Source organism: Erinaceus europaeus, chromosome 14 (genome assembly GCF_950295315.1).
Source record: "Erinaceus europaeus chromosome 14, mEriEur2.1, whole genome shotgun sequence".
In the NCBI taxonomy this organism is placed as follows: Eukaryota; Metazoa; Chordata; class Mammalia; order Eulipotyphla; family Erinaceidae; genus Erinaceus; species Erinaceus europaeus.
In genome coordinates this window covers 3,669,863-3,741,951 of record NC_080175.1, presented here as the reverse complement: position 1 = coordinate 3,741,951, position 72,089 = coordinate 3,669,863, and positions in this window count along the sequence as shown.

Here is a 72,089-nt window from a genome sequence, read left to right as displayed (position 1 = left end):
GGGGAATTGATAGTTTATAGTCAACAGTAAATATGGTGTTGATCCATGTGTAAAATATCTTAGCTTTCTGCAAAACGCTCTCACCCCCGCCTAGGTCCTCCTCCACCATCGTGCACCAGGATCTGAAAGTCCCCCCTCTCCCCAGAGTCCTTTATTTTGGTGCAATACAAATATTATCACTCTTAATCAAATTTGAAGTGTATCCTCCCCTTCAAGGCCTCTGCTGGCCCACTTTCAGCCTTTTCTCATGTGCCTTCAAGTTCTTCTCCTCAATAAACGTTATCACCTGCTCCCTGGCTATGCTACCACCTGAAGAGCAGAGCAGAGCAGAGCAGAGCAGAGCAGAGAGAAAAGAAGATGCAAGGTCTGCCCACTGGGAAGACCCCCCAGAGGACCACAGGGGATGGGAACCACACTTGGGTATAGTGGCAATGCAGTGTGGACGCTGGAACCCACTCCACTAGCATCTGTAACTCTAAGACAATTCTTTTGTTTTTTAAAAAAACTTTATTTATTAGATGAGACAGCCAGAAATTGAGAGGGAAGATGGTGATCGAGAGGGAGAGAGACAAAGAGATGCCTGCAACACTGCAAAACTTTCCCCCTGCAGGGAGGGACCTGGGGCTCGAACCCTGGTCCTTGCACATTGTATCATGTGTGCTCAGCTAGGTGCACCGCCACCTGGCCCCAGTCTAAGAGGATCCTAAAATTGAAAGCTAATTAGTGGCCTGGGAGGTGAGTTGGCAGGAGGGTCTAGGACTTGCACGCCTGAGGCCCTGGGTTTGATCTCCTGCACCAAACATGCTGGAGTGAGGGGGTGCTTTGGTTCTCTCTCTGACTCACACATACTGAATAAATAAATCGGAGAAATAGCAAAATCATTGCAATAACAAATTCATTAAAAGAAATGTTTTTGTCTCTAAAGTGAAATCCCTTTTGCCAGGATCTCATTAAATACAAAACTTTGGCCACTCAGGAGCTGGGCAGTGGGATTTTTGTGCCCAGGGTCCAGTACATGGGGAAGGACCTGCCTGGTGTGCCAATCGACCCAATGGAGAGGCGATGCTTCTCTTCCTTCTTGTCCTCATGTCTGGGACATCTGCACAGTGCTGGTGGCTCTCCTCTGAGGCCTCCGTCCCAAAGATTATTTTCTTCTGTTTCTATTAGTGATTTAATATTGATTATAAGATTATAATTAAAGATGATAGGGGTATAATTCCATATAGTTCCCACCACCCAAGTTCTGTGTCCTAACCCCTCCGTTGGAAGCGGCAGTAGTTCTCCCAAGTACCAATAAGAGGTGATTCTAGAAAGTTCATGTTAAGTGAAATAAGTCAGAAACAGAAGGATGAGTATGGGATGATTTCACTCTCAGGCAGGAGTTGAAAAACAAGATCAGAAGAGCAAACACAAGTAGAACCTGAACTGGAATTGGCGTATTGCACCAAAGTAAAAGACTCTGGGGTGGGGGCGGGTTCAAGAAGGATGACAGAGGACCTAGTTGGGGTTGTATTGTTAAACAGAAAACTGGGAAATGTTATGCATGCACAAACTATTGTATTTACTGTCGAATGTAAAACATTATTTCCGCAACAAAGAAATTAAAAAAAGAGGTGATTCTAGAATTATATATCTATATTGATGGATATAGTCCCCCATTTTTTCCCCAATGGTCTTGCCTTCACTTCCTTTCTAAGTCACCCTTACACCTATTACTACTTCCAAGTGTCTTTTTTTTTTTTTTCTTTTTTCTTTTCCCTCTTCTCTCAGATACGAGAAGCAGTGGCTGGCTTCCTCTGGTGTTTTCCAGATTCTCTCTCCTTTCAGTGATGGTATAAAAACAATATTTCTGGTGACAGATGCTTCATGTCCTGGTGGAGTGGGGTATAAACTCTCTGGTTTTCTTCCCTTATCACTTATCCCTCTGGGAGGATGGACCAAATTCTTTATGGGGGGCAGAAGGTGGGAGGTCTGGCTTCTGTAATTGCTTCTCCACTGGACATGGGTATTGGCAGGTGGATCCACACACACACCCAGCCTGTTTCTGTCTTTCCCTAGTGGGGCAGGGCTCTGAGGAGAGGAGGTTCCAGGACATATTGGGGAGGCCGTCTGCCCAGGGAAGTCAGGATGACATCATAGTAGCATCTGAAAATTGGTGGCTGAAAGACAGCCGGTAAGTTATGAGGCAGGACAAAATGCTTAATAAATAAGAGCCAGAAAGTAGGAATAAAGCAGGTGAGAATAGGGATTTTAGGGTAAGAAGGTAGTCGGTCTATTTTAGGTATGTTCCAAGGGGCCCATGACTTTAGTAATTTTTGTCTGAGACTGATAGCTAACATGCAGGTGGGTGAAAGTATTGTCTGGGAAGATGGTGTCAGAGTTGAGGATAGGACTAGAAAGCTGGGTGAGGGCAGAGAGCAACTCCCAAACATGAAGAAAATATATAAATATAATGAACTATTTACTCAGTCATCTGACCCAGTGCCTGTGGTTTTCTGGTCTGGAGACAGTTTGGGGGTTTCTGTGCTGGAGACCCCCATGCACCACCCTGTACCTCTTCCACAAGCAGGCCTCGAAGCCGTCTAGAAGCTGCTTGAATGACATCCCCCATGAGCTCCTTCCATTGCTGTAGGTGCCTGCGCTGTGTCTTCTTCCAATATGATTCTAATGAGGTCTCAGGAGGAAGCAAGATGCCGGGCTCAGTTTGGACCTACAAGACTGTTCTTGAGTTTTTCCTTTAGGATAACTTCATTGATTTAAAAATCACTATTCCCACCATCACCACCACTACCACCACCACCAGCTGCTTCTGCTCTGTGACTTGGCCTTTATAAGGACTTTCCCAAACGTGTCCTTTGGTATCTTGTGTTTGGCTTATTTCATTTAGCATGATGCCCTCAAGTTTCAGCCTTCCGTAGGAGGTGTCTGAATGAACTTCCTTTTTAAAGACTGGATGATACACACACACACACACACACACACACACACACACACACACACTGTATTGACAAAAAAAGTCAGAACATATATTTGTGAAAAAACATGTCATGACTTTTCCTATAACCATATATATTACTTTGTTTATCTATTTATATGAGCCAGTGGACATCTGCATTGCTTCCTCTTCAGAGCTGTTGTGACTAGTGCTGCTATGAGCATGGGGGTGCAAATCCCATTGAGTTTTGAGTGACATGCAGGAGATCTCTGAGTACTCAAGGCCAAATCAGATGTCTTAGTGTGTAAATCTCCCACCAAATTGGGAAGAGATCTTCACCACCACCACCACCACCACCACCAGCAGCAGCCTTCACATCAGCACCACCCCCATTATCACCACCACATGACCATCACCACCATCACCATCGGCTTTATTTATTTGTTTAAATTTCTTTACTGGGGAATTAATGTTTTACATTCAACAGTAAATACAATAGTTTGTACATGCATAACATCTCCCAGTTTCCATATAACAATACAACCCCCACTAGGTCCTCTGTCATCCTTCTTGGATCTGTATTCTCCCCACCAACACACCCACCCCAGAGTTTTTTACTTTGGTGCAATACGCCAACTCCAGTTCAGGTTCTACTTGTGTTTTCTTTTCTGATCTTGTTTTTCAACTTCTGCCTCAGAGTGAGATCATCCCATACTCATCCTTCTGTTTCTGACTTATTTAACTTAACATGAATTTTTCAAGGTCCATCCAAGGTCGGCTGAAAATGGTGAAGTCACCATTTTTTATAGCTGAGTAATATTCCATTGTATATGTATACCACAACTTGCTCAGCCACTCATCTGTTGTTGGACACCTGGGTTGATTTCAGGTTTTGGCTATTACACATTGTGCTGCCAAGAACATATGTGTACACAGATCTTTTTGGATGGATGTGTTGGGTTCCTTAGGATATATCCCCAGGAGAGGAATTGCAGGATCATAGGGTAGGTCCATTTCTAGCCTTCTGAGAGTTCTCCAGACTGTTCTCCACAGAGGTTGGACCCACTGACATTCCCACCAGCAGTGCAGGAGGGTTCCTTTGACCCCACACCCTCTCCAGCATTTGCTGCTGTTACCTTTTCTGATGTATGACATTCTCACGGAAGTGAAGTGGTATCTCATTGTTGTCTTTATTTGCATTTCTCTGACAATCACAGTCTTGGAGTATTTTTTCATGTGTTTCTTGGCCTTTTGGATCTCTTCTATGGTGAATATTCTGTCTATGTCCTCCCCCCATTTTTGGATGGGGTTATTTGTTGTCTTGTTGTACCATCAGCCTTATTATCACCATTCCCACTATCACCACCACATCACCATTCCCACCATTGGCACCATCAGCACCATCAGCCTTACCATTACCACCACCATCACCACCACATCACCATTCCCATTATCACCACCACCATCACCATCAACACAACCACCACCATTCCCACCATCACCATGACCACCACCATCACCTCCACCACCAGCACCACTAGCACCACCACCACCATCAGCCTTACCATCACCACCACCATTACCTCCATCATATCACTGGACCAGAGGTAACCTCAAAACAGAGTCTTACCTGGCATACTTCTTGGTTCATTCTCATCATTCATGATATGGTTCATGTAGGTGGCACGACTTCTGCCTTACAGCTGAAGATTCTGAGTTCCAGAGAGGTTGTGTGACTTGTCTGTACTAATTTGAGGGAACACTACAATCACTCTATAATTCTATCAGCCTGAGAGATGTTGAGTAATTTTGTTTCTCAACGACTCTATCGCAGGTTGACTAGGCAGACACAACCAGACAATGATGATCTCTAATCTAGTAAACTTAATGCAACTTACCCAAACTGATGAAACAGGCTGACACGGCAAATTTCACGTGGAAAAAAGAAATCTGTCTGCAGCTCTATCAGCTAGCTAGGACAGAACATCACAGATGATTTAGCTATTGAATCAACGCAACTCCTCTCTCTCTCTCTCTCTCTCTCTCTCTCTCTCTCTCTCCCCATGGAGGAGAGCAAGGTAAATGTCTTGGCTGTTGGCAACATCTTCCCCACTCGTATCTCCTTCTGAACACACACATTATGTTGTTTATTCATCTGTTAATGACAGCTGATTATCAAACCATAAATATACATGCTGAATCTAATGGTCTGTGAATGTTAAGCATCAGACAGTCATATTTGTGGGTGTTTAGAGAAGAACTCTACGGCTTCATCCCCATCACTATCGAGCTTGTCAGTTTTCTGTAGAATTATCTGACTCTTTGTGCTGTCAGCCACATCTTGTGTTAGGCAGAGAGCAGATTTCCCCCCATTATTGCTATTTTTTCTTCCTGTCAGTAAACAGATTTAAAAAGAGAGAGAGAAATGAAACACAACTCTCTTGTGTAACGCAGGCTATAGATATCACATTCTCTTTATTTCTTTTTCAAAAATAGCAGATGTGATTTCTCAAGGCTTTTCATTTTCAAATAATTTCAGGAACATTAGGAGATACAGATGCTCTTGGTATTTTGGCCTCATAAACTGGAGAAAATACCAGCTAGGAAGACGTTAAAGTTCAAATGAAAGGTTCTTCATCTTTCTGTCCTAGAGTGTCTTGATATTTACTTAAAATTAAAAAATAGTTGGTCACTAGCATTTTACTCTTCTGAAAGCCAAGATACACTTATTTATCTTCTAAGCAAAGTTAGAACCATCTGGTACTGGAGAAAGAGAGGCCACCTCCAGGGGGCAACTGGGAGACACAGGGAACTTTTCTCCAAAAGTCCTCATCTTTCATTCACCCAGAAAACCAGCAGGCCCCATACACCTGTCCTGGGGAAGCAGCAGGTGTCTGTGGTTGAGGAAGAAAAGATGGCGAGTGGGAGGGGCCGGGCTGCACCCCTTCCACCAGCAAGGCTTCGGGATTCCCCCCGCACACCCCTGCTGCCCAGCCTGTCCAACACCTGGCAAGGTGAGCTTCTGAATGTGTGCCAACTGGATGGCTCTGAAATAGATATCACTGTGGTCCTGGTGTATATCTTCTTGGAACTCACAAAACTAACATTCTCTTCAAATGTCCACTAGCCGCATCTTTCCCCTTCTCTGCACACTTACAGACTTGTGAATTCTCCATATTTTAACATTGTCATTTTGGTTTGCAGGTAGTAGACAAGAAAGTTCACTAAGAACACTACCATTCTTCAGTACTGTCTCTTTGTAGAGAAAGATAAAGTAGGGGCTGTTTGTGGCACATCTGGTTAAGTGCACAGATTACTAAGCATAAGGACCTGAGTTCAAGCTCCCACTCCTCATCTGCAGGAGGGACACATCACAAGGGGTGTAGCAGGTCTGCAGGTGTCTCTCTGTCCAGTTCAATATAACAGGAGAGAGAGAGAGAGAGAGAGAGAGAGAGAGAGAAAGAGGAATGATAAGGTCAGGAAGAATACATTAAAGGCATTTGGATTCAAAAGGAATGAATGTACGACTCTCTGTGTTTGTAAATGATATTACTAAGCACATAGAATCTTCCAGAGAATCTACAAATTTTTAGAATCAAAAGAGCATTTGACAAGATGACTAGATATGGAATTAGACACAAAAAATGCCAGTGGCATTTTTACATGCCAGAATTAAATAGAAAATCAACAGAAAGATCATTAAAATGATAAAACAACAATCTACATATTGTCTTCAATTAAAACTGCAATTAGATATGTGAGACAAAAGACAAAAACTATGAGTCTTCATTGAGACCCATGGGAAATACCTGAGCAGAGAGACAGTCTGTGTTTGTGAGGAGGACTTCCACTCTGTCCCTCATCAGGTCTAAAGATGCAATTCTCTTCTGTGCCTCCCATGGAACTTGATAGACCTGACTCCAGAATTCCTATGGAGAAGCTAGAGGGCCAAGTGTAAGAAAAGCCAAGGCACTCCAGAAAATAAAGAAAAAGGGAAGGTTATTCTCCTTCTTAAGATTAAAGTGTTATGTGACATCAGTAAGGGTAGGCAAAATTTGAACATAGCAGAACAGAGACACCAAGAAGAGATCTCTGTGCTGGAGGAAGCTCGAAATACTGCAGAGGTGGCATGAGAGCCATGCCTGGTGGAGGGAGAGACTATTCCATAAACTGATTATAAAAACGGATCATTCTTATGAGCAATGGAACTGGGTTTCGTTCAACTATAGTAAATGAATTAAAGTCGTAACTGTCAAAACACAGAACTTTGGTGGGGGATGTGTGGTGCCTTCCATCATGTGTGGGTATGAAAATACTCCTAAATATGATAATTTTGCAAAACAATGTCAAATCATTATAAAAGCAGTAAAAAAGTCTTAACACTATTTTTAAAATAAATTCTCTATTTATTATAGGATAGAGACAGAGAGGAATTGAGAGGGGAAGGAGAGGTAGAGAGGGAGAGAGACACCTGCAGTCCTGCTTCACCACGTGTGAAACTTTCACCTGCAGATGGGGACTGTGAGCTTGAACTCAGGCTCTTGTTCATGGTCATGTGTGTACTTAACTAAGTGTGCCACCACCTGGCCCCCAGTCTTCACACCTTTAAAAGAAAATATAGGTGAACATGATTTTGGTCTGGTCTAAAAAAGATTTGTTAACCCTCAAACAAGCTAGTCATAATAGGAAAGACTGCCAAATGTAAGTACTTGAAAAGGAAGTATTTCTTTTTATTAAGGAGCCCTTTCTAAATAGTGAAATGGAAAGCCACAAATTGCAAGGTTTTTAGAAGACATAAAAGTGATGAATTATGAATGCCAACAAAATATGAAAAATTCCCATAATGCCTAAAAATGACAGTAAACCAGTAGAAAAAGTTATTCCTGTATTTTCACAGCAATACTGTATCTATGACTTACATAAGCGCAGTGTATGCTTTGAAGAAGTCACTAAGTGGAAGTTGCCTAGTGGATGACTGTGCGTTTTCTCTGCAAGCAGAAGTTGCCCTGTGGATGACTGCCCGTTTTCCCTACAAGCGGAAGTTGCCCTGTGGATGATTGCGTGTTTTCCCTACAAGCGGAAGTTGCCCTGTGGATGACTGTGTGTTTTCTCTCCACTTGAGTCTTCTCTAAAGCCACTCATATAAAGTTTTAATCTTATATCTTTATATTTTTAACTTTAGATCTTGTTTGCCTCCAGTAGGTTTCCTTTTAAAAAGATGAAGTAAGAGATTAAGTATGAGAACATTTAACTTATGGATTGGCTTGCTGCGGGTCATCCTGGGCTCTTCATCTCCCTGGCCACTGGCAGTGGAGACCAGGGTGGTTCCTGAGAGTCCTACGTGGGCCCTGGTGAAGAGGGCGAAGTGCACAGAGAGGAAGGGAGCGCACGACCAGCTCCAGGAGAAGCCTCATGGACAGCTCGTTTATTGGGGGGGTACAAGCAAGTAGATACACTCAAAAGGTCTGAGAGAGGTCAAGATAATCATTAAGCCACACACACAACGCAGAGTTAAATCTTCTGTCAGGTGTTTGATCTTAGCTGGGAAGTTACCACACAGGATCCGGTCATGAGCTCACAGTGCTGAAGTAGGCCTTTTTCTCTAAGGGTGGATTACAAGCACCTCCGGGCAGCAGGGGAAGGGGACAGTAGAACAAACCAAGGATATTTTCGGTGGGTTTCAGGTTGGCCATACACAGTAACTCATGGCTCTTGTTCAAAGGGAATGGGGGGAGCATGTACAGGAAGGTGCCCCGTCTGGAAAAGCCCATCCACATAAGTTCACGAGTCAGGAGGACCAGACTAATGCCTTTCCTGAGAAGAAAAGGGCTTGGGGTGAACCCGCTCAGACTCTCATGGAAATAATGGCTTGGACTTCCCAGACAGTGGGCCCTTTCCTCACAGCTTGCTATCCAAGCAGAGAATACTCAGTGTAACAGGGAAATAGGTTGTGGACATGAATTGGATGAAAGAGAAATACAAATAAAAAATGACTTAGCAGCAGTCAGATTAAGCAAAGGCAGCGATGAAATACTACATTTTCCAGTGCCAAATATTCTAAGAATGATTCTGCTCAAATGGCTGAGACAAGAATTCTCATCAACTGAAGTTGGGTATGTAGACTAATACAAATATTTAAAAAATATATTTTACTTATTAATGACAAGGACTGGAGGGGGGAGAGAGAGAGGAAGAGAGAGAGAACCAGACATCACCCTGGTACATCACCTGGTACCCTGGTGTTGCCAGGGATCAAACTCAGAACCTCATGTTTGAGAGTCCAGTGCCTTATTCACTGTGCCACTTCCTGGACCATCTAATACAAACACTTCTGGGAAGCAATGTGCTATGATGGTCCAGAACCATTGTATTCGTACGTTTTGAGCAAGTAATCCAACTTTAGAAACTTAAACTCTGGCTCAGGAGGTGGCACAGTGATAAGGTTCTGAGTTTGATGTGGACCAGTATCACATGTGTTGGAGTAATGCAATGTTCCTCTCTCCCTCTCTATCTTCATAAATAAATCTATCCTTAAAAAAAATCCGGGGGGGTCAGGCGGTAGCGCAGTGGGTTAAGCGCAATGTGGCGCAAAGCGCAAGGACCTGCGTAAGGATCCTGGTTCAAGCCCTGCCTCCCCACCTGCAGGGGAGTCGCTTCACAGGTGGTGAACCAGGTCTGCAGTTGTCTATCTTTCTCTACCCCTCTCTGTCTTCCCCTCCTCTCTCCATTTCTCTCTGTCCTGTCCAACAACAACGATATCATCAATAACAACAATAACTACAACAATAACTACTACAACAATAAAAAACAACAAGGGAAACAAAAGGGAAAATAAATAGTAATTAAAAAAAAAATCCACGCCCCAAACTGCAGTGGTGTGGTTAGTATTTTTAGGTGTCAGTGTTTGAGGCATCACTGTGAATGCTAGGACAAGACTGGAAAAGGAAGGAAATGATCAAAGATAAAATAAATCAGGGTTCATACATTAGATGGACTAGGCATAGACCTTGACATTGCTTTTTTTTATTTTATTATTTTTTTGTGGAGCTTGTGTTTCCTTTTTAAATTTAATTAATTTTAAAATCTGATTAGTGACTTAATATTGATCCACAAAATTATAAGATAACATGGGTATAAAACCACACTGTTCCCACCACCAGAGTTCTGTATCCCCACTCCCTCCACGGGAAGGTACAGTAGTTCTCCCACGGTTACAGACACGGACTGACTATTCTCTCTAGAACTACTTATCTATATTTATATATGTTTGCCCATGGTCCTAGCTTCTCTTTCTAAGTCACACCTACACCTATTTCCAGATATTCTTCCTCTTTCCCTCTTCTCTCTCTGGGTCCTGATGGAATTGGGGTTCAATGCCCTCGCGTCATCTTTCCCTAACATTTCTCTCCCTCTGGGAGTATGGACCAAACTCTTTCTGAGGTGCAGAAGGTGGGAGGTCTGTCTTCTGTAATTGCTCCTCTGCTGGACATGGGTGTTGGCAGGTGGATTAATCCCTCCAGCCTGTTTCGGTCTTTCCCTAGTGGGCCAGGGCTCTGGGGAGACATGGGTTCCAGGACGCATGGGAGAGGTTGTCTGCCCAAGGAAGGACCTTGACATTGTTTTATGCTTAAACTAGCTGATGATTCAGGTCATTGAAAATGAAACACCTATGAGATGAAAACTGATCCAGATTGGAAGACATGACACAGCAGGCACTCTATGAGTGTGGGTTGAAACAGACACAGCTTTTTTGAAGGGAGATCTGGCAACACGAATGAAAAATTGTAGTGCACACACCCTTGCAACTTTGCTCTTGACATTTCCCATGGACATGTAGGTACAGAGTACAAAGACTTGAGAGAAGTGATTTCCACCATGGAATCTGAAACCCCAAAGGTCTACCAGCAGGTGACTAGTTAAGTTATAGTAGATGATGAAAAACAGATCTCGTCACCCTGACACTGAGCTGGAGCATGTGCTGAGACGCCCAAGAACCAGAGGCAGAGGGCAGAGGGCAGAAGAGTGTGTCTTAGTGAGGTTTCTCTGGAAGCAGAGACAAGGATATTGGGAGAAGGCTGTTGACTTGGGAGACACCCAAGGAGGCTGGGAGGATGGGGCATGGGGGATGGTCAAGAGGGGATGCAGTCTGGGGGCTGGGGAGATGAGGGAGAGAGAGGGATGGGTGATAGTAGGGACTTCAGGAGAAGACTAAGGAATGGTTCCATAATGGCCCTGTGACTGAAGGGGAGGAGACAGAGTCTCTGGTGTAGAGGGCCTCTCAGACTAGCCGGTCCCAATGCTGCTGGTTGGTTCCCAAACCTGTTTCTTGGTGTTGCATCTGGGTGATTAATTGATTTATTAATTGATTGATTGATCAAACCCAAAAAAACCCACAGATCAAAGTCCAACGACAAGTGCAACCCAACTGACAAATAGTAGTTTGTATTCTCACAAAGGACAAATCTCCCTAATCTTTAAGGAGTTCCTAGAATTCAACAAGAAAATAAAATGCCATTGAAAAACAGGCCTCTCCAATCAAATGAAGGATCTTTAAAAAAGAACGGGGAGGTGGGTGGTAGCACAGTGGGTTAAGCGCACGTGGTACAAAGTGCAAGGACAGGTGTAAGGATCCCAGTTCAAGCCCCCGGCTCCCCACCTGCAGAGGAGTCACTTCACAAGCAGTGTAGCATGTCTACAGGTGTCTTTCTCTCCCCTTCTCTGTCTTCCCCTGCTCTCTCCATTTCTGTCTGTCCTATTCAATAATGATGACATCAACAACAACAATAATAACTACAACAATAAAACAACAAGGGCAACAAAAGGGAATAAATATTAAAAAAATGAAGAAGAACGAAAAACAGGCCAAGGATATCAACAGAGTTCACAGAAAAAGAAGGGAATTTGCCCCCAAGCCTGTGAAAAGAGGTCAGCCCAGCTCACTGGAAGAGCAGGGGCTGCGTTCTCTCCCTGCAGAGTGGGAGACAGGCCCATTGGCTGACGTCAGCTGGTTGGCCCTTGGGGCTGAACCTGGGTTTGCACGGTGCCGTAGGGCAGGACGTGAAGGCCGCTGGGCAGTGTGTGTCTGCATGGGAAAGGCATGTCTCCGACTCTCAGTTCCAGTTCTGAGGCTCCACCTTACCGATGTTCAGGGTCCCGCGCAAAATGTCACGTGCACCTGGTTATGCACTGCAGCCCAGTGAGCAAAGAGACTGAGGGGACTCAGGCCCCCAGGTGACTATCTACACGGCTGAGGGCCTCACACAGCCTCTGCTCTGTCAGAGTAGGTTCTGCAGGGCGTACTGTCCGTCGGGCAGGGGTGAAGCCCGTACTCTGCTTTGGAGCAGGAGACAGAGCTTACCCTGCAGGATGCCTGCCTTGAATTGCCTGGGAGCCACGTCTGAGCTCTGACACCATGGAGGAAGTACCCAGGCCCCAGGGGAAGCTCCGAGTGTTGCTGAGTCTCGGTGTCTGCATCGCTCCACCATTCCTGGGGGCCATTTTTTCTTTTTTCCATTCTATTTTTGATAGAGTGAGAGATAGAGAGAGATAGGGAGAGAGAGAGAAGAGAGAGGGACACAGAGAGAGAGAAACACCTGCAACATTGCTTCACTGTTCATGAAGCTTCCTCCCCCTACAGGTGGGGATGGGGGCTTGAACCTGAACCCTTGAACATGGTAAGATGGGAGCTCTAGCAGGGATGATTCTGGAAGTCTAGGAGCAGGCAGCAAGGCCTTCTGTGGGTCTGTTTCTTGGTCACCCCTTGGAGTTCTGCAGACAGACGCGGAGGGCTGAGGAGGCAGAGGCTAAGGAAATACTCAGCAAGCTCCCAGCTCAGTCATTTCCCTGGCCATGCCCAGAAGAAGGGGCTTTCGGGTCACACATCACGTGGAATAAATGAAGAATAAACAAATAAGCACAGAAGCCACGGCCACCTGCCGTAGGCTGAAGCGTGAGGCAACACCTGCTTCTCTCCTTTGGCCGGAACACCTGCCAGGGACAACAGGGTGACGGACAGGCCTGGCCCTGGTGGCCTGAGGACCCTGAGTGCCCAGCGGCTCTCCATTAATTAGAGAGAAAGTGGGCCAAGGTGGCTGTCTGTAGTTAGCGGCCTGGAGGAATTATCTCAATAAAGGAGAACTTCATTTTGGCCTGAGTAGGAGCCAATCAGTGAATTCATCGGCGGGGGAATGGAGAGATACAGAGGAAGAAGAATTAGGGTTAGGGGATCACTTAGAGTGAAAAGAGCATGGCAGTGAGTGGTCCTGTGGGGAGGAAGGAGAGTGTGTGGGAGTGAGGCTATTTACAAAGGGGAGCAGAAGCAAATGCTGTGGGTTTTATTGGCGAGGGCTCCCCGTGATGGATAAACCCGCTGTGCTTTGCCACAGGGGAGAGGCGCAGGGAAGCGGGTGTGGTTGTCACAGCTCTTCTCCACCCCCACCCGTGTCTATTTTCCCTCCTGTGTGCGGAGGTCCTGCCATCAGAAAGCCACTATGCTCAGGGATCCGGACACGGACGGGTGATAGTTAAGGGTTCCCTGCCTGCCTCCGCCATCACTCACTCCACCTATTTGCCTTCCTTCTGGCGTGTCTAAAGCACTTGGCTGTTTCTCACTCTCTGGATGGTATCTGTTTCCATTCCCTGTATGTGAGAGGGAAAGAGGGAGGCAGGAAGGGGGGCAGGCGGTGCTGCACCCGACTGAGTGCACATAGTGCTAAGTGCAAGGATACTCGCAAGGATCTGGGTTCAAGCCCCCGGCTCCTCACCTGCAAGGAGTTTGCTTCACAAGCGGTGAAGCTGATCTGCAGATGTCTCTATCTCCTCTCCTCTCTCAGCTTCTCTCTGTCTTATCTGATAAAATGGAAAAAATGGCCGCCAGTAGCAGTGGATTCATAGTGCTAGCATCAAGCCCCAGCAATAACCCTGGAGGCGAAATAAGAACAAAGAGAGAGAGAGAGAGAGAGGTGGGAAAGAAGAAGAAAAAGATGAAATAGAAGGAGGAGGAGGAGCAGGTAAGGAAGGGAGGGAGAAAGGAAGGGAGGGAGAAAGGAAGGGAGGGAGAGAGGAAGGGAGGGAGAGAGGAAGGAAGGAAGGAAGGAAGGAAGGAAGGAAGGAAGGAAAAATGGCCACTGGGAGCAGCGGACACTGTTACTGGCACTGAGCCCCCATATATGATACACCTGGTGGCAGTAACTAACGGCAGCAATACAGATGACGTGGTGATGCTCACGGCACCCTCTTTGCTTCCCGTTCCTTGGCACCCTGCTTCTCCGCACTTTGCGGGCCTCCAGCCTCAGACCAGACCAGCCTTCCTCCCAGCCTTTGGGGTGCTAGTCCCTGCAGCGCTCTAGCTCATGGTTCTGTGCCCTGCCCCTCAGCAGTGCCTTGTCCTCAGGCGTGTGGACTCCTTCCTAGGAAGGTCAGCCCCTCTTCCTTTCTGGCTTTGGAGCACCCACCTTTTGGGGGTGGGGTGGAGTGGGGTGCTGAGTCTTCTCTGAGGGCTCACCCACCCACCTCTCCTGGGTTGCTGGTCCTGGGAAGGGCGGCATTCTCTGCCTATACCAGGCTGCCCCCCCCCCCCCCCCACACACACACACATACACACTTCAGCATGACCCTGGAGTCTCTCACGGGCTCAGGTGAGTTGCAGGTCCTAGGTTCCTAGCCACAGGTGATATTCAGGGCCCCTCTGGTGCCTCAAGGAAGAGTGACAGTCCATCTGTCCACGTTGCCAGTGGTTTCTCTCTCCCCAGGTCTCTGAGGGATTCCCCCATAGAGCTCCAGTGAGGAGCAGTTTGGGCTTCTTTTTTTTAATTTTAAAAATTAAAAAATTACTTATTTATTCCTTTTTGCTGCCCTTGTTGTTTTATTGTTGTAGTTATTACTGTTGTTATTGATGTTTTCATTGTTGGATAGGACAGAGAGAAATGGAGAGAGGAGGGGAAGACAGAGAGGGGGAGAGAAAGACAGACACCTGCAGACCTGCTTCACCACCTGTGAAGTGACTCCCCTGCAGGTGGGGAGCCGGGGGCTCGAACCGGGATCCTTACACCAGTCCTTGCGCTTTGCGCCACGTGTGCTTAACCCGCTGCGCTACCACCCGACTCCCAATTTTTTAAATTAAAAATTTATTTATTTATTTATTTATTCCTTTTTGTTGCCCTTGTTTTATTGTTGTAGTTATTGTTGTTATTGACGTCATGTTGTTGGATAGGACAGAGAAAAATGGAGAGAGGAGGGGAAGATGGGGAGAGAGACAGACACTTGCAGACCTGCTTCACCCCTTGTGAAGGGACTCCCCTGCAGGTGGGGAGCCGGGGGGCTTGAATTCTTATGCCGGTCCTTGAGCTTTGCGCCACATTCGCTTAACCCGTTGCACTACCACCCGACTCCTGCCAAAATTGTTTTATTTTTGAGAGAGATGCAGAGAGAGAAAGACACGGAGAAACACCAGAGCCCTGCTCAGCTCTGGCTTATGGTGGTGCAGGGGATTGAACCTGGGACTTCAGAGCCTCAGGCATGACAGTCTCTTTGCAGAACCACTATGCTATCTACCCCCAAGGGCTCCTTGAATTCTAGGTCTCCACATGCATCTGGGGGAGGGGGGATCTCAGATGCTGCCCTAGGTGCCTAGAGACTGGAGACCTTATGACCCTGTGGACCCTGGACATTACCCGTCCCCACTCTCCTGCCTGGTCCTGGGCTTACAAGGGACTCTGCTGGCCTTGACATGGGTCTCCAAAGGCAACTCTGTGTGGGACCGGGCTCCTCCCCACCTCCTGCACCCCCCCAGTTGCAGGCCTCAGTTCTGATGGGCCACATTCCTCCTTGGTGTCTGTGGCCTGCAAAGTCAGAGCCTGGGGGGAGAGGAGAAGGGGGGAAGGGTCCTGCCCTTCCAGAACTCTGCTTTGAAATGCCAGTAGAGAGCCGTGGGCCTGACTGAAGAAATCACTGCCGCTGCATAGGGTTCCAGAGTGTTGTCTGCCAGCAAACACCTTGCTGACTTCGAGTTTACTGAGGCATCTTCCTTCACCTGCTTAACGGCATTCGACAGCACAGCTCTGTTGTAGAGACAGAACAGAAGTTTCCAGAAAGCAGGGTGCTTCCATGCCGAAACTCCAGTATTTGGGTGACAAAATGATTCTGTGTTTCTCTATGTCACCTTTGCTGCTTTGGTCTCTAGCTGGACCCAGTGAGAAAGCTCCGGTGTGCTGTCCTCCTCTTTGCCTGCACATGTGTGCCATCAGATCTCATGTCTGCATGCAACACAGCTGAGACGTGGGTGAGCGCAGATGTCTGCTCTCAGATGACAGCTATCCTCCAGGGACTTACGTAGGAATAGCTTCTTTTCTCTTTGTTTTCCTCTCTCCCTCCCTCTTTCCCTTCCTTCCTTCCTTCCTTCCTTCCTTCCTTCCTTCCTTCCTTCCTTCCTTCCTTCCTCCGTTGCTTCCAGGGTTATTGCTGGGGCTTGGTGCTTGTATTATGAATCCACTGATTTCAGCAGTCATTTTTCTCTTTTCTTTCTCCCTTTCCCTTTCTCTCTCTCTCTCTCTCTTTTCTTCTTAAAGTAATATTTTAATTTATTACTGGATACAGAGATAGAAAGGGGAGGGGGAGATAGAGAGGGGAAGAGACAGAGAGACACCTGCAGCCCTGCTCCACCACTCGCAAAGCTTTCCCCTTGCAAGTGGGGACCAGGGGCTTGACCACAGGTCTTTGCACTGCAATGTGTGTGCTTAACCAGGTACACTACCACCTACCCCCTTTTCTTTCTCTCTTATCTGATAGGAAAGACATGGAGATGGAGTAGGGGAATCAGAGAGGGAGGAGACAGAGAGACACCTGCAGAACCCCTTCACCATCTGCGGGGAGCAGGGGCTGCACCCGGGTCCTTGCGCATGGTGATACGTGCACTGCGCCAGCTGTGCCACCCCCTGCCCCGTCTGCATCTGCTTCGTCTGCCGCCTCTCTGCAGTGCATCTTGCTGAAGATGGTACTTGTTTATCTCCTGGTCCAATGACAGACTAAGAGGAGCTTTAGAATACTTTCAAGCAATAAATGTTGTACTAATTCTTCTCTCTAACAAAAGGGAGAAAAAAAAGACAATAAAATTGCTGTAGCAAACAAAGAAATATTTGGCAAGTAAATAAAAATCATGAGAATCCTGGGTCCCCAGTGTGTGTTTTCAAGATGCCTAAAAACCTACCCTCATTCAATTACTTCATCGAGGGTGACCTTTTAAATTAAGTGACTTAACAATGCCTATGTTTGCAGGGACTGGGAAGATGTGCCTTTTATTTTGACTCTCTTCTCTTGTTGAGCAAATTTCACAGGCGAATCTCCTTTGTTAAAATTATTATTATTATGTATTTTCTTACTGGAGGAACTCTAATGATGATGAGGCATTGCTGTGGTGTCTCTCCTCTGTCATCTCTCTCTCTCTCAAGTACAGTGAGGAAATCACTGGGGATTGATGCCTGCATGGGTGTAATTTCCAGTGGCCTTTTCGTTCGTTTGTTTGTTTGTTAGAGGGTGCTAGAGTTAAAGCAATACACGGAGAGGAGAGAAAGCTGAAGTACCTAGTTCACCACTCATGAAGCTTCTATCTGGCAGGTGGGGACCTGGTGCTTGAACCCAGGTCCTTGAGCATGTTAATGTGTACCAGGTGAACCACCACCTAGCCCCAAACATTTTTAAAAAAATTTTTCACCTTCATAAACTTTGACCAAGATGTAAAAGTCTGTGCTGATTCTTCTGACCTGTGTGAACTAGGCTTAGTTAATAGTATTTATATATTTGTTTGATGATGATGCTTCTGTGTCTCCTACCCATTATTTTCCTAGAAGGCCAAAATAACTGACAGAAGAATAAATGTTCGCAAACTGAGAGCAGCTTTAATTTGTAGGCACTGAAAACGATCATTATGGTGGTTGCAGGTGGACATGGAAAAATATGAACATATTTCTAGTCAGCGAATAAAGTGAACACAGCAGGTGAACAGCTCTGTAAAAACGATGTATGTTGCTAATAACTAGGAAGCAGTATGTTAAGAAAATCAGAACAGTGTTGTGATGATGGTGAATGCATTACAAAACACAGCTAGTTGTAGGAAAGAAACTCTGAAATCTCGGAGTTACACATTACAAGTCAGTAGCTGCTCTCAACAAGTCCAGTACAGATACTTAGGGACCTGGAAGGCTGGTGTCCCCTCCTCCAGGGCCCGGGAAACCTCTCCAGTCTGTGGTAGATACAGAATCAGTCCACCTTGGCCTGGAGAGGACAATTCTCACTTATATTTGATTGGCCTCGCAGAGTCACACGACCACTTCTAGATGCAAGGAGGGCTGGGAAATGTAGTCCTGGCTGACTATTCACAAGTCCATAGCTTAGGAGTGAGCATGATGCTTTAGTCTATTTTAAATACTATAGCTCCCATCTTTTTCATTCTGTAAAGTTTGACTTCAACAAGTCATTTTAAAGCCACAAAGACAGTTAAGAGACATTTGTGTATTCTTTCCTTTCAGGAAAGTGAAATGATGACACATACACCCAGGAAACCCAGGTAGCAGGGAGGAGAATTTTCTGTAGATGAAGCATGTCTCATGGGGTAAGTGTCATTCCATCCATCCGATCTCTAAACTTCTTCTGAAGCATTACCTATTCTTGGTTGAATTATAACCCCCCCCCAAAAAAAAAAAAAACCCAAAAAAACCCAGAGGTAGAAGCCCTTATTCCCATTGTGGCCATATTTGAAGAGAAGGGCTTGAGATGGGAAAATAGCATATTAGTTATGCAAATAGCTTTCATGCCCTAGGCTCTTGAGTTCCCAGGCTCAATTCACAGCACCACCAAGCCAAAGAGCTGGGCACTGCTCTGGCTAATAAAATAAAAAAATATATATTTTATTTATTTTAATGAGAAAGAGTAGATACAGAGGGAAAGATACCACAAGAGAGGAAGAGACCAGAGCACTTCTCAGTTCTGGCTTATGGTGGTGTTGGGGATTGAACCAGGGACCTCAGAGCCTCAGTCTTGAAAGGCTTTTGCATAACCATTATGCTGTCTCCCCAGCCCAATAATTTTTTTTTTAAAAAAGCAAAGAAGATAAGGTTAATCATTTGAAAAGGTGGTTTTTATCTTTTAGAATAAAATGGCTGAACTGGAGGTGAGTATGTAAAGTGAAGATGACTTTGCTGAATTTGAAAAATATGCGAAATATTTTTTCCAGCCACTGGCAATGTTCGCTGCTGATTAGTTCCCAAACTGGCACCAGCCACCACTAAATAAAGTTTCTTGAGTCTTGAGTGTCTCTCCCTCACCCCTTTTTGCCATTGACTGACCACACGTCTGCACTCACCTGTGCCTTAGTGAGTTTCTGGAGAAATCCCAGCTCCATCTTGTTGAGTTTTCAGGTGAATTTTTTGGTTGTTGTTGTTGCTTTATCTAGTTGATCAGGTGAGCAAGGTGAAGCAGCTGTTACTCCATGGCCATGCCTCTGCAAGTCCACCGGTATGTGAAATATAAATCACATAGAACAAATGAACTTGCAAAAGAGGAAAGGAAGAAAGGAAGGAGAGGAAAGAAAGGCTTGAAAAGGCACTCAGGATTAACTGAGTTTCATTCCATAGTCCAGAATAACTGGTGTCTTTATGAGAAGAGACCCAGGAGTAGACATCTGTAAGGCAGTGAGTGATGTGAGAAGAGCCGAGTGAGAGAGGGAGAGGGAGAGGGAGAGGGAGAGGGAGAGGGAGAGGGAGAGGGAGAGGGAGAGGGAGAGGGAGAGGGAGAGGGAGAGAGAGAGAGAGTGCTCAGGAAAAACCATCCTGCTGACATCCTGATCTTGGACTTCCTGAATTCAGGATGGTGAGAAAATTAATGCCTGTTGTTTAAGCCACCGCATCAGCAGAGTTTTGCCCCGGTACCCCTCCTCCCCCACTCCCAGCAAAGAAGCACATGTTTAGTGTGCAATACCCTATCCACTTCTTAGGAAGACTGTGTGTCCCTTTCTACTCAGGTGGGATGCCAGCTCTGCCCTCATTGCAAGCTGCAAGGTGTGTCTTTCTTGATGTCTGGGGTTACTTTGCATACGGCACTTCTGAAATGCGGCTGTAACAGCAGATGCTTGTTCAGAACTTGAGCTCTGCAGCAGGAGTCTCCATGTGCCTAGTACAGCGTCTGGGAAACAGTGGTGCTTCACAAGTCAAAGGCCGGCACGCATGAAAGGAACACATAGCTTTAAATGGATGGCAGCAGAGGTTGTGGTAACCATTTCTGACTGACTGAGTCTGGATCATGTGGCTGTGGAGATGGCTCGGTTGGCAGAGTGTCATTCCATCATGCCTGACTCTCTCTCTCTCTCTTTCTCTCCTCTACTTGAAGTACATCTTCAAAACATGGTTAGTGGCACTCTTTGAACTGTGTGGAAAAATGTCAGATGTGCTTCTGCAAATGTGCTATGTGAAAAAACTTTATTTGTACTTGGCTAAGCAAATCTGAACAAAACAGTGGGGCAATTAGGAATATGTTGAATGGTAAGGAGGGCCCATTTCTTTTTTTTTTTTATCCGAAGATATATATATATATATATATAGACATTAACACAACCATAGGATAAGAGGGGTACAACCCCACACAATTCCCACCACCAGAACTCCGTATCCCATCCCTCCCCTGATAACTTTGCTATTCTTTATCCCTCTGGGAGTATGGACCCAGGGTTCATTTCTTTTTTTGTCTCTAGGATTATCACTGGAGTTCAGTGCTGGCACTACGAATCCACTGCTCCTGGTTGCTATTTTGTCTTTTAAAAAAATTTTCCTTTTTATTTATTATTTATTTATTCGTGAGAAAAATAGGAGGAGAGAAAGTACCAGCCATCATTCTGGTACATGTGCTGCTAGGGATTGAACTCGGGACCTCATGCTTGAGAGTCTAGTGCCTTAGCCACCACGCCACCTCCCGGACCACTTTTGTTCATTTTCATTTGATAGGACAGAGAGAAATTGAGAGGGGGAGGGTAGATAGAGAGTGAGATAGACACCTGCAGACATGCTTCACTGCTCATGAAATGTCCCCGCAGCAGGTGGGAAGGGGGCTCAAACCTGGTCATTGTGCATAGTACTGTGTGTGCTTGGCCAGGTGTGCTATGCCTGGCTCCCTGATCTATTTCCTTAGTAGATAAATAGGGTATTTTATAATGGTACAACAGTCAAAGCAATGAAAAATGATGATAGGAATAATACATATATCACTAGATTAAATGGCAAAACTCCAAAAGGCTTGAAGCTAAAACGGACAGAATTAGAGGAGAAACAGACAATTTGACAACAATAATTGGAGACATCAGACAGCAGGTAAACTAGGAAGCAGGAACTGTGTGCAATGTTACAAACCAACTAGGTCTAATTGGCATTTATAGAATATTGCACCCAGCAGCAAAAAGTACACATTTTTCTCAAGTGCAAATGGAGTCTTCTCCATGATAGGCCATATGTAAGGCCATAAAACACGTCTTAACAAATTTACAATGGCTGAAATAATATAAATCATATAAAGTATGTTCTCCAACCAAAAATAGAATAAAACTAGAAGTCAACAACAGAGGGGAATTTAGGGGAAATCATAAATAAGTGAAACTTAAACAAGACACTCCAAAATAATAGGTTAAAGCAGAACTCACAAACAAAATGAAAACAATCCTTGAATAAATGAAAATGGAAACACAACAGATAAAGCATTAATGGGATACGGCAAGAAACCGTGCTTTACGTGACATTTACAGCTCTAACTGCCTTTATGAAAAAGGAGGAAGAGCCTGAATTAATCACCTGAATTTTCACCTTGAGACACTAGAAAAAGAACAAAACTAGAGCCAAAGGTAGGAGAAAAAAAAAAAAGAATAAGGAATGCAGGGGTTGGGATAAATGAAATAGGAAATAAAAATGTGACATCAAAGAAACTTATGAAAACCAAGATAGAGCAAAGTCACTCACTTGGATAGTGCGTGGCTTTGCCACATGCAGACCCAGGTTCGAGCTCGGCCTCCACCTCATGAAAGGAACCTTTGGTGCTGTGTTCTCTTTCGTGCTCTCCCTGCCTCTCTGTCTCTATCTAAAATAAATCAAAAATAAATGTATTACAGAAAAACTATGATAAAAATGGATGAACTTGGTTGTATTGTTCTAGGGGAAACTGGGGAATGTTATGCATGTACAAACTATTGTATTTACTGTTGAGTGTAAAACATTAATTCCCCAATAAAGAAATTTAAAAAAATCTAAAAAAAAATGGATGAACTTTTTAAACTGATTTGAGAAAAGATGGAAGGCTGACTACTCAAATCGGAATTGAGAGAATGGGCATCGCCACTGAACATTGCTCTCAGTAGGTCACACAGACCGACACAGTCCAGAACCTGCAGAAAACAGAAAAATTCGGGGCTGGGTGATGGCACACCCAGCTGAGTGCACATGTTACAATGTACAAGGACCCAGGTTTGAGCCCTTCAGTCCCACCTGTCGGGGAAAAGCTTCACATCAGTGAAGCAGGTCTGCAGGTGTCTATCTTTCTCTCCTCCTGTCTGTCTCCTCTTCTTCTCTCCTTTTCTTTCTGTTCTATTCAACAACAGCAGCAGCGACAATAACAAAATGGAAAAAAAAAATGGCTGCCAGGAGCAGTGGATTCATAGTGCAGGCACCGAGCCCCGGCGATAACCCTGGAGGCAAAATAAAAAAGTAAAAAAAATCAAGAGAGAGAGAGAGAGAGAGAGAGAGAGAGAGAGAGAGACAATTGCATCCTATGGCAAAATGGGGTTTATGCTAGGAAGTCGACGTTGGTTCAGCACATGAAATCAATCGGTATAATGCACTGTATTTATCAAATAAAAGAACCCACATTACTATCTGACACAGACTCTTCATTCAGATACTTTCTCTGTCACTCACCGATATTGTTGTCCTGATCTTTGTCTCTGATTTTCAGTGCCCTCAAGAAGAAAGGATAAAATCATTACAACTGGTATAGTCAATAAATGCTAGTAATTCTTTTTTAAAAATGTTATTAATGATTAACAAGATTGTAAGATAACAGGGGTACAATTCCATAAATTCCCACCACCAGAGTTCTGTGTCCCAGCACCTCTATTGGAAGCTTCCCTACTCTTTATCCCTCTGGGAGCATGGATCAACATTCTCCTTGGGACACAGAAGATGGGAGTTCTGGCTTCTGTAATTGCTTCTCCACTGAATGTGGATGTTGGCCGGTGGACCCATACCCCCAGCCTGTTTCTGTCTTTCCCTAGTGGGGCAGGGATCTGGGGAGGTGAAGTTCTTGGACACACTGGTGAGGTCATCTGCCTGGGGAAGTCAGGATGGAATCATAGTAACGTCTGCAATTTGGTGGCTGAAAGGTGGTAAGATAGAAAGCAGGAGAAAGTGATTAATAAACAGGAACCCAAAGGTAAGAATAGAGCAGATGGAATTAGGGGTCTTTGTGTGGGAAGGAGCTAGGAAGTCTATTTTATATATGTTCCATGTGGTCCATGACTTCAGTAATTTTTGCCTGAATCTGATAGCTAACATGCAGGTAGACTAAAAGCCTTGTCTGGGAAGATGGTGTGAGGGTTGAGAATAGGCCTAGAAAGTAATTCTTACTAGAGAAAATGAGAAATTCCAATGTGTTCGACCAGGTGTACACTCTGGCATGTGTAGTTATATTTAAACAACAAGTCTTAACTGAAATGAAAATGCATCTATTACTCTTAAAATGTCGCAAAGATGCAGATAGAATCCCTCTTCCCGGTGGTGAAGAACTTCCCACAGTTCCTGTGGTCTGCAGGTGGGATGTCATGGTGAGTGCCCTGGTGGGTGCCCTGGTGGAAAGCCGGCAGGCACCCAGTAGCTGTCCAGTGAACTTCCTTCTCTTATCTCGATTTGTTTCTGGGTCTCTGGTCTGCCTTTCTCTCTCTCTCTCTCTCTTTCTCTCTCTCTGTGTGTGTGTGTGTATGTGTGTGTGTCTATGTGTGTGTGTGTGTGTATCTTTATGTGCCAGTCAGCTCTGCAGACTACAGTCTCTTCTGACCTGACTTCAGTCCCTTTAGGGGAGGGGCTTCCTGTCCCTTTTCTGCTTACTACAGGGCTATGTGCACAGCAGTTGGATAGACTTGCTTAAGTTGTAATTATTATTATTATCATCATCATAATCATTATTGCCACTAGTGTTATCACTGGAGCTCAGTGCTGGCACTGAATCCACTGCTCCTGATGGCCATTTTTTGCATTGTATTGGATAGGACAGAGAGAAATTGAGAGAGGAGGAGAAGAAAAAGAGGGAGAAAGACAGATACCTGCAGACTTGCTTTACCACTCATGAAGCTTCTCCCTTGCAGTGGGGAGCCGGGGGGGCTCGAACCTGGATCCATGCACGGGCCCTTGTGCTTAATACTACTGGAGCTTAACCAGGTGCACCACCTCCGCCTGCCCTCAAAACCAGAGTTTTTAGAAACCAGAGGTTCTGCCAAGACTGCAGAGTGATCTTGACAGAAACTTTCTATAATTTCAGCTAGGTAGCTTGCTCACTAGACAGAGATAGGCAGACAGACCAGGGCATGGTTGCACTGCTCCTGGAGCTGTGCATGGTGTTCCTGTGTGGTGCTGGGACTCAGCCCTGGGCCTCGAGCATGGCAGAGTGCGAGTTTCTCTGGGGGAGACATCTCCCAGCCCAGTGTGATCTTTCCCCCACCAAACATTTTTTAAATTATGTTTTGCTTTATTTATGTACATCTCAACCTGCTTTATCACTGATTTAATATTGATTTACAAAATTACAAGCTAACGGGTCTAACGTCACACCATTCCCACCAGCGGAGTTCTGTACCCCAGTCCCTCTGTTGGAAGCTACAGAAGTTCTTCTAAGGCTGCGGAGATGGGTCAGTTATTATTTATACAACTTTCTGTCTATATATGTATCTCTTTGCCCATTTTTAAAATTAAAAAATTATCAGTGATTTATCACGATTAACAAGATTGTAAGATAATAGAGGCACAACTCCACATAGTTCCCAGCACCAGAATTCTATGTCCCACCATCTCCTCCGTTGGTAGCTTCCGCATTTTTTTCTTTTCATGGCTTAATATTGATTTACAAAACAGCAGGGGTACAACTCTGTGCTATTCCCAACCCCAGAGGTCTGGATCCCCAATCCCTTCACTGTAAGCAGATGTGGGTCAATTATTATTTCTACAACCATCTGTCTATATTTGAATATACTTGGCCTCCTTTGTTTTTTGGTCCCATCTTCTCTTCCATTCCAAGTCACACCTACACCTCTTGCTACATCCAAATGTCCCTCTCTTTTTCCTCTTCTCTCTCCGGGTCCTGATGGAGTTGGAGTTCAGAGCCCTCTGATCATTTTCCCTGTATAATTTCTCCCCAACTAGGAGTATGGATCAAAATTCTTTTTTTTTTTTCCACCTGAGATTCTCTTACTTTCATCAGCTAATGGGTAGTAATTAAAACTAAGTTAGAACTAAGAAGAAGAAAGTTGCCTCATTGCGAAAGTGAAGGAGACACTCCCACACCCTCGTGCAGGGTCTGGGTCCTATGCAGCTCTATCGTTAAGTTACACTAGCAAGACAAAAGTGGGAATCCTACTGTCTAATATACCTTACACTTGTCAGTGCAGGTTGCAGTCACAGGTCAAATGCTTTGTAATTACGGCTGTGAGTTGCGGGAGGGATGTTACAAGTCACCGGGAATAAAGTCACTTCTGTTGGAACAGTCTCTCAAAATTTCAGCTTTTGTTGTGATGGGGTCATCGCTTCATCCAGTGCCTCCAAGCACTGCCATTTTTGTTTCAGTACTATTGAGTGTTAATAAAAAGACTGTGATGGGGGGATGGGCAGTAGCACAGCTGGTTAAGTGCACATGGCATAAAACACAAGGGCCAGCATAAGGATCTCTGTTTGAGCCTCTGGTTCACCACCTACAGGTGGTCACTTCATGGGTGGTGAAGCAGGTCTGCAGATGTCTATCTTTCTCTCTGCCTCTGTCTTCCTGTCCTCTTTCGATTTCTGTCTGTCTATCCAATAATAACAACAATGATAAAGAATAAGGGCAACAGAAGGGAAAAAATGGCCTCCAGGAGCAGTGGCTTCATAGTGCAGGTACTGAGCCCCAGCAATAACCCTGGAGACCAAAAAAAAAAAAAAAGACTGTGATGGTCACAATTCACAACATTTCTCATATCCTTTGTGCATAGAAATGGATTCAATCAGTTGAGACAAGAATAAACACCAGGAACAGAAAACAAAAATTCTTTTTGGGGTACTGAAGATGGGAATCCTGGCTTCTGTCATTGCTTCTCCACTGGATACCCACCACCAACTATCTTGGTAATTGTTGAAATGGGCTCTTAGAGAGTTTCATCCAAAGACTATTTTTCTTGAGAGAAAGCTACTTAAAAGTCGGAAGATAATGTTCGAATCCTGTGCAGGGGGGTGGGAGGAAGAAGAAGCCGGGGAACAGGCTTGCAAAGGCATTTTCATGGAGGACCACTCCCCAGAAGAAGCTGTGGCTGCCTTTCCTTCATGGCGAGACCTTCTGAAAAGATCCTGGTGGGCACTTCTCTCTCCCTCTCTCTTCCTGAGACCCAGCTTTGGGGGCCTGCAGTGAAGATCAGGAGCACACACTGCTTCCACTCACACCTGTTTCCATGTTCCCTTCCTGCATCCACTAGAGACACTTCATGAAGAGGACCGTGCGGTTTTCTCATAAACCTCGGTTCACGGGTCAGAGGGTCTTAGACGCGACAGCTGTACTTGCAGACTCCTGCCCATAACGCAATCTCCCAAGGGGCTTTTCTGCATCCTTGGCCTTAAAAAAAACAGCAGAGTGCAGGGTGAAGAGACTCACATACTAGAGGTTCGAGCCAGGCCAGGGCTTGACAGGGGTTACGCTGCCTGCTCCAACAATGGCAGAGCGTTCAGCGAGCCAAACCTCCCTTACTCTGGAGCTCATGTAAGTGTCTCCAGTCACACTGAGCAGGGCTGGCAGCCTTCAAGGCTGCTGTTCCAGAGGATATTTGCAAATAATGTGACGTGCTGTCAGCTAGCAGGCTGCAGTGAATTCTTCTAATTCAACCTACTAACTTCTTTTTTTTAATCACTCCCTCATGCCCTGAGCTATAAGTAAGCTGGATAGGCAAACGCCGCTCAGATGTTTATTTAACAACAATATTTACAAAAAATAAAATCTTGATGATTCCCTCACGCTTGGGTGCACGTCTTCCACTCCGCTGGGTGCCTGAGACCTCAGGCTGTTCCTTCCTTCCTTCGTCTCGTGGGATATCGCCCAAGAAACATGCTCATTTCCTTTTGTGGGGTTTTGGAAGGACCACTCCAGTCTCCTGCTGACGCGTGTCTCATCAAAGTCTCTGCTCATTGTGAGATGACTGAACTCCATTCAAGCTGAGTCAACCCAGGAGATAAGTTTGTGCATCCCTGGGCACAGGGTTCTGGACTGGGGACCCACAGGCAGATGAACCAGAGTCCCCTCACTACCTTCTCTCACACACTGGAACAGAAAGGATGGCCCTGGGGGGAGGAGTCATCTGACATGCATAGCTTGGGCTTGGGTTTGCTCCAGCAGTAAATCTGCTGAAGTTGAGCTTGGGAACAGAAGGACAGCCTCGGGGATGCCAGTCCGGCTGGCTTTGTTCTCGTGAAACAATAGCTGAAGGGCCCAGTGTCCTATGATAGAGAGAGAGAGGAGAAGCTGGGGGGAGGGGAGGTATGCTGACATCTATTTGGATGAGATGGGTAGCTGTACCCCTATGGCCACAGCCATCTAGAAGATAAAGAAAAAAGCAGCTGGGTGGTGGCACACCTGATTAAGTGCACACATTAAATGCACAAGGACCTAGGTTCCCCCAGCCCCCACCTGCAGGGGGAAAGCTTTGTGAGTAGTGAACAAGGGTGCAGCTGTCTCTATTTCTCTTTCCCGCTCTATTTCCTCCTTTGATTTCTGGCTATCTCTATCCAGTAAATAAAGATAAAAATGTATATTTAAAAAGAATCAAAGATCAGTAACTCCCCAAGTGAGTTATTCTGTCAACCTTGGTTTCTCTTTCCATCTGGAGAAAGGTAGTGAGCCAGTGAAGTCCCAAGGACAGTAAAGAAAATGCAAAAGGAAAAACAATAGTTAGGACCTATTATGGGTTCTGGGTTTTGTTCTTGGAGGAAGTTTGAGGAGACTGAGCCCCGGAGGCCAGAGGGTCTGGACACCTGTGCCCCCAACCCCTCCACCCCCAGCCCCATGAGCCCGAATCCAGCCCCTGACCTCTCCCTCCTCTCACACTCTCACCTGGATAACGGCTGACGGTCCTTGGAGGAGGTCAGTTGGAGTCAACTCTGTTTCTGAGGGTGAGTTCCAAGCGAGTGATTCCCCTTCATACAAAAGCAGGAGCGACTGGGTGAGGCTTGGAGCAGGAGGCCTACATGTGGCTTCAGAACCCTGGGCTTGTGTGAAAGTGATCACATCACCTTGCAGCCCCCCTGGACTTCCAGAGCCAGGTGTGTGGGCGCAAGGATCTGTGTGTGCCAGGGCAGCAGGCGAGAGAGCTATGGGTAAAAGCCACTGATTTGTGGTCAGGATAGGCAGGGTGTTCAGTGATTAGCCTGGTGGAGCAGCTACAGGTGTTGGTTAGATCAATGCTCACCTGAAGCCCAGGACAACCGTCTTGAATAAATGAGAGGTGGCCCGCCATCTTGAAGTCATGGAGGCAAGGCAGCCATCTTGGAGTCATGGAGGTGGGCAGTCATCTCGGAGTCCTAGGAAGTGGGCAGCCATCTTGGAGTCATAGAGGCCAGCAGCCATCTTGGATTCATGACAGTTGGGCAGCCATCTTGGAGTCATGGAGGCAGGACAGCCATTTTGCAGTCCTGGAGGCAGGGCAACCATCTTGGAGTCATGGGAGGTGGGCAGTCATCTTGGAGTCCTGGAGGTAGGACAGCCATCTTGGAGTCATAGGAGGTGGGCAGCCATCTTGGAGTGATGGGAGGCAGGTCATCCATCTGGTAGTCCTGGTAGTCATAGAGGCTGGCAGCCATCTGGAATCATGGAAGATGGTCAGCCATCTTGGAATCATGGGAGGTGGGCAGCCATATTGGAGTCATGGGAGGCAGACCAGCCATCTTGGAGTCATGGGAGGTGGGCAACCATCTTGGAGTCCTGGAGGCAGGGCAGCCATCTTGGAGTCATGGAGGCAGGGCAGCCATTTTGGATAAACAGGAGGCAGGGCAGCCATGTTGGAGTCATGAGAGGCAGGGCACAAAAATGATGTCTGGTTGACAGAGGGAGGGATCCATGTGAGATCATTAGTGAGTTTGGTAACTGTCACTGAGGATCAAACACTGGGACGTCCTGTGGCAGAGTCAAGCACACAAAACACTTTCATTGTCTCAGCAGAGCAGGGCTGCAGTCGTCATCCATTTAGTGGCAAGACTACAGTTTATTCACTTTGTGCTCCCCCCCACCTTTATCAGACAGACAGACAGACAGACGCAGATTAGATCAGCTGCTGCAGCTGTTTGAGTACTCACAGCTCAGGGGAAAGGATTCATGCACGATAGTTATCCCCTACTAAGCAGACATATATTTACAACCATGATTTCTTTCTTTTTTTGTATTTGAAATAGCCAGACTGGCTTTTCTTCCTCTCAAGCAAAGTCATCATCGTATTTATTTTAAATTTATACCCTGTCTGCTTCAAGAAGGAATTTGAGGCAGGCAGGAAAATCATAAGCTATAAAATGAGCAAGTTCCATTTTATACTAATAAAATAAAAGTTAGGACCTCATCAATGAAACAACTTCTCTTTGTGCTGTACTGTGTGCAAATATTTGGATTACTAAAGTGAATTTATGAAGCAATTACTTTTAATGCTATAAGAGGAAATTAAGTACTCATTGATTCCTGATTTATAAGCTTGAGCTAAAGATCATGAAAAAGCAAATATAACTTAATTAAATGTCCCATGGCTTAGCTGCTATTGAGGGCTTCACTCATAAAGTTAGTAAAACAAACCATTCCTCGAACATAAATGTATATTGGCTCTTCCAGTTGGGAAGGCAAATAATTTACTGGTTAAATATATTCAGCAAAGTTAACCCAAGTGAGGGATTCTCCCAGCGTCCTTTGGGGCTTGCATAGATAAAAGCTATTGTAGTTTTCAGGAGACCATTGTCCTGGGAATGATAGGCACTAACTTTCTATAATCAGGAATAAACAAAAGGGCATCTCATTTTTTTCCTATTAGAAAATATATTTTAATACGCTCACAAAAATGCACTATAGATCTGGGAGAGAAATAGAGCTTTCTAGTCCACTCACTAGCTAGACACTTGTAGTTATTCATTGCAGACAGAGAGCACATTAACCTGGGATAATTTAATTGAATCTTCTAGTAATGTTGCCATTTTTCTACCCTGAAGTGTAAATGATTTTTTAAAAATTGGGTTCTAAAAATGTAGCACTTGAAGTGATGCATGGAGTACATCAGGAGCCTGGGCAAGCCTGCTTTTGTGTTCCATGAGTTATGGATCAGAAAAGAAGAAATCAGAGTAGCAGGAATGTCAACTGAAAGGAAACCACCTGAGCTGGGGAGGTGGTGATGGTACCACCCTCCCTGTCATCTGGGTCCTTCCTGGAGGTGACTGGGACCCGGCAGTGGGGTTTCTCACCTCCTCAAGTAGCAAGAGGGTTGAGCCAAATATGCTGTGAAGGAGCATGGATGTTAAGAGTTTTAAAAAATGGGGGATCAATGGTTGGAGAATTTCTGTTCATCAGTGGGGTGGGTTGGAATCTCTTCTCCAGTAGTTAAATGGTCTGTCATGCTAGTGTGAAGAGGGAAGTTGTAAAAGACTGGGTATCTAGGAAATGCTAACTAAAAGCAGAATATGCCAACTTCAGGGAAATCAAATATAATCGCCAGAAGGGTCTGGCCTCCAAAGGAAGCATTTAAAATGTTTTTATTATTTATTTATTTATCACTAGATAGAGACAGAGAGAACTTGCGAGGGGAGAGGGAGATGTTTATTTATCATTGGATAGAGACAGAGAGAATTTGTGAGGGAGAAGGAGAAAGACAGCAAGACACACCTGCAGCTCTACTTCACCACTTGTGAAGCTTTCCCCCTGCAGATGGGGTTCCAGGGGCTTGAACCTGGGTCCTTGTACACTGTAGTGTTTGCACTTTACCAGGTATGCCACCGCCTGCCCCCCCCTCCCGCAAGGGAAGTATTTAGGGCTCCATCAGGAAGTACTGATGGGCCGTCTAGCTTTCTCTTGGGTTGACCATGTGACTATGTAAACATTTCTGTCAATGACCAGTTGATACTATCTGTATATTACAGCAGTGAACTACGACCTGGACTTCTGGCTGGACTATCTGACACAGCCTTGGGGTAGTGGAAGGGTGACTTGAGATGGGTGATGACCCTGGGCGCTCTGCTCAAAGGAACTTGTGCAAACAGACAACGACTGGACTCACAGAGGTGATGGATGGGACATCAAAGCTCAGCAACAGACACCCACAGGCCCACCCCACTCCACCCTGCTTCTTGTCACCACCCACCCCACCCTGCTGTCTGTCCTCTTGGCCCTGAATCCAGATGCCGGCTTTCTGGCCTTCCTCAGTGTCATCTTTACAAATGTTGGGGATGGAGGGTGGGCTGATTCAAGCAATAATGGCAGCTAGACGGAGCACTGACTTCTCAGTAGGAACAACAGCAGAAGCCCATTGGGTTGAATGAGAGTGTCACCAACCTAAGAGAAAATAAACATGAATTGTGATAGATTCTACATCTGAACCATCCCAGTAGAACAACTTCCAAGAAAGCCAAGAGCCTCCATTATCAGTTGAGCTCTGAGTAAAAGAATTTCTAAACTATGGACTTCAGGCCAAAGGAATGTGCCCAGGACGGACATCTGAGCTGCAGTAAGAAACAACAAGAGCAGAAAGTATGTGCAGCTAAACAAACATGGACTGAATAAGACGATATTAACAATCCCCCGAACAGAGAGGAAAGATAAACAAAAACACCTGGAAGACAGCACTCTTGTCTAGGGTGGAGGTGGGGCTTGGAATGAATCTGGTCTGAGGTCTTGTGTCACTCGGGAGGGGCCTGAGTAAAGGCAGGCATGGGTAACACACAGCGGCAAATTCAGCGTGCCATGAAATTAAGTGTTGCCATGAGAAAGAAACTCTGTTACGTTGTGGGTGGGCATGCAAACTGGTCCAGCCCCTTTGGAAAATTATATGAAGACTTCTCACACAAATGAAAATGGAATCACCTTATCACTAGCAGTGTCACACTAGGCATTTTCCCGAAGAATGAGGACATTGATTTGAAAGGACATACGCCCTCCTACATTCTCAGCTGCATTATTCACAGTGACCAAATGTGAAAGCAACCTCAATGCCCATCCACAGATGACAGGACGAAGAAGCTATGGGCTGTATACTCCATGGAATACTCTTCTGCTATGCCATGTAATTTTACAGTCATATAAACCACTATTAATCACAAATAAAAGTGGCAAAAAGTAATACTGCTCTGCAATAAAAAAGACAATGTTATGAACTTTGGGACAATGTGGATGGAGTTGGAGGTGATTATGCTTACTGAAGTAAGTGAGGAATTAAAATAGTTTTGTTCATATGTGGACTATAGGAAATTGAAACACACGAACTTGCAAAAAAAAAAAAGTGAGCAAACCATCTCTAAGACTTTGTGAGAACTGAGGTGGTTATTGTGGCGGGGGAATGGCATGGCACTTTGGTGGTGGTAGACCCCCCATCACTTTATACTCTTGTGAACTACTATTAAATCACTAACAAAAATTTAAAAACTAGCCAACATGAAATCTACATTGTTTAGCGTGAATGCTATTGTTCAAATGGAAAAAAAAAAAGTCAGTTTTTCACACAAGGTGGATGGGTAAAGAAATGTTTTTTTCACAAGCATTTTACTTTTTTTTTAAAAAAATGAATTTATTTATTTACTTCCATCAGAGCAAGAGGGTGAGAGACCAGAGCATAGCTCAGCTCTGGATTATGTAAGTGATCAGTGCCAAATCTGATTCTCAGACATGCTGAGCTATCTCCCTGACCTGAAAGGCACAGTGTTCTAAGGAATGAGTCTTCATAAAAAAATGACATGGCTTTCTTTCTAAAGGGCACAGCTAGAGAAGTACATTGAAAACATAGACAAGCAACATTTTTTTATTGGTGAGGGAGGTGGTTCAGTGGGTTAGAGATATTAAATATTAACATTTATTTTGTTTTAATGAGAGAGGGAAATACAGAGAGAAAGACCAGAGCATTCCTCAGCTCTGGTTTTTGGTGGTACTGGGGATTGAGTCTGGGACCTGGAACCTCAGAACCTCAAGCATGAGAGTCTATTGCAGAACCATTATGCTATCTCCCCAGCCCGAGAGGCAACAGTCAAAAAAAAAAAAAAATAGCAGATGGCAGTTGTGAATGTAAAAAAAAAAAATCAATAGAAAGGCATTGAATGAAGCAAGTGTGAAAGGAGGAATATATATATTTCCTTCAGGGTTATCATTGGGGCTCATATGAACCCACTGCTCCTGGAGGCCATCTTTTTTTCCATTGTTATTGTTGTTGCTACTGTTGTTGTTGGATAGAACAGAAAGAAATTGAGAGAGGAGTGGAAAACAGAGGGGGTCAGAGAGATAGATACCTGCAGACCTGCTTCACTGCTTGAGAAGTGACCTTTCTGCAGGTGGGGAGGTAGGGACTCGAACCAAGATCCTTAAGCTGGGTTCTCGCACTTCGCACTATGTGCACTTAACCCAGTGTGCTATGGCCTGAGTCCCTGTTTGTTGCTTTTTAAAAAACTTAATCATTTAAAAGCATTGTTATTTGGTCTGGAGGAGAGAGCAGATACACACACATAGCGGTTACACAAAAGATTCTCATGTTTGGGGGAGTCGGGCGGTAGCACAGCAGGTTAAGCGCAGGTGGTGCAAAGCACAAGGACCGGCATAAGGATCCCCGGTTCGAGGCCCCAGCTCCCCAAGGGAATGGCTCACTTGCAAGGGAATGGCTTCACAAGTAGTGAAGCAGGTCTGCAGGTGTCTCTCTTTCTCTCCCCCTCTCTGTCTTCCCCTCCTCTCTCCATTTCTCTCTGTCCTATCCAACAACAATGACAACAATAATACCTACAATAAAAAACAAGAAGGGCAACAAAAAGGGAAAATAAATAAATAAAAATATTAAAAAAAAAGATTTTCATGTTTGAGGCTCTGAAGCTTTAGGTTCAATTTTTGGCACCAACATAAGCCAGAGCTGAGCCGTGTCTGGCAAAACAAAACAAAACAAAACAAAACAAAACAAAACAAAACAAAAATGATGGAGCACCTACTGAGCATATATGTTACAGTGTGCAGAGACCAGGGTTCCAGACCCCTTGGTCCCCATCTGCTGGGGGCAAGCTTTGCAAAAGATGAAGTAGTGCTGCAGGTCTCTCTCTGTCTCTCTCTACCTTCCCTTTCCCTCTTGATTTCTGGGTGTCTCTAGCCAATAAATGAAGATAATAAAAAAGTTAAAACATATTAGTAATAGGAGAGAGAGAGAGAGAAAGAGAGAGCGAGAGAACCAGAGCATCAGCCTGGCCTATGTGATGCTGGAGATCAAATTTAGGGCCTCCTGCTTGGGAGTCCAGTGCTCTAGTCACTGCACACCTCCTGGCCCACTTTTTGGTTACTTCTCCAGAAACTATTTCTGCCAATATTACTCTGCTTCCCTCTCAAGATTCTTGATCTATATGTCTTGGAGTAGGGATGACCCACTTGTAATCTTGGGATGGATTCCAAGAGGTAGAAATCAGCAAAAACATATTATTGGAGGGGGGTGGGCAAGATTTTGGCATACGGGGTGGTGGTGGTTGGATCAAACTTCACCTGGGGGAGTCGGGCTGTAGTGCAGCGGGTTAAGCGCAGATGGCACAAAGTGCAAGGACCAGCGTAAGGATCCCAGTTCGAGCCCCGGCTCCCCACCTGCAGGGGAGTCACTTCACAGGCGGTGAAGCAGGTCTGCAGGTATCTGTCTTTCTCTCCCCCTCTCTGTCTTCCCCTCCTCTCTCCATCCCTCTCTGTTCTATCCAACAATGACAGCAGTGATAACTACAACAATACAACAACAAGGACAACAAAAGGGAATAAATAAAATAAATATTTAAAAAAGCAAGCAAGCAAGCAAACAAACTTCACCTGAAACTTGCTGTAAGTTGCAAGAACCAGTGTGTTCCATTAAGTTTGAGTTACTGTGTAAAGATGTGTGGTTTTCTTTTTCCTAGTACTAGGGGTATATTAATATGACCTTGCCATCATCTGTATGAAGTAAATTAAATCTATTAGAAGGAACACATAAAAATTGAAGAAATATAGGAGAAAGCAAGTAGACATAAAATTTCAGTGGAAAGCTCTGGCAATCCTCTTAAGGAATCAAATAGGGAACAAAATTTGTTGGAATCTGTATAGTGAAATGAGCAAGGAAGATTCACTGAAGGTGTTAACTTCACACAGTATATATTTTAGGCACCAGTGGTACCTACTTACACACATCATCACAATTCAGCCACGGGAACGACTTACCTGCGATCTCTAAGGAAAGAAAAAGCACCCGAGTTTCTGTTAAGGATTTTGAGAGCTAATAAATAAGACAAAAGGAAAAGGAATAAACTCCCCAGATCTCCAAACCAAGCTAAGCCCTCCTCTCTAACCCATTTTTTAATCAGAAAATGAAACAAAACATGCAACTTCAGAGAGGCTATCTGGAAGTAACTAACATGAAAATGCAGCTTGGAAACCTTTGAGACTGAACTGAAGCTGGACTCCAAGGGCATTTTCTATTAAGCTCTTTATTAAATAAAAAAGAAAAGACACTTTAATCAAGCGTACAATTCAAGGAATAAAAAGAAACCGCACCATTTGTTGTAAACTTAGAACTGTTCCAAATACTTAAATCTGTTAACAATAAAATGTAAATATTAGAAATATCAAAGTAGAAATCAGATGCATACCATTAGACGTTAAATGAGAAACCCGTGTAACTAATATTTGCAAGAGATAAATCTCTGGGGGTGGGGAGGAAAAAATAGAAGTGTTATAATAATTTCCTAGTTGGCTTGGGTAAGAGTGTGGTCAGGGAGGATGCTCACTGGTCAGAGCATGGAACTTGCAGGCATGAAGCCCCTGGTCTAATTCTCCAGCACAGCATTTGCCAGAGCAGTGCTCTGGTCTCTCTCAAGAAACCCCTAAGCTTTGTTTGGTCTTCTTGTTAATATGCCAGCGGGTTTGTGAGAGAGCAGAAAGCAAACCAAGAAGCCTATAGACGGAGACAGACAGCATAGGATGGTCTTACTCAATAGCCAGGACAAACTCAGAATCCTCTGTTGAAATGTACAGACTGTGGGATCTTAAAGGAATTATGACCAAGAGGAGTATTTATTTTTCTTTTAGTGGAAGAGCAGAGATGGCTCCATATGAATGAATTGGTGAACTTATTCCATCATTTATCATCACTGATAACCAAAAATTCTCCTAAAAACTTTCACTATCTGTTCCTGATGAAGAAGAAAGTCTATAGAGAAATAGAAGCAAATATTTCCTGGTTATAATCTTGTGTGTTCTCTTACTAGGCAGGATCTCCACTAAGGTGTCCTGCCCAGTGAGAGAACACAGGAAATTGTGCTTATTTGGGAGGCTGCATAATGGTTCTGCATAGACTTTCATGCCTGAGGCATCAAGGTCCCAGGTTCGATCCCCAGCACCACCATGAGCCAGAACCGAGCAGGGCTCTGGTTATAGAAGAAGAAGAAAAAGAAAAAAAAAAGTAGTTGTTGGTCATTACGCCAGGACCCCTGCATTGCTTGACGCTGTGGTCTATTTTTCTTTTTTTCCCTCCAGGGTTATTGCTGGGCTCGGTGCCTGCACCATGAATCCACTGCTCCTGGAGGCCATTTTTTTCCCCTTTTGTTGCCCTTGTTGTAGCTTCGTTGTGGTTATTATTATTGCCCTTGTTGACGCAATTCGTTGTTGGATAGGACACAGAGACATGGAGAGAGGAGGGGAAGACAGAGAGGGGGAGAGAAAGACAGATACCTGCAGACCTGCTTCACCGCCTGTGAAGTGACTCCCCTGCAGGTGGGGAGCCTGGGGCAGGGCTCGCTGGTCCCTGCGCTGCTTTGCGCCACATGCGCTTAACCCATTGCGCCACCGCCTGACACACCCCCCCCCCCCCCCCGTGGTCTATTTACATAATCGTTGTTTTGCCTGAGACCTGCCCTACCTGCAGGGCACTGGTTTATCCCACTGGTCAGCACCTTCACAACAGCTGCTATGGAAGCTTGCTATGTTTGAGCTCTTTTTTTTTTTTCTCCGCCCCCTCTCCTAGCCATTTCCTTTCCCCATTTGCCACTTTTGGTTAAAGAGATATATAAAAGGCATTGTCTCTGATCAATAAAGGCATTGCGCTGTGTTCCCGCTCAGCCAAGAGTTCTGGGTTCCTCTCCCGCGTCGCTGAGTGAGCAACAGCCCAAGTTGGCTCCGGTCGAGTTCTCTCTCCTGTGATGCAAACCGACAGGTAGTGCCAATAAAATTGAATAAAAGTCTAGAAGTCTAGAGTTCTGGTTATTCTTGTAATTACAATTTGATAATTATCATCGGACTCCCACACAGCGGGCTTTAGCAGTTATATTTTCTGCCACCAACTAACGATGTGAATGCCTGTGTGTAGGCTGTATTATCACCCTTTAAGATGTTCACCAAGCTAATTGTTTACAGCAGAATTTTTTTACAGTAGAGTACTAATCACCACCACTGATTTAAGTGCAGTGAACTGAATTTTCAAATAAAACATTAGTTTAGAACCCAGTTATGGCTTGGGGAGAAAGCATAATGGTTATGCAAAAAGCCTTTCATGCCCGAGGCACCAAACATCCTGGCTTCAATTCCCAGCACCTCTGTAAACCAGAGCTAAGTGCTACTCCGGTTTTAAAAAAATCCTTTTAGACAGAGGACCTAGTGGGGATTGTATTGTTATGTGGAAAATTGAGAAATGTTATGCATGTACAAACTATTGTATTTACTATTGACTGTAAAACATTCATCCCCCAATAAGGAAATTAAAAAAAATCCTTTTTTATTTTTGTGAATAACATTGATGACTTTTGCCCATTTTCCTCCTCCATAGTCTTTGTTTGATAGCGTTGTGTCTGTAAATCACATTACTAATTTATTATCATCATCACAAATATTTTTCCTCAAATTTAAAGTTTATCTTATTTGTGGTCTCTTAATATCAAGAGTTTTCTATTATAATTTTTAAAATTTAAGTATGGTAGAGATGGAAACAGGGGAAGAGGTGGGGGAAGGAGAGAGAGGGAGGGAGAGGGAGAGAGAAAGTGCAGCTTGCGGCTCATGAACGTGCCCCCCCCACTCCCTGCAAGTGGGGTCGAGGACTTGAACCCAGGTTTTTGCCCTTGGGAAATTGTGCACTTTACCAGTTTTGCCACCCCCTTCCCCCAGGAGAGTTTGTTTGTAGATAACAAAAGATTCCATCCTGACTGCTCTAACTTTCCTCAGCTTGGCATATATGTTGACAAAGGTTCAGTGTCTGGAGCATAAAACTATTTCGTGTTGCTTGACTCCACAAGTCTTATTCCTTCTGTCCTAATTTTACATCGGACCCACTGGCCCAGTTGTAAATGGTTTCGGTGTAAAGACCCAGGTCAGAGCTGGCTCACTGTCTCAAATTCATTCTATTTTTTTAAAAAATATTTATTATTGGGTAAAGACAGAGAGAAATTGAAAGGGGAGAGGGAGACAGAGAGGGAGAGAGATGGAGAGACACCTGCAGCTCTACTTCACCACTTGGAAGCTTTCCTCCTGCAGGTGGAGACCAAGGGCTTGAACTTGAGTCCTTGTGCCCTGTGATGTGCGCACTCAACCTGGTGCACCACCGCCTGCTCCCCACCCCCCATTCCTTCTTCAGTCTGTCTCTCACCCACTGGCTTTCGATATCACTTCAATGCTGCTTTCTTCTTTTTTTGCTCAATACCAAGCCACCCCATCATCTGGAGCCCCAGTCAGGGAATCCCTGGATTCCCCCATAAATGCAATCAACCTAGACTCCTAACAGATGCCTTTCTGTTGGAGGATTTCTCTCCACCATCACCAGTCACTTCCATCAGGAACTCCATCGCAAGCCATCCTGTGGGTCTCTCCAGGACCTTAGAAACAGGCTGGGGGTGTGGATCCACCTGCCAACGCCATGTCCAGAAAAGAAGCAATTACAGAAGCCAGAACTCCCACCCTCTATGGGAGAGCAGCAATGGTAGGGATGGCCCCACTCTCTGAACAAGGCTGGGCCAGCGGACTCTGCCCCTCGAGGAAGACGGGTCCTGAAATGAGAGCAGCCTAGAAGGTTCCCAGCTGTGACCATGAAGTGCAAGCTCAGACTGACAGGGACTCAGGGAACACAGGCTTCTGTGCTAAATAAAAATATATATAATGGACCCTGGATCAGATTGGTATGGTATTTCAATAATGGTATTTATATACTTTCTTCATATTTGGGGGCCTCCCTCTGCCCTAATTCAGCTTTTTAGGCCTATTCTCAACTCTGACACCATCTTCCCAGAAGTGTTTTTCATCCACTTGTGTGTTAGCTATCAGTCTCAGGCAAAATTACTAAAGTCATGGGCCCTTTTGGAACAGACCTAAAACAGACTTCCTAGCTTCTTACCACATGAAGACCCCTAGTTTCATGTGCTCTGTTCTTACCTTTAGGTTCCTGTTTATTAAACAATTTGTTCTGCTTTATTTCTCACTTCCTTTCAACCACCAAGTTGCAGATGCTACTATGATTCCAACCTGACTTCCCTGGGCAGACAACCTCACCAATGTGTCCCAGAACCTCCCCTCCCAGAACCCTGCCCCACTAGGGAAAGATAGAAACAGGCTGGGGGTGTGGATCCACCTGCCAACATCCATGTCCAGCAGAGAAGCAATTACAGAAACCAGAACTCCCACCACAATGAATGCTCTCCATAATGAATTCTGGTCCAGACTCCCAGAGGGGGAGAAATGTTAGGGGAAGATGACCAAAGAGGTTTGAACACCAATTCTATCAGGACCCTGAGAGATAAGAGGAAAACAAAGGAAAGACACTTGGAGGCAGTAATAGGTGTAGGTGTGACTTAGAAAGAGAAGGTAGGAACATATAAAAAAATGTACAAATATATATATAAATATAGATAGTTCTAGAAACAATAGTCAGCCCTTATCTGTGACCTTGGGAGAACCCCTGCAGTTTCCAATGGAGGGAATGGGACACACAACTCTGGTGGTGGGAACGGTGTGGAATTATACCCCTGTTATCTCATTTTGTAGGCCAATATTAAAGCCTGAATAGAAAGAAATATTGTGCTTTCATCTGTAACCCCAGGCCTGCTTGCATGCCTCCAAGTCTCTCTCTTTATTTCTGACTGCGGTGTTGGGACATCTTGTTTGAGAGAGGAGGGCCTCAGGCTCGGTCTTTGCCAGGGTGAGTGTTCCTTCTGTTATTCTGCTTGATCAGACTTTTTTTCTTTCTATTTTACAGGTGAGCATTTTCAGAGGTGCTCTAGAATTATTTTGTCAAGTTCCAAAACGAATTGGCTTTCTGACCGAGGCTCTATTGAATTCTGCTTAGATTTAAAATGGAATACTGAGCCTTTCCACCGAGAATAAATTGCGCCTCTCTGTTTTAAAACCTCACTTTAGGCCCCTCCATGGAGCTCTATGCTTTGACTCCTCTGCAGTCCTAACTTTGTTCTTTGGGGTGTTAATATTTTTGGTTACCACTGCAGACGTTCCATTCTTCTTCTTCTAGCGTTTGCCCTTCTTCCGTAGCCAGTCAACAGGTCAGGTTGAAAGCTGTCAGGAGCTGCTTGTTGCTGGCTTTGAAAGCGACTGGGACCCATGTGGATTCAGTCGCCTAGGAAGGATCATCAGTTTCCCCAATGAATGGGTACTCACGGGATGCACCACGAGAAGGTCGATCCAATGCATCCTGACATTCCATTACATTCTTTAAATACATCTTTAAATTGGCATTGACAACAGATTGAAAACTCTCTGTGTATTAGCTTTACTTCAATTTTGTATTTTATTTAATAGGATAGAGAGAAATCAAATGGAGAAGGGGCATAGAAAGGGAGAGAGATAGAGAGACACCTGCAGCCCTGCTTCACTGCTCATGAAGCTTCCCTCTGCAGGTGGGTAGCCGGGGCTTGAACCCAGGTCCTTGCTCATGTCAATGTGTGTACTCAACCAGCTGTGCCACCATCTGGCCCTTTTGTGTTGATTTTAATTAGCAACATTTGTAAATCGCACGAGTCTCTAGTAATTTTGAGTGAAGGAGTACCAGCATTTATCTACATCAACTATTTCTCTTATCTAATAATAAAGGTTATTGACCCCACAGCAGTACTAAGTGACAACAGAGTAGCTTGTCCAAGCACTCGCTATGGGATAGATGCTGAACTCGACTCTGTGGCCTGGCACTTTTAACTATGAGAACAGTGCTACTAGATTCATTTGGCCACTGCCCTCGCCTCCATTTCTTAGATGATAAATTAACTGCTGAGAGGTAAGGTCATGTTCCTTTCTTTCCACAGTTTATAAGTGGGAGGACTGTTTAAACACAGAAAGTGCCAGTCCTTGGGGGGAACCATACTTTAGTCTCCTGACCCAATTGCCCAGTTGACTTTTATTTATTTTCCAAATTTTTATTAGTGATTTAATATTGATTTACAAGATCAAATGGATACAACTCCGCACCATTCCCACCACCAGAGTTCTGACCCTCCCAGTCCCTGCATTGGGAGCTAAGTTTTCCTAAGGTTGTAGCTATGCGTTAATTACAATTTCTACAACTATCTGTCTAGATTTGTATCATTTGCCCATTTAAAAAATATTTATTTATTTATTACCTTGTTTTATTGTTGTAGTTATTATTGTTGTTGATGGATAAGACAGAGAGAAATGGAGAGAGGAGGGGAAGACAGAGAGGGGGAGAGAAAGACAGACACCTGCAGACCTGTTTCTCTGCTTGTGAAGCAGCTCCCCTGCAGGTGGGGAGCCAGGGGCTCGAACTGGGATTCTCAGGCTGGTCCTTGTGCTTTGTGCCATGTGTGCTTAACTTGCTACACTATCGCCCAACTCCCTATTTGCCCATTTTTTTAAAGGTCCCAAATTCTCTCCCTTTCCACGTCACACCTACATCTGTTACTGCACCCAAATGTCCCTCCCTCCCTTTTGCCTCTTCCCTCTCAGGGTCCTGATGGAGTTGGAATTCAGGGCTCTCTGGTCATCTTCCTCTACCTGACCATTCCTCCCCCCCTGGGAGTATGAATCAGAATTATTTCTGGGGTCCTACTTGACTTTTTTAAAATAAGTTTTGTAAGTCTGTTTATACTATGCCTGTGTTTTTCTTTTCTTTTCTTTTCTTTTCTTTTCTTTTCTTTTCTTTTCTTTTCTTTTCTTTTCTTTTCTTTCCTTTTCTTTTCTTTTTTCTTTTCCCTTTTTTGCTGCTTGCTATCTCCAGGGCTTCCTGCTTTGGTACTCTTGAAAAGAGAGACACTTCTTTCTTCAGTGGGGTGGGAGCTGGGCTGAAACCTGGGTCACATACGTGGTAAAGAAGTCCACTATCCAAGTGAGTTACTTTGCCAGCCCTAGATGTGGCTTTCTTGATATTAATTCTGCTTAGATTAATCCTAGCTACCAAGTTTTCTAGATTGGGGGTTGTAGTTATTTTTATTTTTCTCAAATAATATTTATCTAAAATGTTTCCAAATAAAGTTTGAGTCATTTGAGACTTTTGGGGGGCAGCTTGAGATAGTCTGCTGGTCCTTGTGACTCTACTTCTTGATCTTTGATCTCTGTTCTCTGTCCTTTGTTTGGATGATTCTTAACTGCTCTCCACCCGCCCACCCTGCCGGGAGCACTGCTCAGCTCTGGCTTGTGCTGATGTTGGGACCTCGGGAGCCTCAGGCATGAGAGTCTCTTTGCGTAACCTTTGTGCCCTACCTGCCTATCTTTCTACTTCCAAATTTCTTCTCTTGTTTCCAATCTCTCCTTAACTCTGTGGCTTTTAAATCCAGCTATTGCAATTTTTGGTTCCAACTTTTCCATTTATTTATTTATTTTTGTGTGTGTTTTAAAATATTTATTTATGTATTCCCTTTTGTTGCCCTTGTTGTTTTATTGTTGTAGTTATTATTGTTGTTGTTATTGATGTTGTCATTGTTGGATAGGACAGAGAGAAATGGAGAGAGGAGGGGAAGACAGAGAGGGGGAGAGAATGACAGACACCTGCAGACCTGCTTCACCACCTGTGAAGCGACTCCCTTGCAGGTGGAGAGCTGGGGGCTCGAACCGGGATCCATCCTTAGTTTGGTCCTTGCGCTTTGCACCACCTGCACTTAACCCGCTGTGCTACCGCCCGACTCCCCATTTAATTTTTTTTTGTTATAGTCTCCAATCTCTCATTCCTTCTGTCTTCATACGAAATCATTCTGTTTCCTGTGGATCCTTAGTGGATCCATTTGAGGTGTATTATAGTCCTTTCCCACTAACTCCACTACCACAGAGAGTCTGTTTGGGTTACCTGCTAGTCTCTCAACCTTTGGGCAATTTGCGAGTGCACACCGGTGCCATGACTGTGCTGACATGGCACACAGCACACAGATACTGTCTTGTGAGAGTGGAGCATTGCTCACAGAACGCCTTGAACTTACAGAGATGTGGCTCTGGGCTTTCTTTGGTGATTACAGCTCACCATTTTCTTAATCCTAGTGCAAATCTCTTTCACTTGGAACACTGTTTTCACCCATAGGGTGTGTTATTACTCCCCGTCACTCCCTACATAACCGCTCCCAGCCCCCACCCCAAATTTCCACAACCTGAGACAGAGACACAGTGATTTTGCCCACAGTCACTTTATTAGTGGACTGTGACAGCGAATTCAAACCCAAGTGGAACTTCAAAGCTCAGCCTGTCTCCTCCTCCTCCCTCCACCTATTTCATCAAAGGCATGATCTAAAGGTCAGCTAATGGCAGCGGGGTCTTTGATCTCCCAGGGCCGAGGGTTCCATTCAAATGCAACCTGCTCTTAGCTTTCTTTGTGTGGCCTGGACCTCAGGTGACCCGAGGCCCTCCCTGGCCACTCTCCCCGGGACAGTCAGAGCTGCTTTCTGTCCTTTGATGCCATTAGGTCTGATGAATGGCCCAGGACATGCTTTTAGCATATTACACCGCACCCCTGGCGTGAGGAGATGATGCTGTGATAAATAGATGGACCCTATCCTCTCTGTGAAGGAAAGACAGCTATGGTAGATCGATTCCCTAAAAAGATTTTCTCTTTATTGCTGCTGAGAGGTTAGGTCTTGAGTAGTGCGGCATCCAGATAATAAAAGTGAAATACAGGATGCTTGGTGGTAACTACTAGGCGCGGTCTTTCTTTTTGACAGATATGGAGGGAAGGGAAAAACACTGATGTTTGATAAGATCCAGGGACATCCTTTCTTTATGGGCTCTTAGAGATAGGGACAAGTCAGCATGGAGCAGAAAGAGGGAAGACAGGGGAAGAAGGATAAGAATAAGGAGGGGAAGGAAAAAAAAGCCTCAGTGGTCCAGTTCCAGATCACATAGGTGATTCCTGGTCACTGCACATCTGTGGGCAATATTTGAAATTCATTTCTTCTCTCTGGGAGGGGGTTGAAGTCGATGTCTGAAACTCTGTGTAGCTTTCATGAGAGGATCCCTTGGCACATTCAGTTCTAGGGTTTTTGTCTTCATTTATAATATATATTTTCTGCACATCTGCACACAGCCACTGAGATTTAAACCCAGAGAAAGACAATTCATTCTGGCTATGGGTCTAAGATGGGAGCACGTGCACCTTCTGAAATCATCTGATCACGTTCTGTTTTACGCCAGGCTAATCACTTCCCCTTGAAATAGCTCCTGCTCACTTTCAGGACCCTCCACAGTGAAGAAGGAAACAAAGATGCAGTAGCTCCCTCTCTCAAAATAAGTCTTGTTCAGATGGAAATAGCAAGATCACCATTAAAAAAAAAAAAAGAAAGGAGTGGTCTGGGAGGTGGCACAGTGGATAAGGCAATGGACTGTCAAGCATTGAGTTCAGTCCTTAGCAGCACATGTAACAGAGTGATGTCTGGTTCTTTCTCTCTCTCTCTCTCTCTCTCTCCTCCATCTATCTTTGTCATTAGTAAATAAATAAAACATAAAAATAAATAGATAAATAGGAGGAGGAGGAGAAGGAAGATGAAGATGAAGAAGAAGAAGAAGAAGAAGAAGAAGGAGAAGAAGGAGAAGAAGAAGAAGAAGAAGAAGAAGAAGAAGAAGAAGAAGAAGAAGAAGAAGAAGAAGAAGAAGAAATCCCTAGCAAACTAACACAGTCATCCTTCTTGACTCTCACTTTCCCTTGAGAACATAAAATCCTTTGTGACCACACCTCAGTGTGGACAGATTATTTTAAATAATAGATTCATTTCAAAGCCTCACCTGATAGCTCCTGTTAGCACTTTTCCAAATCTCAGAGTTGTCCAAAAACCTTCAGCCTAGTCAGCAGGATCATGGAGATGCCCTGAAGGGTGACAGAGACACCAAATTGAGGTTGCCAACACAGGAGCCAGGCGACATATCAGAGCGAATGTTCAAGCCCGTCCTAACCAACCAACCAACCAACCAACCAATCAACCATCCAACCATTCAACCAACCAACCAACCAACCAACAAACCAACCAATCAACCAACCATCCAACCAACCAACCAACCAATCAACCATTCAACCACCCACCCACCCACCCAACCAACCAACCAACCAACCAATCAACCAACCAATCAACCACCCAACCACCCAACCAATCAACCAACCAACCACCCAACCAATCAACCAACCAACCAACAAACCAACCAATCAACCAACCAGTCAACCACCAAACCACCCAACCAATCAACCAACCAACCACCCAACCAATCAACCAACCAACCAACCAACCAACCAACCAACAAACCAACCACCCAACCAATCAACCAACCAACCAACCAACCAACCAACCAATCAACCAACCAACCACCCAACCAATCAACCATCCAACCACTCAACCAATCAACCAACCAACCAACAAACCAACCAATCAACCAACCAACCAACCAACCAACCAACCAACCAACCAAACTTTTTTTAATTTATAAGATTATAAGTTAAGAGGAGTTTATATTAACACCGTTCCCACCACCAAAGGCCTGTGTCCCCACCTCCTCTATACTGAAGCTAAAAACTAACCTTTCAACCAGTCTGGATGCCAGGAATTTTCTAGACTCACTTTAAGTTCAGATAAAAGTGTCTTTTTTAAAAAAATTTTTTTAATTATCTTTATTTATTGGATAGAGCAGCCAGAAATCAAGGGGAAAGGGGGTGGTAGAAATGGGAGAGAGACAGAGAGACACCTGCAACCCTGCTTCACCGTTTGCAAAGCTTTCCCCCCAGCAGGTGGGGACTGGGGGCTCCAACCAAGGTCCTTGCACATTGTGACATGTATGCTCAACCAGGTGCGCCACCATCTGGCCCCAAAGTGTCTTCTTTGTCTGGGTTTATTTGCAAATTATCTGGATGCTATTTGGAAGAAGGAGGAGTATACAAAGAAATTCTAAAACCAAGCACATGAAATCAGACATTGTATATATGAACACAAGTCTAATAGAACTGAGAACAAAATGAAAACATTCTCCATGACAATCTCACCCTTGTAATTCTACTACTTATAGCATTTTGATTTCCTCCTCTGCTCTTTTTCTCTGTGTATATGCATGCATTTCCCTTAAAAAACAAAACAAGGGAGTTGGGTGGTAGCACAGCAGGTTAAGCGCATGTGGCACAAAGCATAAGGACCGGCTTAAGGATCCTGGTTCGAGCCCCCAGCTCCCCACCTGCAGGGGAGTTGCTTCAAAGGCGGTGAAGCAGGTCTGCAGGTGTCTGTCTTTCTCTCCCCCCTGTCTTCCCCTCCTCTCTCCATTTCTCTCTGTCCTATCCAACAATGAACAACATCAATAACAACAGCAGCAACAATAAAAAGACAACAAGGGAAACAAAAGGAAAATAAATAAATGAAATAAAAAAATTAAAACAAAACATGTTTTCTGTTCTATATTATATCATTTGCATCTAGTTTCTAAAACTTAGTATTGTCTCATAAGCATTCACAGTATCTCTACATAATCCTAAACATTCCCACGTGAGTGTATTGTAATGGGCCGTTCCTTCCCTGTTGGTCTGCTTCTAAATCCTGCTTATAAGACCTTCTGTTTTGATCATCACAGTAGGTTCGCTTATATTACTTATGATGTATTCTATTTACATAACCACTGTTAACTAAGCACCCCCCTACCTCCGGGACATTGGTTTAATCCTCACTGGTTCTCGCTTTTCCCTTCTCCCCGCCCCCTATACTACATACTTCCTTGTCCCTGACTCTTCTGCCTCAGGAGAGATGCAGGACAGAATTGTGTTGTGATTAGAAGAAATTAGATCGCTGAACCGAATCCCCGCTTGTCAATAAAGAGATACTGCTTCCCAGCTCAGCCATGAGTCCCTGGTAGTCTCTCTCTCCTGCCCGCGAAGCTAGCACAACACTTCCCCACTGAATGTTTGTATGTCTAAGTTGTGTGTTTGTGTGTGTGTAGAATATCTTTGTGAATGCAGCCTTGTTTTATCTCCTTTTTTTCTAATCTTCATTTCCAATATTTAAAAAAATGTTATTAGGGGTATTAATGTTTTATAGTAAATACAGTTGTTGGACATGTGCAAAACTTCTCGGTTTTTGGTAAAGCACTCTCACACCTGGCTTAGGTCCTCCTCCTCCACCATCAGGCACCAAGACTTGAACCCCTCCAGAGTTCTTGACTTTGGTGCAATAACCAAACCCAGTTAAGGTTCTGCTCGGTGTCTCCCCTTCTGTTCTGATTTCTCCACTTCCGTCCATGAGTGAGATCATCCCATCTTCATCCTTCTCTTTCTGGCTGATCTCACTTCATAAGATTCTTTCAAGCCCCATCCAAGGTGAGGTGAAGAAGATGAATTTATCCTTCTTCACAGCTGAGTAGTACTCCATTTTGCATATAAACCACAACTTTCTCAGCCACTCATCTGTTGTTGGACACCTGGGTTGCTTCCGTGTTTTATACCATTTTTAATCCTTAATCCTCACCATTGTGCACCTCTCGGCCACAGGAAACTGTTCTAATTTGATGTGTTTGTTTATGTTTGTATCTTTGTAAAGTGTGTGCTGTTAACTGTGTGAATGTCTTTCCAGTTGCTTGTCAACTTTCTGTAAACTTCTCATTCATGTCTCTCCCTCATTTTTCTATGGGACTTTTTTTTTTTCTCTTTTATCTTTCAGGATTTTTCCTTGAATAGATCAGATATCTGTTGCTGGGTTTTGGCACTGGACAAACCTCTTTTTTTTTTAAATCATCTTTCTTTTTTTTTTAAATTTATTTCTTTATTGGGGAATTGTTTTACATTCAACAGTAAGTACAATAGTTTGTACATGCATAACATTCCCCAGTTTCCCATTTAGCAACACAACCCCCACTATGTCATTTATCATCCTTAATGGACCTGTATTCTCCCCACCCACCGCAGAGTCTTTTACTTGGGGGCAATATGCCAATTCCATTTCAGGTTCTACTTGTGTTTTCTTTTCTGATCGTGTTTTTCAACTTCTGCCTGAGAGTGAGATAATCCCATATTCATCCTTCTGTTTCTGACTTATTTCACTCAGCATGATTTTTTCAAGGTCCATCCAAGATCGGCTGGAAACGGTGAAGTCACCATTTTTTACAGCTGAGTAGTATTCCATTGTGTATATAGACCACAACTTGCTCAGCCACTCATCTGTTGTTGGACACCTGGGTTGCTTCGCTATTACACATTGTGCTGCCAAGAACATATGTGTACACAGATCTTTTTGGATGGATGTGTTGAGTTCCTTAGGATATATCCCCAGGAGAGGAATTGCAGGATCATAGGGTAGGTCCATTTCTAGCCTTCTGAGAGTTCTCCAGACTGTTCTCCACAGAGGTTGGACCCACTGACATTCCCACCAGCAGTGCAGGAGGGTTCCTTTGACCCCACACCCTCTCCAGCATTTGCTGCTGTTACCTTTTCTGATGTATGACATTCTCACAGGAGTGAAGTGATATATCATTGTTGTCTTGATTTGCATTTCTCTGACAATCAGAGACTTGGAGCACTTTTTCATGTGTTTCTCGGCCTTTTGGGTCTCTTCTGTGGTGAATATTCTGTCCAAGTCCTTCCCCCATTTTTGGATGGGGTTATTTGTTGTCTTGTTGAGTCTGGAAAGCTCTTTATATATGTTGGCTATTAAGCTCTTATCTGACGTATGACATGTAAAGATCTTCTCCCATTCTGTGAGGGGTCTCTTGGTTTGGGTAGTGGTTTCTTTTGCTGTGAAGAAGCTTTTTAATTTGATGTAGTCCCATAGGTTTATACTTGCCTTAGTCTTCTTTGTAATTGGATTTGTTTCATTGAAAATGTCTTTAAAATTTATGCAGAAAAGAGTTCTGCCAATATTTTCCTCTAAGTATTTAATAGTTTGTGGTCTAACATCCAAGTCCTTGATCCACTTGGAATTTTCTTTTGTATTTGGTGAAATACAGTGATTCAGTTTCATTCTTCTGCATGTTTCAACCCATTGTTTCCAACACCATTTGTTGAAGAGAATCTGCTTTACCCATGTAATAGTCTGGGCCCCTTTGTCAAAGATTAGATGTCCATAGGTGTGGGGCCTCATTTCTGGGCTCTCAATTCTATTCCACTGGTCAGTGTGTCTATTCATGTTCCAGTTACAAGCAGTTTTGATGACAATGGCCCTATAATACAATTTGAGATCTGGGAGTGTGATGCCTCTGGTTCTGTTCATTTTTCTCAAGATTGTTTTGGCAATTCTAGGTCTTTTCTGGTTCCAGATAAACATTTGTAGCATTTTTTTCTATTCTCCTAAAAATGTGCTTGGGATCTTTATGGGGATAGCATTAAATTTGTAGATGGCTTTGGGTAGTATATTCATTTTGATGACGTTAATTCTTCCAACCCATGAACATGGAATATCTTTCCACTTCTTTGTGGAAAGATTTTTTCAATTTCCTTGAGTAGTGACTCATAATTTTCATTATACAAGTCTTTCACTTGTTTGGTTAGGTTTACTCCTAGACATTTTATTGTTTTTGTTGCTATAGTAAAAGGAATTGATTTCTGGATTTCAATTTCTTCTAACTTAGTGTTTGCATAGAGGAATGCCACTGACTTTTGAATGTTAATTTTATAGCCTGACACCTTACTGTATTGCCTGATGATTTCCAAAAGCTTCTTGCTGGATTCCGTAGGTTTTTCCATGTATACTGTCATGTCATCTGCAAATAAGGAGAGTTTGGCTTCTTCTCTTCCAATCTGTATGCCTTTAATTCCTTGCTCCTGCCTGATTGCTATGGCAAGAACTTCCAACACTATGTTGAATAGTAATGGTGATAGTGGGCAGCCCTGTCTAGTACCTGATCTGAGTGGAAGTGCTTCCAGTTTTTCACGATTGAGTATGATGTTGGCTGTAGGTTTGCTATATATAGACTCCACTATCTTCAGGAATTTTCCATCTATTCCCATTTTTTGTAGTGTTTTGATCATAAAGGGATGTTGGATTTTGTCAAAGGCTTTCTCTGCATCTATTGATATGACCATGTGGTTTTTGGTCTTGCTTTTGTTGTTGTGGTGGATCACATTGATTGATTTACGTATATTAAACCAACCTTGCATGCCTGGGATAAACCCCACTTGGTCATGATGAACAATCTTTTTGATATACTGCTGTATCCGGTTGGCTAGAATTTTGTTCAATATTTTCACATCTATGTTCATCAGAGATATTGGTCTGTAGTTTTCTTTTTTGGTTGTGTCCCTGTCTGCTTTTGCTATCAGGGTGATGTTGGCTTCATAGAAGCTGGCAGGGAGTATTCCAGTGTCTTCAATCTTCTGGAAGACTTTTAAAAATAGAGGTATTAGTTCTTCTTTGAAGGTTTTGTAGAATTCATTTGTAAAACCATCTGGTCCAGGACTTTTATTTTTGGGAAGATTTTTGATAACTGTTTCAATTTCATTAGCTGTGATGGGCCTGTTCATGTTATCCACTTCCTCTTTACTTAGTTTTGGAAGTTGGTAGGTATCTAGGGAATTGTCCACTTCTTCCAGGTTCTCTATCTTGGTGGCATATAGTTGTTCATAGAAGCCTCGCATGATATGTTGAATTTCTGCAGTGTCTGTTGTGATAACTCCTCTTTCATTTACTATCCAATTTATTTGGTTCTCCTCCCTTTTTTGTTTTGTGAGTCTGGCTAAAGGTTTGTCAATTTTGTTTACTCTTTTGAAGAACCAACATTTACTTTCATTGATCTTTTGTATGGTTTTCCTATTCTCAATGTTATTTATTTCTGCCCTAACTTTAGTGATTTCTGTCCTTCTGGTTGCTTTAGGATTCCTTTGTTGTTCTTCTTTTAGGTCTTTAAGATGTGCAATAAGGCTGTTTATTTGTGATTTTTCTTGTTTCCTAATGTATGCTTGTGAAGCTATGAACTTCCCTCTTAGGACTGCTTTAGCTGTGTCCCAAATATTTTGATAGCTTGTGTCTTCATTTTCATTGAACTCTCGAAACATTTTGATTTCTTCCTTGATTTCCTCTTTGACCCAGAAGTTGTTAAGAAGTGTACTGTTGAGCTTCCAAATTTTGGGACTGTTACTAATATTTTGTTGATTGTTAAGTGTTAGTTTAATTCCACTGTGGTCTGAGAAGATGCTTGGGATTATTTCAATGCTCTTGAACTGCCTGATGCTGTCTCTGTGGCCTAATATATGGTCTATCCTTGAGAATGACCCATGTGGATTTGAGTAAAATGTGTATTCCAGTTTCTTGGGATGAATCACTCTGAAAATGTCCAGTAGTTCTAGTTTATCTATCTCTTCATTTAGCTCCCTTATGTCTTTATTGATTTTCTGCCTGGATGATCTGTGAAGTTGAGAGAGTGGGGTGTTAAAGTCCCCTACTATGATAGTGTTACTGTTAATATATTGCTGTAGCTTTTTCAGTAGAAGTTTGATGTATTTAGATGGCTTCTCATTGGGTGTATAGATGTTAATATTTTTTTTAAATATTTATTTTATTTATTTATTCCCTTTTGTTGCCCTTGTTGTTTTTATTGTTGTAGTTATTATTGTTGTTGTCATTGTTGGATAGGACAGAGAGAAATGGAGAGAGGAGGGGAAGACAGAGAGGAGGAGACAAAGATAGACACCTGCAGACCTGCTTCACCGCCTGTGAAGCGACTCCCCTGCAGGTGGGGAGCTGGGGTTCGAACCGGGATCCTTATGCTGGTCCTTGTGCTTTGCGCCACCTGCACTTAACCCGCTACGCTACAGCCCAACTCCCGTTAATAATTGTTAAGTCCTCTTGACTGACTGATCCTCTGAGCATTAAGTAGTGTCCATTCCTATCTTTTTTAATATCTATTTTAAAGTCTATCATGTCAGATATGAGAATAGCTGCTCCTGTCTTTTTTTGTGGGCCATTGGCTTGTATGATAGTTTTCCATCCTTTCACTTTAAGTCTGTGTTTGTCTTGTTGAGTTAGGTGGGTTTCCTGTAGACAGCATATTGTTGGGTTGTGTTTTCTGATCCATCTTCCTACTCTGTGTCTTTTAATAGGTGAATTCAGGCCATTGACATTTATTGATATCAAAGATTGAAGATATTTTAATGCCATTCTTGTAGATTTTTAGAGTGTTTTGATATATGTCCTATTTGTGGTGGTCTGGTTGTTTATAGGAGACCTTTCAGAACTTCTTTCAGGGCAGGCTTGGTGATGGTTGCTTCCTTCAACTGTTGCTTGTCTGAGAAGGTTTTGATGCTTCCATCTAGTCTGAATGACAGTCTAGCAGGATATAGTATTCTTGGTTGAAAGCCTTTCTCATTGAGCACTCAATAGATATCTTGCTATTCTCTTCTGGCCTGTAGTGTTTGTATGGAGAAGTCTGCTGCTAATCTTAAGGGTTTTCCTGTGTAGGTGACTCTTTGTTTTTCTCTTGCAGCTTTCAGGATCCTTTCTTTATCCTTATTCCTTTCCATTCTAAGTATGATATGTCTTGGTGTCTTTAGGTCTGGGTTAATTCTGTTTGGGACCCTCTGGGCTTCTTGAATTTTTATGTCTTTGATGTTGTCTAGACTAGAGAAATTTTCAGCTATTATGGCCTGGAGAATGCTTTCTTCCTCTCCTTCTCTTTCTTTCTCTGGTAAGCCAATAATGCGTATATTGTTTCTTTTGAAGTCATCCCATAGGACTCTGTTGTTGTTTTCAGCATCTCTTAATCTCTTTTTGAGATCTCTTACTTCTTTTTTAGTTGTCTCTAATTCATCCTCAATCTTGCTAATTCTGTCTTCAGCCTCATTGATTCTATTCTCTCTGCCCTCTACTGTTTTCTGGAGTTCATCTATTTTGTTGCCCTGCTCTGATACTCAGCTAGTTGCATTCTTAGCTCAGCGATTTCAGCTTTCAGCTCTATAATAACCATGAGATAATTAGTATTTTCTTCCATAATCTCATTTGTTGTTCCTGCATTTCTGATTACAATTTTTTCAAATTCTTTACTCACTCCTGTTATTATTTCCTTAGCTAATGTTTGGATGTTATTTTGTGCTTCACCCTCTGGAGGACTTTTAGCTGGACTCTTGTCCTGGTTCAGTTCTCCAATATTTTTTCTTGTTGTTTTAGCCATTTTATATATTATGTTATGAGTTCCCTTTATCAGTACTTTTCAAATTATTGATCACTACTGCCTGGATTGACTTGTGTCTAAGTAAGTTAATTAAAGGGTTCACAGTGGTGAAAGTTAACAGTTATTTCAATCCCTGAGTTGTAGCTCAGTGGTTTAAAAGCCTCTTTCTTTTTTTTTTTTTTCTCCTTCCCTGTAGGCTATGGGAGCCTGAGGGCTTTTAAACTATCAATAGGCTTCTTAGCTTAATCACTGACTCCTGACCAAGAGATAAAGCAGGGTGTGGCAGAGATAATCCAGTGGTTATGCAAAGAGACTTTCACAGCCCCTCAGCTATGCCATGGAAGTATAGGTCTTCTGAGTTTCCTGGTTAGATCTCTGTCCCCTGGTGTCCCTTCCTGTCACTGCTCCAGATTCGGTGATTTACTGGGTTCCTGTGGTCATTCTAGTCCTGTCTTGTTTCGGTCCCGGGTGGTCTCCTTTGGTATTCAATCTCCTATGCAGGCTCCTGATTCATACAATGAATCCTCTTGGAAGTTTGCATTAACAAGATATGAGAATGAGCTAGAGAAGAAGTTTGGATTAACAAGATATGAGAATGAGCTAGAGAAAAAATCTTGCACACTGCCCTTAATCATCTTTCTTAATCTTTGCCTACAGAGTCTTTCATGCACAGGGAATCCTGACAGTTGGTGTAAATTCATTATTTCATGCTTTATGACGTGTGCAGCTGAAGCTTCATTCTCTTCTCCTGTATCTCAGATAGACTTTGTTGTATTTTATGGGCTTTAAATTTTTATATTTCACAGGTTTTAATTCATCTGGAGTTTACTACTGTGTATGGCGATAGGTAAGAATTTGATCTGCTCTCCACTCACAGTAAACGAGTGCTACTCCATACATAGTTGACAAGTACTGACAGTTATAAACCCCTGAGTCGCCCAAGACCTGGTGGATGTGTGGAGCATTTCCATGGTCCTTGGTGTTTCCTGCTCCCTCCACCTCTCAGCCCCTACACTCACTTCCAGGCTTTCCACTCCACTTAATGGCTTTGCCCACTCTTCACCGTTAACTTAGAGAACTGTACAGCAGGTACTCTGAAATCTGGTTTCTCTTTTTTCCTACTTAAGAACAAATTAGCTATTTATTCTTAGATAGAGACAGACATTATGAGGGGAGGGGGAAACAGAGAGGGAGAGAGACAGAGAGACACCTGCAGCCCTGCTCCACCACTTATGAAGCTTTCCTCCTGCAGGTGGGGAGTGGGAGCTTGAACTCAGGTCCTTGCACACTGTTAACATGTGTGCTCAGCTAGGTGCGCCACCACCTGCCCCCCCCCACTTTTTTTTTATTAGTGATTTGATACTAGCTTGCAATATTACAGGATTGAAATTTGCTCTCTTTTTCTCAGCTTATTTTGAAATTCACTTTTTTTTCAGATCATTTTATTGGGGGATAGGGAATCGTGGTCTGCATTACAGTTGTTGTCACCTGAGCACAACTGAATTTATTCTTCACACTAGAAAGCATTTCGCTATAGGCGACTGGGCGGTGGCGGTGCACCTGACTGAGTGCACATACTATAGTGCACAAGGACTTGGGTTCTCAACCCATGGTGCTCAACCACCCGGCCCTGCAAAAAAATTTTTGTAGACATAAGTTTTCATTTCTCTTGGGTAAACATACAGGCTGGAGCCTCTCAGTCATACAGAGATGCCCATTTAACTTCTTCCTGGTCACTGCACTGTGTTCCAGGGTTCAGGCCATTGAACACTCCCTCCTCCAACACAGGACAGTTAGAATCATCCCTTACTTTTTCAACATCTCAGGTTGTCCATCTTTCCAATTTTGGTCGACTTAGTGAGTGGACAGTAGTTTGTTGCGGCTCTTTCAATCTCTGACTTCATTTATATTTGACTCTTGATGTCAATTTCTTTTGAGTGTTTACTGGTCTTTTGTTCACTCATCTTTTGCTAATATTTGCCTGACCCACTTTCAGCCGGGTAGATTACTTTCATTAGTGAGTTGTGGGACTTGTTTATATGATCTGAATTCAAACCCTTTGTCAAACCTATGTATTACGATGGTTTTTCTCTTAGTAGGTGGGTGGCCATTTCTTTTTCTTAATAGCATCTCTTGATCAATTGATATGATTTTTTAATGAAGTGTAATTTATTTTTTCTTTTAAGGTGTAGTGCTTTTGGGGGGGATGTCCCTATCTTTTTTTTTATTATTGTTTTTGCCACCAGGATTATAACTGGGACCAGGTGCTTATACTACAAATCCACTGCTCCTGGCATCCATTTTCTTGGATAGACAGAGAAATTCAGAGAGGAGGGGGAAGGAGAAAGGGAGAGAGAAAGAGACACCTGCAGACCTGCTTCACAGCTTGTGAAGAGTGTTGTACCCCCTGCCCCCCGCAGGCGGGGAGCAGGGAGCTTGAACCTGGGTCCTTGTGCATGATGATAAGGGCACTTAACCAAGTGCGCCACGGCCTGGCCCCCTGGGAATGCCCCTATTAACAGATCCTTGGATGTGCACATCTCACAATTTCTTTCTTATAGTTTTGCTCAATTTTACCTTTTCAGGGCTTGCCCAGTTTATTGAATTTTCAGAATTACTGGCATTTATATATTCTTAACATTCCTTACCATGTTCCTAATGCCTAGACTATCTGTAGCGTTAAGAGTTTGTGATATAGATGGTGCGTGTCCTCTCTCTCATAGTTAGCTCGGTTAGAATTGTATCAGTTTGTTGGCATTTTCTTTTTAAAATTTTATTTATTTATTATTGAATAGAGACAGAGATAAATTGAAAGGGGAAGGGGACTTAGAAAGGGAGAGAGACAGAGGGACACCTGCAGCCCTGCTTCACCACTCATGAAGCTTTTCCCCCACAGGTGGGGACCGGGGGCTGAACTTGGAGCCTTCAGCACTGTAATGCGAGCGCTTGACCAGGTGCACCACCACCTGGCACCTCAGTTTGTTGACATTTTCAAACATAATCCCAGTTGTTGAAAACATTAGATTCTTATGATTTGCTTTTATGAATTCCTTCTACTCTTTTATTTTTAATTTATATTTTATTTATTTATTTATTTTACATTTTTCTACCGTCTGTTTTATGTTTCATTCGCTTTTGTTTGTCTATGTTCTGAGGGGGAAGTACAGACCACTAAGGTTAAGATTTAATTCAGATTACTATTCCTTTCTCATGTAAAGTTATACACTTTCATTAAGCTGCTTTAACTTCAATTTCAGAGTGTGCTATTTTGCATTCTTACTGCTATTCAATTTGAAATATTTGTAATTTCTTCTGTGCTTGCTCCTTGGTTTCGTGGATTACTTAGAAATCTTGCTTAATATGTAGCAAGACATTGGGAATCAATGCAAGTGATTACTTTAAAAATTCCCAAATGTTATTTATTTATTTTATTTTATATTTATTTATTTATTTATTCCCTTGTGTTGCCCTTGTTGTTTTATTGTTGTAATTATTATTGTTGTTGATGTCATTGTTGTTGGATAGGACAGAGAAATGGAGAGAGGAGGGGAAGGAGGGGAAGACAGAGAGGGGGAGAGAAAGACAGACACCTTCAGACCTGCTTCACTGCTTGTGAAGCGACTCCCCTGCAGGTGGGAAGCCGGGGATTCTTAGGCTGGGCCTTGCGCTTTGTGCCACCTGTGCTTAATCTGCTGTGCTACTTCCCGACTCCCACCCAAGTGTTTTTAAATTGAATGATCCATATAGTAAGGTATGTGCTCCACCCACTGGGCTGTCTCCTGACCTCTCTCCTTGTCTTAATTCTACATCTGTTATTAATTAATAGAGCTATACCAGTTTTCCTATAGTTTATAATCTTTATTTCCCCGCACCCTTCTGTTTGTAACTTGCCAATGTCTTCTTTATAACTTTATAGTTAAAGCAAATATGGATCAACCTGCCAATGCCCAAGTTCAGCAGGAAGCAATAGGAGCCAGACCTTCCACCTTCTGCACCTCATAATGAATGACTTTGGGTCCGTACTTCCCAGAGAGATAAAGAATAGGAGAGCTATCAGGGGGTGGGGTGGTGGTGGATGGGATAGGGAATTCTGGTGGTGGGAACTGTACCCTTCTTATCCTATGGTCTTGTCAATATCTCCATTTAATACAAAAATTAAACATCTTTATTTATTTTTATTTTAAATTTTTTTATAGGGACCAAGTAGTGGTGCACCTGGTTGAGTTACAATGTACACAGACCCAGGTTGGAGCTCCCAGTCCCCACCTGCAGGGGGAAAGCTTTGCGAGTGGTAAAGCAGGGCTGCAGGTGTCTCTCTGTCTCTCTCCCTCCGTCTCTCCCCCCTCCTCATGATTTCTGACTGTCTCTATCCAACAAATAAAGAAAATTTAAAAAATTATTTGTTGCTAATAGTATGTTACAAAACTGTAATATTACACTGTCTCACTCCACACCACACCTACCACCAAAGCGCTGTATCCCCACTCCCCCACCTCCCAAACAACCATCAGGGATCTCACAAGTTTTACAATTTCCTTGCTTCTGTTTTTTTTTTTTTTTGGCAAGTTTATTGTGGATCAGTTTTCTGGATTCCACACATGAGTGAACCCATCTGGTAGCTGCCTTTCCTCTCTTATTTCACCAAACATCATCACCCCTAGTTCTATCTGCTTTGTCCCAAAGGACACAATGTACAGAGTAGTACTCCATGGTGTCTATAGCTCATATCGTCTTTAGCCAGTTATCTGTGGATGGGCATCTAGGCTGCTTCTGCTGTAGCTGCTGTCAACAATACAGCTGTGAACACAGAGGTGCACGTGTCTCTTCTAACTAGTGTTTGAGTGTCTGCTGGATAAATGCCCACATGTGGTATTTCTCGGTCATACCTAAGGTGATTCACTTCTGCATCATCCAGTTTTGCTGGACTGTGTGTCACCATTTAGTCCCAACACGCTGGGAAGTCTGCTGCCCTAAGTCCTGGAGAACTGTCGGCTTCCAGAGGAGAGAGACTCAGTCCTCCATGAGGACAGCCTAGGCCTGGCCTTGGCTCACTTGCTAGAAGCGGTCCCTGAATGATTAAGCAAGTGAGGATAAGGAGACCTGGAAAAAGAGGGAGATGCAGATATGTGGGGCTGCCATCCCTGCCTGCTGCTTGCAAAATGGGGTGGGTGGGTGGGGAGGTCACCCCTTTCCGAGCTGCCTCACCCACAAAACGCCTAGACCCACTCACTCAGAGGGTAAGCAGCAGCTGGGAATGTTGGCTCTGGTGTTTAAGGAAATGCTAAGCCCATGACACCTGAGATAGTCTCAGGGAAAGAGCCAGCACAGAGAATTATAATGTCTGATTATAATTACGATTAGAATCTGATCTTTTACGATCTTTTAAAGAAGGCATGATTTGTATGGACAGCCTTTAAATAAATAAAAATGGAATTATGATCCAGCAATATCATCTTGGGCATTTATCCAGTGGACGCTCAAACACTAATTAGAAGGCACACGTGCACCCCTGTGTTTACAGCTACGTTGTTCACAACAGCCAAGGAGTGGAAGCAGCCTAGATGCTCAGCCACAGATGACTGGATAAAGAAGTTACGGGATACAGACTACATGGAATACTACTCTGCCATTAAAATATAAATATATGGCAGTGTGTCCTTTGGGACAAAGTGGATGGAACTGGAGGTAACTATGCTTAGTGAAATAAGTAGAGATGAAAGACAATTACCCAATGGTTTCACTCATGTGGAATCTAGTGATCTGATCTACATGAACTTGCCAAAAAAAAAAAATCCAAATAACACAGAAGCAAGCAAACTGTAAGATTTATGAGAACTCTGATTGTTATCTTTGAGAGGTGGGAGGATGGAGATGAGGGACTTTGGTGGTGGGTGTAGTGTGGAGCTATGCATTGTAATCTTACAATCTTGTGACCTACTATGAATCACAGATAAAAGTTAAAAAATTAAATAAAAAACATAGACATATACAAATTTAAAAAAAGTTATAGTCTTCAAGACAGTGCGGTATGGAGCTAAAAATAGAGCCCAGTGCCACGGGACTGAGCCAGGCAGCAACCCACAGACACAACTCAACTCAGTGCTCGACTGCATTCAAACAAAAAGGCCGAGGCGATCTGATAGGAAAAGAGAAAAGAACAGCCCTGCCAGACCAAGTGGAGCTTCAGATGCAAAGGGGGGTGGGGGGTAAGAGTCCCAGCCCCTACCTAACACCACAAGCCCAAGCTAGCCTGAAATAGACTGTTTACTGATAGCCAAACGGTAAAGCTGATAGGAGATGTTGGGTAAGAATATTTTTAGATGTTCCAGTCTCTTGGAAACAGAGTTGGCAGTCAGCTGAGGTAAAGAACAAACACCTCATCACAGACCCCTGCAAGCGTCAACCCGGCTCTGACCTAGCACGTTATGATCGGGCCCTCCTCCATCACTATCGAACAGGCCATGGCCGGTGCGCCGCTATGTTCCATCGCTGGGGAGCCAGAGACGACCCGAACTGCCCCTGCGGTTCCAGACAGACTATGACCCACACAGTCAACGACTGCCACCTCTCCAGATTCAAAGGAGGTCTCAAAACTTTACATCAGGCTCAACCTGACGCTGTGGACTGGCTACGGAAGAAGGGCAAATGCGAGAAGAAGCAGAAGATGTTACAAGACAAACAAAATGCACAAACCACGCTATAAAAATCAATGCCTTCATTAATGAATGAAAACTGATTAAAATGCAAAACTCTACAGAATGGCCTTGCTCCTGTGTGAGATACAGATGAAAATCAATGAACTTGCAAAAAAAAAAAAAAAGAATCGCAAAAACTTTTGCTCTTCAAGAATCTCTGTTTTGAAAACAAAAAGGCAAGTCACGGGCTGCAAGAAAATATTTGCAAACATTGCAACTGACAAAGAAATTTCCATCACTAAGACAACCAGCTTTAAAATAAATAAAAAAAAAGCATTTGGACACTTTGTGAAAGAAGATGAAGATATGCAGATGGCAAACAGCCACAGGCAAAGGTGCTTAGTTCTGTGCCCAGTGAGAGGAGTCATAGTCACAGCACGATGTCAGCTTACACCCACGAGAGTGGCTGAACAGACAAGGGCTGGCCTTACCCCATGCTGGTGAGGTGTAGGCAAGATGAGAAGAGCCCTCACCCATTATTGCTTATAGAGTGAAACAGTGGCGCTACCTCTTGATATATTCCTAAAGATAGTGTTTCCTTTTTTAAAAAATATTTATTTATTTCCTTTTGTTTCCCTGACTGTTGTTTTCTCGCTGTGGTTATTACTGTTGTTGTTGATGCCATTGTTGTTGGAAAGGACAGAGAGAAATGGAGAGAGGAGGGGAAGACAGAGAGGGGGGAGAGAAAGACAGACACCTGCAGACCTGCTTCACTGCCTGTGAAGCGACTCCCCTGCAGGTGGGGAGCCGGGGGCTCGAACCGGGATCCTGTGCTTTGTATACTGTTTCCTTTTATGAGACAGGAAAGAACACCTGTCAGCTCTGGCAGAAGTGGTTTGAAGGATCTAACATGGGACCTTAGATATAACGTGGGACCTTAGATAGATGAGTCTTACACTCCACCAGCTGAGTTTTCTCACTGAGCCTGCTGGAGAAGGACCCTGATGTCTCACTGACTCTGCTGCAGATGGACCCTGATGTCTCACTGACCCTGCTGGAGATGGACCCTGGTGTCTGACTGACCTTGATAGAGATGGACCCTGATGTCTCACTGACCCTGATGGAGATGGACCCTAATGTCTCACTGAGCCTGCTGGAGACGGACCCTGATGTCTCGCTGGGCCTGCGAGAGATGGAACCTGATGTCTCACTGACCCTGCTGGAGATGGACCGTGATGTCTCACTACCCTGATGGAGATGGACCCTGATGTCTCAATGACCCTGATGGAGATAGATCCTGATGTCTCACTGAGCCTGCTGGAGATGGACCCTGTTGTCTCACTGAGCCGGCTGGAGACGGACCCTAATGTCTCACTGAGCCTGCTGGGGATGGACCCTGATGTTTCACTGAGCCTGCTGGAGACGGACCCTGATGTCTCACTGACCCTGATGAGATGGACCCTGATGTCTCGCTGGGCCTGCTGGAGATGGACCCTGATGTCTCACTGACCCTGATAGAGATGGACCCTGATGTCTCACTGAGCCTGCTGGAGATGGACCCTGATGTCTCACTGAGCCTGATGGAAACGGACCCTAGTGTCTCACTGAGCCTGATGGAAATGGACCCTGATGTCTCACTGAGCCTGCTGGAGATGGACCCTGATGTCTCACTGACCCTTATGGAGATGGACCGTGATGTCTCACTGTACCTGCTGGAGACTGACCGTGATGTCTCCCTGAGCCTGCTGGAGATGGACCCTGATGTCTCACTGACCCTGATGGAGATGGACCCTGAGGTCTCACTGAGTCTGCTGGAGACGGACCCTGATGTCTCACTGACCCTGATGGAGATAGACCCTGATGCCTCACTGAGTCTGCTGGAGATGGACCTTGATGTCTCACTGAGTCTGCTGGAGACGGACCCTGATGAATCACAGACCCTGATGGAGCCGGACCCTGATGTCTCACTGAGCCTGCTGGAGATGGACCCTGATGTCTCACTGAGCCTGATGGAGTTGGACCCTGATGTCTCGCTGAGTCTGCTGGAGATGGACCCTGATGTCTCGCTGACCCTGATGGAGAGGGACTCTGATGTCTCACTGAGTCTGCTGGAGACGGACCCTGATGTCTCACTGACCCTGATGGAGCTGGACCCAGATGTCTCACTGAGCCTGCTGGGTATGGAGCCTGATGTCTCACTGAGCCTGCTGGAGATGGACCCTGATGTCTTGCTGGGCCTGCTGGAGATGGACCCTGATGTCTTACTGAGCCTGATGTAGATGGACCCTGATGTCTGACTGACCCTGATGGAGATGGACCCTGATGTCTCACTGAGCCTGCTGGGTATGGAGCCTGATGTCTCACTGAGCCTGCTGGAGATGGACCCTGATGTCTTGCTGGGCCTGCTGGAGATGGACCCTGATGTCTTACTGAGCCTGATGTAGATGGACCCTGATGTCTGACTGACCCTGATGGAGATGGACCCTGATGTCTCACTGAGCCTGCTGGGTATGGAGCCTGATGTCTCACTGAGCCTGCTGGAGATGGACCCTGATGTCTCACTGAGCCTGATGGAAATGGACCCTAATGTCTCACTAAGCCTGATGGAAATGGACCCTGATGTCTCACTGAGCCTGCTGGAGATGGACCCTGATGTCTCACTGAGCTTGCTGGAGACGGACCCTGATGTCTCACTGACCCTGATGGAGCTGGACCCAGATGTCTCACTGAGCCTGCTGGGTATGGAGCCTGATGTCTCACTGAGCCTGCTGGAGATGGACCCTGATGTCTCACTGAGCCTGATGGAAATGGACCCTAATGTCTCACTGAGCCTGATGCAATTGGACCCTGATGTCTCACTGAGCCTGCTGGAGATGGACCCTGATGTCTCACTGACCCTTATGGAGACGGACCCTGATGTCTCACTGGGCCGGCTGGAGATGGACCCTGATGTCTCACTGTACCTGCTGGAGACTGACCGTGATGTCTCCCTGAGCCTGCTGGAGATGGACCCTGATGTCTCACTGACCCTGATGGAGATGGACTCTGAGGTCTCACTGAGTCTGCTGGAGACAGACCCTGATGTCTCACTGACCCTGATGGAGATAGACCCTGATGCCTCGCTGGGCCTGCTGGAGATGGACCCTGATGTCTTACTGAGTCTGCTGGGGACGGACCCTGATGAATCACAGACCCTGATGGAGCCGGACCCTGATGTCTCACTGAGCCTGCTGGAGATGGACCCTGATGTCTCACTGAGCCTGCTGGAGTTGGACCCTGATGTCTCACTGAGTCTGCTGGAGATGGACCCTGATGTCTCGCTGACCCTGATGGAGAGGGACTCTGATGTCTCACTGAGCCTGCTGGAGACGGACCCTGATGTCTCACTGACCCTGATGGAGCTGGACCCAGATGTCTCACTGAGCCTGCTGGGTATGGAGCCTGATGTCTCACTGAGCCTGCTGGAGATGGACCCTGATGTCTTGCTGGGCCTGCTGGAGATGGACCCTGATGTCTTACTGAGCCTGATGTAGATGGACCCTGATGTCTGACTGACCCTGATGGAGATGGACCCTGATGTCTCACTGAGCCTGCTGGGTATGGAGCCTGATGTCTCACTGAGCCTGCTGGAGATGGACCCTGATGTCTCACTGACCCTGATGTCTCACTGAGCCTGGTAGAGCATTCTTTAAATGCTCAGTACAGACCTACACACAACTCAGCCACTCCATTGCTAAGCACTTTTCCAAACGAAATGAAAACCTATGTTTATTCGTAGAGTGAACTCAAACACCGTTAACAGCTTTCTTAACAATGGCCAAAAGCTGGGAAGGATACAAATGTCTGCTCACCATCAGGTGAGTGTCTGGTTAAATTGTGGCGTCACCATTCGATGGAGCCTGTGAGATAATAGATTATGAACCAAGGATACAGGCAGCCCCACCGATGAATCTCAAAATCACCACACAGAAGAGGTGACAAAATAGAGTTATATTACATGCATGCGTTCCTAATAAGTGAGCGCTTACCTGCATTGGTAAAAGCAGAAATGTATGGGGTGGGGGTGGGGGTGATAGAGGCAGCAGAGATGCTTATGGACATGGGACAGATTCAGAGAGGCATCAAAAAGCTTTGCAGAGGATGATAGGGGCTGCCCCACTTTCCAAAGAGAGGCTGGGTCAGCCTACTCTACCACTTGAGGGAGACATGTCCTGAAATGAGCATGAGAGCAGCCTAGAGTGTTCCCAGCCGTGACCATGAAGTGTGAACTCAGACTGACAGGGTCTCGGAGGCCACCCAGGCTCCTGTTTTAACTAGGAATAGCTATGGGCCCTGGTTTAGATCATTGTGATAAGTTAATTGCATTTATGTATTTTCTTTTCCTTTCTTTCTTTCTTTCTTTCTTTCTTTCTTTCTTTCTTTCTTTCTTTCTTTCTTTCTTTCACCAGAGCACTGCTCAGCTCTGGTTTATGCCAGTGTGGGGGATTGAACCTGGGACTTAAAAGCCTCAGGCATGAAAGTCTTTTTGCATAACCATTATGCTATACCTTCACCCCAACATTTATGTATTTTCTTAAGTTTGCAAGCAACTCTCTGCCCTAATCCTACTTCCTAGTTCTGTTCTCTCTGACACCATCTTCCCAGGGAATATTTCTTATCCACCCCCATGTTAGCTGGCAAACTCAAGTTAAGATTACCAAGACATAGGCTCCTAGGAACATTCCTAAAATAGACTTCCTAGCTTTCTTCTACCATAAGTTCCCTACTTTAATCTGCTCCATTTCTGCTTTATGGTTCCTATTTATTAAACATTTTGTACTGTTTTCCATCTTACTATCTTTCAGCCAATATGTTGCAGATGCTACTATGATTCCATCCTGACCTTCCTGACAAACTCATCTCCTCAGAGCCCTCTGCCACTAGGGAAAGACAGAAACAGGGTGGGGGGGGGGTGTGGATCCACCTGCCAGCATCCATGTCCAGTGGAGAAGCAACTACAGAAGCCAGACCTTCCACTTCTGTGCCCCAAAAAGAATTTTGATCCTGGAGTAGCACGGTAGCAGCAGGTTAAGTGCACATGGCACGAAGTGCAAGAACCAGAGTAAGGATCCCTGTTCAAGCCCCCGGCTCCCCACCTGCAGGGGAGTCGCTTCACGGGCAGTGAAGCAGGTCTGCAGGTGTCTGTCTTTCTCTTCCCCTCTGTCTTCCCCTCCTCTCTCCATTTCTCTTTGTCCTAACAACGAGAACATCAATAACAAACAACACTAATAACAACAACAATAAAAAACAACAAGGGCAACAAAAGGGAATAAATTTTTAAAAATCTTAAAAAAAAAAAAAAAGAATTTTGGTCCATACTCCCAGAGAGATAAACAAACAATAGGGACTTTTGCAATGGAGGGGGTGAAACACAGAACTCTGGTGGAGGGAACCGTGTGGAATTGTACCCCTTTTATCTTAGAGCCTTGTAAATCAATATTAAATCACTAGTAAAAATTAATAATTTAAAAAAGGACTTATGCTTGGGGTGAGAGTGTTCTTCACACAGCTGTTATGGGGAAGTGAGAAATCACACCTGTGTCCATAACTGCACTGGAAACCACTACCTCGAAATAAAATGAGGAAAGGAAGCACTGAGGATTCAGACGCAAGTGGTTATAGTCTTAACTGTGCTGGTGGTTTGCCGGTGTGTGCCTGTGACAGAATTCATCATATCCTATGCTTTAGATATGATCTCATAGGACACGTCCACCTGCCTCCGTAAAGTGGTGTTTGAAGATGCAGCAAAGCAGAGGGAGTGAGTGGGTGAAAAAATAAGGGTCATTGCACCCCCAAAATAATTTTGATCCATCCTCCTAGTGGGAGAGATATGATAAGGGGAAGGTGACCAGGGGGATCTGAACTAAAGCTCCATCAAGACCTGGAGACAGAGAAGGGAAAAGGGAGAGACATTTACATGTAGGTGTGTGTGTGTGTGACTTGGAAAGGGGGGAGAAAAGGGCAAATATAGGCAAATCTAGACAGATAGTTGAAGTTAACCCATAGTTAACCCATGTCTGTGTCCTTGGGAGAACTGCTGTAGCTTCCAATGGAGGGATTGGGGACACAGAACGCTATTGGTGGGAACAGTGTGGAGTTGCACCCCTGTTATCTTGTAATTTTGTAGATCAATAATAAATCACTAATTAAAAAAAAGAAAAGAGAAAAGAAGGGTCATTGTCACCCAAAGACCATGAGAGGAGCTTAGTCTCTGAATTTAACCCTCTGGATTTTCCCAGGGACTCGCTGAGAAGTGTGTGAAGGTGAACATGTCCCCCCCTGTCCCCCCCTCAGTGGAGGGCTGGCTTCTCAGCTGCAAGGAGCTGGATGCTGTGGGGAGCCAGGTGCTGGGGCGGGATCCCCCCAAAGGAACAGAGGAAAAGGCTTCCTGGAAGCCCCCCCCTCTCTAGTCCTTCCCTCTCTCTTTTAGGCAGGGAAGAACAGGAATTGGTTTCTGGCCCCAATGGCAAATCTTGTTGTCACACTATTAACACCATTTCTCCGAGGAGATCAGCTCTGCAACTCCTCCTCCTCCTGGGCAAACCCATCAGCCTTTCCTCCCACCCAGGTCTGTGCCTCTGACCCCCCCCCGCCCCGAACTTAGACCCTCACAGGGTGACGCTGCAGGGTCTCTGCACGCCCCTGTGGGCAATCCACAGTTGTCATGACAACAGATGACAGCTCCAAGTATGACCGGGGTGGCATACTTTTCAATATGACAGATCAGTATCAATAATAACCAATGATTCTTTTCTTTAAGGTGTGTTTATATAAGTTTGGCAAGAGAGGAAGAGACCAGAGCTCTCCTCAGGCATCCATGGTGCCGGGGACGGGGCTCAGGACTTCATGTGTGCAAGACCTGAGCTCCACCTGGAAGCTACCTCACAGACTGCTTGTTGATTCTTTTGTTTTACCAGAGCATTGCCCAGCTCTGACTTACGGCGGTGTAGGGGATTGAACCTGGGATTTTGGAGCCTCAGGCATGAGATTCTGTTTGCATTACCTACCCCCACCCTTGGTTCTTATTTTTTATTTATTTATTTTTATATTTATTTTATTTATTTATTCCCTTTTGTTGCCCTTATTGTTTTATTGTTGTTGTCGTTGTTGGATAGGACAGAGAGAAATGGAGAGAGGAGGGGAAGACAGAGAGGAGGAGAGAAAGATAGACACCTGCAGACCTGCTTCACCGCCTGTGAAGTGACTCCCCTGCAGGTGGGGAGCCAGGGTTCGAACCAGGATCCTTATGCCGGTCCTTGTGCTTTGCGCCACCTGCGTTTAACCCGCTGCGCTACAGCCCGACTCCCTGGTTCTTATTTTTAATAGATCACATTACTGGGGAAATGTTGATTTATAATAACACTATCACATGTATACAATTTCACATGTCCCCAGGATGGATGTCAACACACCACGCCCTCTACCAACTTGCCCTCTTCCTTCACCAGGGAACACTGGATGCCCAACCCCTTCACCAGGGAACAGCCCGTCCAACCTTCCTCCTTTGGAGTCCTGGGATCTGTTGTACTAGACCATAGCTTACTAGAGTTCCACGCTGTCTGTTCCCTTTTTGTTGTTGTTGTTAAGCTCCACCTGTGAGGGAGATCCTTCTCTTGACTTACCTCACTTAACATGACTCCTTCATGTTCCAAGCAAGTTGGAGCCAAAAGGAAAGTCCTGTCGTTTCTTACAGCTTAGATAGATTTCTCAACTTCCTTGACTACTCATCTGCCACTAGGAATTTGGGTTGCTTCCAGGTTGGGGCTATTATAAATACAGTTGCTTTAAGGAGATGCAGATAAATCTCTTTGAATAGGTGTTTCTGTGTTCTTTGAAGAAATGTCTAGGAAAGAGATGTCCATATTTTAAAATAAGTCCGTTTTTAAAATACTGAGCAAGTCCAACTCAGAATGAATCAAAAACTTAGATTTTAGACATGAAGCTATAAAGTGAGTAAAAGAAAAGTTGACCAAATGTACCACCATAATTGCTTCAGAAATGTCTTCAGAGACTCGAGTCCAACAGCAAGGACAACAAAAGTGAAAATAAAGCATTGAGGCTACACCAAACTGAAAAGTTTACACAGCAGAGAAGGAAGCATCACCAGGACAAAAAAGTTGTTCTACTGAGTGGGAAAAGAATTTAACAGGGCACTTCAGACAGGGGACTCATAACCAAAACACAGAGTTCATGAAACTCAGCAACAAACAACCACACTGAAGACAAAGAATCTGAACAGATCTTCACCGAAGAGGAGAATCAGGTTGCCAACAAGTATCTATATATATATACTGATTATTAGGGAAACTGAATCAAGGCAAGGACACATGCCTGTGAGAATGTAATATATTAGAAAGAACAAAGTATGAATAGACATGGGCTGTAGGTCAGATTGATGTGGTTTTTAATGTGGTTAATGGTGTTTATATACTTTCCTCAAATTTGGGAGCTACTCTCTGCCCTGATCCAGCTTTCTAGCCCTATTCCCGACTCTGACACTATCTTCCCAGACAATGTTTTTAGTCTATCTGCATGTTAGCTGTCAGGCTCAGGTAAACATTAGTAAAGTCATGGGCCCATTGGAATATACCTAAAATAGACTTCCTTGATTCTTCTCACATAAAGAAAGACCCTTAGTTCCATCTGCTCTGTTCTTACTTTTAGGTTCCTGATTATGAAACAATTTGTCCTGTTTTAAATCTTGCCACCTTTCAGCCACCAAGTTGCAGATGCTACTATGATTCCAATCTGAGATCCCTGGATAGATGACCTCACCAATGTGTCCAAGAACCTCACCTCCCCACAGCCCTGCCCCACCAGGGAAAGATAAAAACAGGCTGGGGGTGTGGATCCACCTGCCAACGCCCATGTCCAACAGAGAAATAACTGTAGAGGCTAGACCATCCACCTTCTGCACCCCATAAAGAATTTTGGTCCATCCTTCCAGAGGGATAAAGAATAGGGAAGCTTCAAAAGGAAGGGACAGGAAACAGAACTCTAGTGGAGGAAACTATATGGAATTGTACCCCTATTATCTTACAGTCTTGTTAATCATGGTTAAATCACTAATAAAAATTTAAAAATAAAATAAAGTTTAAAATGAAATAAAATAGATTTAAAAATAAATTAAATTACTAAAATAAATTAAAAATAAAATAGTATCTAATTAGATTTAGATACCCTCTTCACTTAATTCCTATTACAGTTCTCTCACTCACTCCAAAGCTAACCTTATCAAAGCAAGGACTGCAAAAGCTGAATAAGGGCAAGAGACTGGCATACTTTAATGATGACACTTTAGTCACTATCAGGCCACCCCACCAGCTGGGGCCTTAATCGGGGAGTCCTGAGATTCTCAAAGAGACATGATGGGCCTAGACCTTGAATAAATCCCTCTCTCCATTGTAACCAGTTATCTCTATCAGGAACAACAAAATAACCCCCTTTGTGGGCCCCCATAGGACCTTGCCCTTAACCTGGATCAACAATGGTGGAGAATGTTCCATCCTCTGAAGAGAGGCTGGACAACATACTCTATGCTCCACCTGAGGAAGATGGGTCCTGATATTGGGGCAGCTTGGAACGTTCCTACTCATGACCACAGAATGTGAGCTCAGATCTACAGGGATGCAGAGTTCACACAGGCTCCTAAGCTGAACATGGGTCCCAGATCACATCAAATTGATGGGGTTTACAGTCAACAATCTTTATACCCCTTTCCCATATTAGGGAGCTACTCTCTTCCCTGATCCAGTTTTCTGGTCCTTTTCCAGCCATGACATCATCTCCCCAGAGAATAACTTGGATCCACCTGCATATCAGACATCAGGCTCAGGGAAAAATAATAGTATAACCACAGGCCCTTTGGAATACAGCTACAATATGCCTACTAGCTGTCTACAAAATGGAGGACCCCTCAACTCTTCATCTGCACTATTCCAGCCTTTAGGTTCATGATTGGTCAACAATTTGTTTGGCCTTGTATGTTAACTCTCTTTTCAGCCACCAGGTTCCAGATGCTAGCATGAAGCCGACCAGACTTCCCTGGACAGATGACCACAACAATGTGTCCTGGAGCTCCAATTCTCCAGAATTCCACCTCACTAGAGAAAGAGAGAGACAGGCTGGGAGTGTGGATCCACCTGTCAATGCCCATGTTCAGCGGGGAAGCCATTACAGAAGCCAGACCTTCCACCTTCTGCCTCCCACACTGACCCTGGGTCCATACTCCCAGAGGGTTAAAGAATAGGAAAGCTACCAGGGGAGGGGATGGGATACAGAGCTCTGGTGGTGGGAACTGTGTGGAGTTGTACCCCTCTTATCCTATGGTTTAATCAATGTTTCCTTTTTATAAATAAAAATAAATAAATAAATAAATTTTTTTTTTAAAAAGGCTGAAAACAAGTACTGGTGTGACCCCCCATGAAAACATGTCCGACTCAGCCCCTGCCTGAATTTCCTGGCCTCTCCCATCAAAGAGATTAAAGTTGCAGAGGGCATGGATTGCTATTTGCAGTCTAAATAATGCTGTTTACTTGGTCTTTTATTTCTGCCGGATATTCTTCTGGCAAATAACTGAGACCCAACCAGTCCTTGTGCCAGCTCTGTGAGAGCTGCTTGTGTGTTTTGTCTTTTCCCTTTCCTAGAAGGCAGTTTCTGCTGAAAGCCCCAGCTCTCAGGAGGATGGTTTTTGCTCTTCAGCATCTGACAAATAAAACCACGATGATAGGTCTCTCAGCTTGAGGGCATCTTGCATATTTATGAACTGATATTTCTCTCCACCAAGATTCACAATCTAGAACTTTAGCCACTGGAGGGATCTCAGTCACTGTACTCATAAGTGTCACATGGACACAGCCTTTACATGCTCAGATCCTGGGAGCTGGATGAATGAACACTAGAGAATGCGAATAAAGAGCTCACATCACAGTGCGCAAGAACCCAGGTTCAAGCCTCTGGTCCCCACCTGCAGGCGGAAATCTTCACAAGTGGTGAAGGAGGCCTGCAGGTGTTTCTCTGTCTCTCTCCCTCTCTATCTTCCCCTCCCCTCTAAATTTATGTCTCCATCCAATAATAAATAAATCTTCTTCTTCTAGCGTTTGCCCTTCTTCCGTAGCCAGTCAACAGCGTCAGGTTGAGCCTGATGTCAAGTTTCAAGACCTCCTTTGAATCTGGAGAGGTGGCAGTCGCTGACATTGTGGGTCATAGTCTGTCTGGAGCCGCAGGGGCAGTTCGGGTCGTCTCTGGCTCCCCAGCGATGGAACATAGCGGCGCACCGGCCATGGCCTGTTCGATAGCGATTGAGGAGGGCCCAATCATAACGTGCTAGGTCAAAGCCGGGTTGGCGCTCGCAGGGGTCTGTGATGAAGTGTTTGTTCTTTACGTCAGCTGACTGACAGCTCTGTTTCCAAGAGACTGGAACAGAGAAGTTCAGTGTAGGCGTAGGGGACCAGATTGGGTGACATTCAAGTTCGACATCCTCGAGGAAACACTCA